Raw genomic sequence first — 72,089 nt, 5'->3', positions numbered from 1 at the left:
GGTTGCCTGTTGATGAGATCCTATATATGTCGGCAGCTAAAACTTATTTCTTACTGATGGGGCTTAAGAGCATTCAACCTTACGCACCCTGCCGAGTTTTGAGACAGTTCGGAAGATGCCAGACAGTACCTCATGAGGAAGATCTTAGCACTCAAGCAGTTGAGATAAGTCCTAACGGACAATTCCCAGAAGCGAAGATTCGCCAAATCTGGAGTGAGTGTCAATATTTGAAATCAGATACTTGCATGCGGGATCGAGCCAAAGGAGAGACGGCGCCAGGTTACCTTGCATGGTATAGAAGGGAATTTGAGCATGAAAGGCCGGCTAAGAGACCCACATCCGGAATTTCACCAAATCATCGCAAAGGCAGTGGGATTGGTTAGCAAAGGAAAGAGGCTATTGCGCCGAAATCAGCAGGTTAAAGCAACAAGTGGAAGGCTTGAAATATGAGCACAACGTGCAAGTTGCTACCAATCTGGGAGAGCGGAACAGGTTAATTCAGGAAAACGAAATGCTCAGAGCCCAGATCAAACAGATAAGGGTGGATGCGGATAAACAGCCAAGGCGTCGATCAGACGAGCAGCTGATAAAAAGGCTAAAAAGTGAAATCAGGGAATGGCAAGATGGTTTGGAGAAATCTGAAAACGTCATAGCAGAGCTCAGGGCACAGTGGGATACAAGAGCAGATAAGCATCGCCGATACCTGAATCAATTGGAAGGCGACCACGAGAAAACTGTTGCTAAAATAAAGAGAGAGATGGCTGCACTTGAGATCAAAGCAGTTAATCAGGCCAAGGATTTCCAAATTGAGAGCAGATACTGGTACGACTCAATAGCCCAGATGAAGTTGGAAGTACGGCGACTGAAGCATCAGCATATACAGGATGCTCAAGTATTCAAGATATGTAGCGATCAGATAAAACGCCTACTCGTAGAGAAGAAGCAAACCAGAGATAGGATCAAGGCCATTGCCCATGCCATCACCAGACGATGTCTACGATGTGAGAACATGTCCAGCGTTACCGTCCTCTCGGCAGTGATGGGTTATGTCAAGCAGACTATGCATGAGCTGGAGCAACTTGAGAGGGATCTCACGCCTAGGACCGTGGCAAGGCCGAACGATGCCCCGCGGACACCAATTTTCAAAACCATAATGCACTCATAAGTCAAGCCTGCATCTTAGCATCTTCTGCCTGTTTTTCCCATCAGGGTGATTTTTAGTCTATTTTGAGTCTAGGTTTATTTTCAAAGTTTGCTCTTTCTTTTGCAAAATGTAGTTTGTAATAGACCATTTCAACAATAAAGAGGTTGCTTCTTTTACGCTCATTTGTGTTTTTCGAACTACGTAATGATCTGATTCACGTAGGCATCGTGATACGTAGGCAATCCTCATCGGATCCGGTCGCATTTCTTTTACTGCAAAATAAAAAAAAAAAAAATAAAAAAAAGGGGAAAAAACTAATAAGAGGAAAATGCCGGAATGACGCATGCTCTCGTAGCAAACATGTAGTAATCCACTTAACTGTATAGGTGCATCATGCCCAACGTGAGATTGACTATCTATTATTTGCTGCAAATTAACCGTGCGTTTGTCGTTGAGTACTCCAGGGTTTTTGAAAAGACGGTTGGTTTGGTGAAAGTCTGGCCTCGCACTCATACTTCACGAGGTCAAGAAGAAGTGTTCAACTACCTGTTGTTAGGACCAGAAGCAGTACTCACACTTACTTCACCAGGTCAAAAGGAAGTGTGGAAATGTCTTCAGAAATTCCATTGCAAACAATCCCTGTTTCCGAGGAGAGCTCGATCTCAGCCGTCCTCACACCTGAATCCGCAACTGCGGAGGAAAATAGAATCCTACGGCTCCGCATGTTGGAAATGCTGGACGACTGGAATAATGGGAAAGAGCCGCCAAGTGTCGTCCCCGGGTTCCCTGAATTATTCTCCAGGTCAAGTGGGACTTCTAATGTCCCCATAAATTATCCTGCTACCCCATTCGGGTACCCAGCCACCTCAGCCTTCTCTGCTGGATCGCCTTCTGAGCCTCATCCCCGAATGTCATCCACTGATGCAAGCATGAACATCTTTACTGCATCGCCTTGCCCGATTACGGCACAGCCTACCACGTACAAGCCAAGCTTTGACTCATCCTCTTTTACATTCCAAGCACCATCGTTCTCAATGGAACCAACTAGGTTCGCTACCAGCACTAATCCTCTACCGCCTCAGTGCGAGCTTGCACCCGGGCAGGATCAGAACCCCAGAATTGCAGAACAAAATGAGATTGCCAAGAGAATGAGAAGCCTTGAACAAAGTTTGAAGAATATGCAAGGATTGAGCGGACAGAAGAGCGTCTCTTACGCCGACCTATGCATGTTCCCTCACGTGCACCTGCCAGCGGGTTTCAAGACCCCAAAGTTCGAGAAATACGATGGGCACGGTGACCCCATTGCACATCTTAAGAAATACTGCAACCAATTGCGGGGAGCCGGCGGAAAAGAAGAACTGCTAATGGCATATTTTGGGGAAAGTCTAGTAGGGATAGCCTCGGAATGGTATATGGACCAGGAAATGTCCCGATGGCATATATGGGATGATCTCGCCAGAGATTTTGTGAAACAATTCCAGTATAACATCGACATTGCGCCAGACCGAAATTCTCTGTCGAATTTGAAGAAGAAACCTTCAGAAAGCTTCAGAGAATATGCTATTAAGTGGCGTGAACAGGCGTCAAGAGTGAAGCCTCCCATGGATGAAGTGGAAATGGTCACTACCTTTCTCCAGGCTCAAGAGTCTGACTATTTCCAAAACATGATGTCAGCCATGGGTAAGCCATTCGCGGAAGCGATCAAGATTGGAGAGATGGTGGAAAATGGTCTGAAAACAGGTAGGATTCTGAGTCAAGCAGCCATAAGGGCGACCTCCCAAGCCGTCCAAAGCGGGTCCGGAGGAATGACAAGAGGGAAGAAGAAAGAAGAAACGACTATGGCAGCCTCGGAAGCAAGGGAGTATCGTCATCCCAGGCCCCGTTTTCCGGAAAGAACCCCACAACACTACTACCCCCACTCAAATTTGGCATATGCTCATCAACCTTATATGGTCATGAATGCCCAGCCTTATGCCCATCCACCACAACAAGCCAACCGAGGCCCAGCTCCACCTCCCAGAAATCAGCCTCCTTACCGCAACCACTATAACCCACAACCCCCGCAGAATAACTTCCGCCCTCAAGAGCCACCCCGAAGGTGGACTTTCACGCCCATCGGTGAACCATACTCAACTTTGTTCCCGAAGCTAGTCCAGTTGGGTTTCTTGCAACCAATCCCTCAAACAAGGCAAAACCCGACGTCACCTTCTTACAAAGCTGGAGTCAGATGCGCCTATCATTCAGGGGCCGAGGGACATGATACAAATGACTGCTGGTCGTTGAAAAGAGTGGTCGAAAATTTGATAGAGCAAGGGAAAATAGTGCTAAGGGACGAGGAGATCCCGAATGTAACTAACAATCCATTACCTGCTCATAATAATGGGCCGCTGATCGGAATGATTTGTGAAGACAAAGAGTTCAACCCTGCTCTGAAAGCCATAATTACCATTGTCGACATGGGGAAGAGGCCCGAAACAGACCAGAAACCAGAAAAGGGGAAGGAGGCCAAAGCTATAAAGAAAGAGCCTGAAAAGAAGGTGGAGAAGAAAGTGGTACCGGTAAAGGATGGAGTTCTTTAACATACCACGAGGTCGAGCTGAGAAGACGCAGAACTTCGGAATCAAAAAGACAAAACCTATGTACGTGCCGAAAGGGGCCTATGTGGTCCGGGGGACGATTCAACCACCTCGGCTGAATGAGCCAGTGGTTATCGGACGCGTGCCACAAAAGCCAATGACCAACCCGTCCACAGTGCCGTGGAATTATCAAAAGACTTTGGTAATGTACAAAGGTAAAGAGGTCATGGGAGAACTTCCAGAAAATACTTTCATTGGAAGGTATTCAAATACCCAAGAACTGAACAACGCCACACAAAGGCGCTTCCCGCCAAAGAAGCCCGTAAGTGTTGAAGAAGCGGAAGTGTTCTTCCAACAAATGAAAATGCCGGATTACGAAGTGATAGATCAACTGCGCAAGTACCCCGAGCAAGTGTCCATGCTGTCATTGTTAATGAGGTCGACCGAGCATCAAAAGATCTTACTAAAGACCCTGAATGAAGCATATGTGCCAGTTGAAACCTCGGTAGAACAATTAGAGCAGATGACAGAAAGATTCTTCGCCGTCAACCAAATCTCTTTCAGCAAGAACGATCTACCCCCGGAAGGAGCGGCACACAACAAGGCTTTGCATCTAACAGTTAAATGCGAAGACTATTATGTCAAGCGGGTAATGTTGGATGGGGGCTCAGGCGTTGACATTTGCCCGCTCTCCACGCTACAAAGAATGGAAATTGGGACCGGAAGAATCCGACCCAACAATGTCTGCGTAAGGGCTTTCGACGGCATCAAGAGAGATACCATGGGAGAAATAGACCTGTTGTTGGTCATAGGACCAGTCGAATTTCAAGTAACCTTCCAGGTGCTCGACATGGATACATCCTACAATTTTCTCCTTGGCAGACCTTGGATCCATGCGGCAGGAGCCGTGCCTTCCACTCTTCACCAGATGGTGAAGTTCGAGTACGAAGACCGAGAGATCGTGGTCCATGGGGAAGATGAGCATGCTATTTATCGGGACCCATCCATCCCATATCTGGAACCGAGAGAAGGGAGCAAACATACGGTCTATCAAGCTTTTGAGATTGTACTGGCAGATCAGCACGAAGAGGGAATACCCTGCCCCCAGCCTTTCTTGTCTAACGCCTCGGTTATGGTGGCCAAAGAGATGATCCGGCACGGATTTAGGCCAGGGAAGGGGCTTGGACGAACCCTTCAGGGAATAACAGAACCCATTACCTTGCCAGTCACCAAGAAACCTTTTGGACTAGGTTTCAAACCTACTCCAGCAGACGAAGAGTGGGCAAAGAAAAGGAAAAATGAGGGTTGGAAGTTACCTCGACCACTGCCGGATTTATATGCAACTTTCATCAGGCCAAGGTACGCCGAAGAAGAAGATGATGAGGTCTTCACAGCTGAGGAAATCGAGGAGATATGTGGGGCGATGAGAGAGATGCTCTACGAGATCCACATGGTTCAACCAGGTGAAGGCACAAGCACTGCTGAGATGATGTACGTGGGGCCGAACGCCAAACTTCAAAACTGGGAGGCCACGCCATTCCCGACTAGACGGAAGTCCGGGTAGACCTGTCCTGCCACCTTTCCTGTGTCACAAGTTATCTCCAGGACATAACTTGAACGTTTTCTTCCTTTCCATTGTTGTTTTGAATTCCTAAGTTGTAAACATTGTTGTCTTCCAACTTTCCAAAGAAAATAAAAAAAATCATCATTGCTTTCCCATTCTTTCTTTTGTTCTGATTTTTGTTATTTTTCCTTTTATCTTTCTTTTCAGTTATAATAATGCGGCTTTAAATATGACATGCTTGCGGACTTCACGCCCAGATCACAATGAGCTATTTAACTGCGAATTAATGAACCCAGAACCAGAATATGATGCGGAAGAAGCTTTTAGGGAAATAAACCGAGAGTTGGAATATTTTGAGAATAAACCTAAGCCAAATCTGAATGACACCGAACCGGTTAATTTAGGAACTCCTGAAGAAATCCGGGAGACCAAAATAAGCATTCACACGGACAAGAAAACGCGAGAGGCGATAATTCAACTTCTTTTTGAATTTAAAGACGTGTTTGCTTGGTCATATGATGACATGCCGGGTCTAGGTGTTGATCTAGTGGTTCATAAATTGCCGATTCATCCTGATTGTCCTCCAGTTCAACAAAAGCAACGAAAGTTCAAAACTGAGGTCAGTGACAAGATTAAAGAGGAGATCACCAAACAATTGAAAACGGGAGTGATTCGGGTAGTCCAGTATACAACATGGTTGGCAAATGTGGTTCCAGTACCGAAAAAGGACGGGAAAACTCGGGTATGTGTAGATTACCGAGATTTGAATAGAGCAAGTCCCAAAGATAATTTCCCACTGCCCAACATCCACATCCTCGTTGATAATTGCGCCAAACACGAGATACAGTCTTTCGTAGATTGTTACGCTGGGTATCATCAGGTATTGATGGATGAAGAGGACGCCGAGAAAACTGCCTTCACCATGCCTTGGGGCACCTACTGTTATCGGGTCATGCCATTTGGTTTGAAGAATGCTGGGGCTACTTACATGAGGGCCATGACTGCCATTTTTCATGACATGATGCATCAGGAAATAGAGGTATACGTGGACGACGTGATAGTCAAGTCCAGGACGCAGGATAATCACATCCAAGACTTAAGGAAATTCTTCGAGAGATTAAGGAAGTATGACTTGAAGCTGAACCCAGCCAAATGTGCTTTCGGAGTTCCGTCAGGCAAACTTTTGGGCTTCATCGTAAGCAGGAGAGGTATCGAGCTAGATCCAACTAAGATAAAATCCATCAGAGATCTGCCTCCCCCGAGAACAAAGAAAGACGTGATGAGTCTGTTGGGCAGGTTGAACTACATCAGTCGGTTTATTGCCCAGCTGACAAGCACGTGTGAGCCCATATTCAAGCTGTTAAGGAAAGATGCGGCGATTAAATGGACAACTGAGTGTCAAGAAGCCTTTGATAAAGTCAAAGAATACCTTTCGAATCCCCCAGTCTTGGTCCCTCCAGAACCAGGGAGGCCACTTTTCTTGTATCTGACAGTCTTGGAGAACTCTTTTGGTTGCGTCCTCGGGCAACACGACGTAACCGAAAAGAAGGAGCAAGCAATCTACTACTTGAGCAAGAAATTCACCGGCTACGAGGCCAAATACACTCTGCTGGAAAGGACATGCTGCGCTCTCACGTGGGTTGCTCAAAAGCTGAGACATTATCTCCAAGCCCACACTACGTTCCTCATAAGCAGGTTGGATCCTTTGAAGTATATATTTCAGAAACCAATGCCTACTGGGAGACTAGCTAAATGGCAAATCTTGCTTACGGAATTCGACATAGTCTATGTCACTCGCACGGCAATGAAAGCCCAGGCGCTAGCAGATCATTTGGCCGAAAATCCGGTCGATGAGGAATACCAGCCATTGAGTACCTACTTTCCAGATGAAGAAGTAAACACCGTAGAAGTGGTCTCGGAGGACGCTCATGTCTGGAAGATGTTCTTTGATGGAGCCGTGAACGCCAAGGGTGTAGGGATTGGGGCAATTTTGATCTCGCCTTCTGGTCAACATTATCCCGCCACAGCTAGACTTCGTTTCTTTTGCACAAATAATACAGCTGAGTATGAAGCCTGCATCATGGGCATGCATATGGCAATCGATCAGGATGTCGAAGACTTACTGATTATGGGAGATTCTGACCTGATTATCCGGCAAGCTCAAGGCGAATGGGAAACTCGGGATGTCAAACTTATCCCTTACCGACAGCATGTGGAGGACCTCAGCAAGCGCTTTACATCAATAGAGTTCAGGTATATCCCGAGGTGTCACAATGAACTGGCAGATGCACTTGCTACTTTGGCTTCAATGCTACCCTACCCGGGCAACGCCCACGTCGATCCTTTGGAAATCCAAATCAAGGAAAGACACGGTTACTGCAATGTAATCGAGGCGGGATCAAATACGCAGCCTTGGTACCATGACATCAAGAGGTTCCTGAAGACACAAGAATACCCCGAGCACGCTACTGGAGATCAAAAGAGGACCATTAGGCGACATGCAAGTGGTTTCTTTCTGAGCGGTGAATTGTTATATAAGAGGACCCCGGACCTCAATCTCCTAAGATGTGTCGATATCGAGGAAGCGAGAAAGATCATGCACGAAGTACACGCAGGTGTGTGCGGACCTCACATGAACGGGTATGTCTTAGCAAAGAAAATCCTTCGAGCAGGTTATTACTGGATGACCATGGAAAAGGATTGCTTTAGCTTCGTTCGGAAGTGTCATCAGTGTCAGGTGCACGGTGATTTGATTCATGCACCTCCCACGGAGCTGCATCCCATGTCTGCACCTTGGCCATTTGTCGCCTGGGGCATGGACGTCATTGGACCAATCGAACCAAAGGCTTCGAATGGACACAGGTTTATACTGGTTGCCATCGATTACTTCACAAAATGGGTAGAGGCTGTCACTCTCAAGTCGGTCACTAAAAAAGCTGTAGTGGATTTTGTACACTCAAATCTTATCTGTCGTTTCGGTATTCCTGCGACTATCATTACAGATAACGCAGCAAACTTGAACAGTCACTTGATGGGAGATGTATGCGAGCAATTCAAGATAACGCATAGGAATTCTACTCCTTATCGGCCGAAAGCCAATGGTGCTGTGGAAGCAGGCGAACAAAAACATCAAGAAGATTTTGAGGAAAACGATCCAAAGTTCCCGACAATGGCATGAGCAGTTACCATTTGCATTGTTGGGGTATCGCACTACGGTACGCACATCAATAGGAGCGACTCCTTATCTTTTGGTTTATGGGACCGAGGTTGTAATACCGGCAGAGGTAGAAATTCATTCGCTTCGAACCATTGTCGAAGCGGAAATCGAAGACAGCGAGTGGGTCAAGACTCGGTTAGAGCAATTGAATTTGATTGATGAAAAGTGAATGGCCGCAGTTTGTCACGGACAGTTGTACCAACGAAGAATGGCCCGCGCTTACAACAAGAAAGTCCGACCCAGGAATTTCGAAGTAGGTCAGCTGGTACTGAGGCGTATTCTGCCGCATCATGAGGAAGCCAAAGGGAAGTTTGCTCCAAATTGGAAAGGCCCATACATCATAAGGAAGATATTGCCAAGAAGAGCGTTGTATTTAGGTGATATCGAGGGAAATGACCCCGAAACAGCAGTAAATGCAGATGCAGTCAAGAGATACTACGTCTAAATTATACTCCAGTGGTCCTGACACATTTGAAAATGACGAAGGTTTTATTCCCCACTACTCCCAAACACTACTCAATTCTCTCTACAAGCCTTTGGGCCGCTTACAAAAAAAAAGAAGAAAAAAAAGAAGAAGAAAAAAAGAAAAAAAAAACAAAACAAGAAAACAAAACATTGATTGAGGCCTGAACTACGTTTGACTTGATTCCGAAAGGATACGTAGGCAGCCTCTCCCTGAGGTTCAGTCACACCAACAATAAAATCCCATTCGCCCTGAAATTGAAACCGGGGCACGTCGAGCAGTTGAGAAGTTAGTATCATCTACCTCTCTTTACCAAGCACAAGCCTTCAAATCAATTACCAAAGATAGTGGGGAACCAATAAGCGTCACAAATGGAGACCGGCACACTCTGAATTGAGAGAGATAAAATGAGAGAGTCTCGTCGGTGAAAACCTTCGGGCACCACGAGGCGACGGGAGTAGAGAAACAAAAATGAGAGAGCTTGTTTAGTAAAAACTCACAAAGAGTGCTATCAAGCGATGACAGGAAGAGAAATGAGAGAGGTCAGCCAGCGAAAACCCGCAAAGGGCGCTGTTGGCCGAAAAGAATGACTCCACCCCAAAGAGGTCTCGGCAAAGTTCCACTGGTTTGGAATCACAGATCCGTTCTGGTTCAGGGAAACGCAAGTTCATGGAAGGTCAGGCGTCCAGTCCAAAGAGCATGTCATGTCATTTAAAGCCAGCGTTATCTTCCTCAGATAAGTCTTTCTCGTCCCGAAAGGGACACTCCCTTCCTGAAATTTGTTTTCTCCTTTCTTTGTTTCTCTTCGAATCCCTTTTTATGTTTTAACCCCAAGTTCAGGATATACCGGAGAGGGCAGGTGGCAGGTTTGTTTTCACGGAATTCCGTTTCATGAAGAAAAACACCCCGTTTCGTTGGTACGTCTGTCCAAACTTGATAAATCATGATGTTTGATGGCGTTCGCAGTAAAGAGGAAAAAGAGAAATTTCCCCCAGCAAGTCCGCCTTCGGACGAATCCCCACAGAGTCTCTCCTTGTACAATCCCCCACAAAGTCTCCACAATATATATTAAAAAAAATCCCCGTTGGAATTTCCCCAACACGTCCCCAGCGAGTCCCTTTGTAAAAATTCCCCAACAAGCTTACCCCAACCAAGCCTAGAAAGCCCGCTTCGAAACAATTACCCAGCATGCCCCATTGTACAAAAATCCACACAAAGAATCCACTTTGTAAATATTCCCCCACAGAGCTTCCTTTTGTACAAATCCCCACAGAATACCTCCAATAAAATCCCCATTGAGAACCTCCAAGCAAAACGGGACACAAAAAAAAGAGAAAGAAAAAGAGCCTTACGAGGCAAATCATCACAGAATCTGGAAATACAAGCCTGAGCAGTCTAAAAGGTTCCGACATATGAATCAAATCAATGGCGGGACTTCGCAACAGAAATGAAGACGCAATAAAGCAACCAGGAACGATCAAGGTCACCAAACCGACCGTCATTTCCGAACTAACAATTGTTCTTTGTCTGAAAAGTTGAAACATGTTTAATCCAAGACAACCGTGCAAGAAGCAGGTGTCGCCCCAAAAAAAAAGGTACATGGGTACAAGAAATATCTTGGCAATAAGGAATTCACTCGAAAGGTAAGTTTTAAACCCTAAACTGAGCTTTTCCATGCAATCAGCATTAGGGTTTTAAACCCTAAACTGAATTTTTCCTTTAGTCAGCATTAGGGTTTTAAACCCTAAACTGAACTTTTTTCCTTTCAGCCAGCATTAGGGTTTTAAACCCTAAACTGAGCTTTTCCATGTAATCAGCATTAGGGTTTTAAACCCTAAACTGAATTTTTCCTTTAGTCAGCATTAGGGTTTTAAACCCTAAACTGAACTTTTTCCATTCAGCCAGCATTAGGGTTTTAAACCCTAAACTGAGCTTTTCCATGCAATCAGCATTAGGGTTTTAAACCCTAAACTGAATTTTTTCTTTAGTCAGCATTAGGGTTTTAAACCCTAAACTGAACTTTTTCCATTCAGCCAGCATTAGGGTTTTAAACCCTAAACTGAATATTTTCTTTAGTCAGCATTAGGGTTTTAAACCCTAAACTGAACTTTTTTCCATTCAGCCAGCATTAGAGTTTTAAACCCTAAACTGAACTTTTCTATGCAATCAGCATTAGGGTTTTAAACCCTAAACTGAATTTTTCCTTTAGTCAGCATTAGGGTTTTAAACCCTAAACTGAACTTTTTTCCATTCAGCCAGCATTAGGGTTTTAAACCTTAAACTGAGCTTTTCCATGCAATCAGCATTAGGGTTTTAAACCCTAAACTGAATTTTTCCTTTAGTTAGCATTAGGGTTTTAAACCCTAAACTGAACTTTTTTCCATTCAGCCAGCATTAGGGTTTTAAACCCTAAACTGAATTTTTCCTTTAGTCAGCATTAGGGTTTTAAACCCTAAACTGAACTTTTTTCCATTCAGCCAGCATTAGGGTTTTAAACCCTAAACTGAGCTTTTCCATGTAATCAGCATTAGGGTTTTAAACCCTAAACTGAATTTTTCCTTTAGTCAGCATTAGGGTTTTAATAAAACCCTGAACTGAACTTTTCCCCAGTTGGTCAGTATTAGAGTTTCAACTCTAAAAACTGAACTTCTCCCCAGCTATTCGGTATTAGGGCTCCAACCCTGAACTGAGCATTTTATCTTCCTTCCTCAATTTTATGAACTTCCTGGCGAATAATTAACGAAATTTTCCTAGTAAAACTGGGGCAGAGAATTTCGTTCGTTTGTTTGTTTTCTCCCGCAGGTATAACCTCGAGCCACACGGATCGAAATGACCCACGAGATGAGTCTCAACCCAGAATCCAAAAAGAAAAGGACAAAAAGAAGATGTCCCGAGATACCGGAGAAAATGGAAGGCAGATCATTCCAAGATTTGATTAAGGTCCAGAACTCTGCCAGTCACGTCTCACTGAGTATCCCAGAGGTTAAACAAGCACCTACAACTCGCAAGCATCAAGATTCGGATCGAAGTCTCCAAGCAAAATCAGCTAAGACCCATGATCAAGTCGCAAAAGAATCATAGATAGGGATCTTGTAACTAGCAGTTGACATGCATATAAGTATTTAGTTCAGTTTCAATTTTTCTTTGGTTGTAATAAGGCGGTCAGTAAAGCAGGTGACAACAGCAACAGCAGTAACAGCAAGCATCGCAGTCCCATGGTAGTCCCAGCTACCAAAACTTCTCGAACTACATTGACCTGATTCCTGTTTAGCCCAGGATATGTAGGAAACCTTTGGAGCAAAGGTTCGGTCAAATCTTTCAAAAATGCTTCACACGGAGTAGTCCATAGGCAAAAATCGCTCATATCCGCTCACTTTATCTTTGCACGAAAATCCTTCATGTTTCCGAACAAAGAGGGGCAGCTGTGAGCACGTGATTTTTGTCTTACGCGACAATCGCTCCAAAAGAAATAAAAAATTATAACAAATGGTCCTGCTGTACAATTTTTGGATTTTATGTGACACTTTGTTAATTGTTTATGATGTTTGCCCATTGCTAGTCTATTAAAATAAAATACAAAAAATGTGTGTGTCATGCATAATTTGAACCGTAATTCGGTTGTTAAATAGAAAATCATAAAATACGCATTTTTATCCTGATTTGTTGTTTTGTTTAATCTTACCTACTTTTAACATTTTTTATATGTGTGTGATAAAAACATTAAACGTTAATTAATGGTTTTAATTTTATTTAATTAGGTTGTGTGTTTTTAGAAAATTAGAAATAAAGAAAAAAGGCTAAAATTTGTTGAAGTTGGGCTGATCCCTATTTCAAATTTAGGGCCCAAATGAGCAGCCCAAGTTACCAGTCCGAACAGCCCACCCCCAGGCCACAAAACGACGTAGTTTGACACCAAAACTACGTCGTTTCAATACCAATCCATCTCAATCATTCAAACCAAACTGATCCAACGGCCAAGATCCCACACCCCGTACCCACTAATAGACCCGACCCGTCTCACCCGGACCGACCCAACCCCTTTTAGTCTAAAACGACACCGTTCCCCTTTAACTGAAGGATCCTGGCCCTCCATATCGCCTCATCCAACGGTTGAAATCCGTTCATCCATTCCATATATAAGTTCCCACTCGTACCCTGCCCCCTATCCAATACCCCAGCCTTCATCGTCTTCACAAGAACCCCAGACCCTAGAGCCGCCTCTGTACACCTTCACCATGAAAGCCGGCGGCATGAACGCCGGTGTCCTTCACCTTAACACCATAGGACCATCTCACCCCCCTAAACATGGACCTGTTGACCGTTTAGTTCGAATCATCCTCCAGGTCCTCGAATCTTCATTTGAAGATTCGAGCAAAACTCGATCTACGCCGATCTACCCTAGATTCATACCAGACAATCCCCGGACCCCCCTCGTGACCAAATCATTCTTGGTTTGGTCCGAATCTAACCATGGAAGCTCAAGTTCCAAATCTACCTTCCACAAAACCTAAAAACTCCAAGCCCGGTCCGTGCCTGTTAAGCCAAGAGGTTAGGGTCTAATGGACCTTAATCGAAGTGTTTCTCATCTGAGAAACCCTTCGATTAAAGTCCGTTCAACCTGAAAAAGGGTCTGTTCAAACACAAGCTGATTTTCTGTTCCTTCTTTCAAAGTTTTTAGGGTAAGTTTGTTTTCTCTTTGTTATTCAGTACGTGTGTGGTTTAGAGGTCTGTGCATATTGTGTAATTTGTCTCTGAATTTCTTTTGTCAACTGTCAATTGCCCCCTTTGCCCGGACTCCTGTATTCAGTCAAGTCTTTCTTCATAATGTGTGTGTGTAAACTGTATGTTCAATTGAATTCGTAATTGGTCATTCAATTAGCTCCCAAGGTCATTTCTGTATTAACATTGCAATCTGAACCCCTTGTGTGATACTATTTAAATGTCTGATTTTGGCTACGATTGTACATGTTATGATTAATATAGTCGAGTCGACATATGTCGTCAATTAGTTTTAACTGCCTGAACAATAACAAATCGATTTGCTTCTGGACACATTTGCTTGAATCAATAAGGAACTGAGTTTGTTCACTTATAGTTGTTATTTTGAATCAGAAATGTAAAAGGATTGTTTTGTTTAATTACAGCTCTGAATTGGAGGACATGTGCACTTGTGCACAGCATGTGCACTTATGCACCACATGTGCATTGCGCATAACTTGTGTCCTGCATAAAGGCTTTTATTAAGTTTAAAGTAATTTGACAGCACATGCTGTCAGATTACATTCTGCTGCCCATATTCTGCTTTAAGTTTCAGAAATAATAAACCTTACTCAAAAGTAAGTTTGCCAGGGAATGTCATGGGGTTTGTTTTTATTTAAATGGTAAGTGGAAACTGAAAAGAAAGATAGCACATGGGAGGGGTGTTTCTGATTGTCTAACAGGCTGTTAAAGGGCTGATTTTAGGTTAATAAAAGGGAACTGCCATCAGTTTAAAAAGGGGACAGATTTTGGATATATAGACACACACAGACAGATAGAGGGAGGGAGATAGAAAACTTAGGTTGAACATTGAGAGTTGAGTTCTGAAAAACAGAAAACTGGAAAGAATTCTTCTTGACAACTCAAGTAAAATTTCAAAACTGAAAATTGGCACTGGATTTTGAAGAGAAAAGAGATAGTGAGAGAAAATAGAGGGGCTTATACAGATACACCTACGAGAGAGGAAAATATACAGAAAATCAGCAACTGTTTCTTCCTTGTTTGTGTGATTCTCAGTTTGTTCAACCTGTTCAATCAACTCTGTTTTCTTTCAAGTATCAGCTGAGTTCATTGGTTGATTCACATTGTTTGTTTCTCCTGGATTTGGTCTGCCTTGGAGTTTTGTTCCTACTGCATTGTTTGCTGTTGTCTTTCTGCCATTTTTTCATCGGCTCTAACTATATCTTGCACTGGGAGATGTCCTATTTGTGCCTGCTGTTACTGCTGTTGTTTGGTATTGCTTCTATTGCTCTACTGACCCCTTGCTTCTTCTGTTGTATCCAACATCCAGGTACATACTAAGACTTTGCATCTGATGTAACAATGAAAACATGAAATCAAAGATATGCAGGAGTTTAATCATTCGTTTGCTGCAGTTACAGTTTTTACGAATGTTATTAGATTTGTGTAATTCATTTAGTTTGTAATCCAATAAAGAAACACATTAGGTAGCCTTGTACTTAATCGCAGCTTAGTTCGTCCTAAATTGTGATTTCGTTTGCTTAATGAGTTGTCTGATAAGGAATGTATGAGTGTTTTGGCACACAGATAATTAGGTACCCTTTCAACTAATATTCTGCATGTATAGAACAGAATGCCTTAATCTTGCCAGATATGATGTAGTTTTATTGAATCGTTGTAGGTAGTTCACATGACCCTGTTCAAACTCTATTAGTAATAGTTTCCGATAAGTTAATTCCACTGATCTGGTTTAAATAGGCGAGTTTCGAACTCGAATCTGAAGAACATTTATCATAAGCTTTTAGCAGTTCTATTGATCTTGTATATTAATTTCCCCTGACAACTTAACAACATGTTCATCCATGAAATAAGGCACAAAACAATTCATGCCTCATAAAATCAGATAATCAAATAAGGATCCGAAGCTGGTCAAGCATGTAATTAGCACGTAATCCTCTTTCTTTCATTTTATTAGAGACGAACACAATAGAAATGTAGTCGCTATAGGTTTATCCTCTTAAATAAAATCGAGACGAGCCTCGCCAAATAAAAATGCAAATTGCGGGGCCCTCAATAACTAACCATAATAAATATTTAGAATTCAGGACAGGCCGTTTAGTGAATTTTATGGCCTTCCTCAAAAATAATAACGCGTTTAGACTTTTTAGGCGCGGCTCAATTAAATTACATTCTTAAACTCGGGTGCACATTGATGTGACCCGAATCCAAATCTCAACGGAGTCGAAATGTGTTAACAACTACGGGTGTATTGATTGCGATGTGGCTCGAGATACATTTTCACGACGTTGCAATTCTATAAAAAATAAATGATAATAAAAGCGGTTTAAACTTAATAAAAGCACATAAGTCACAACATGTATTTAAATCAGATATTTAGCCATTATAACAATTTAAGCGACCATGCTAGAACCACGGGATTCGAGGGTGCCTAACACCTTCCCTCGGGTCAACAGAATTCCTTACTTAGAATTTCTGGTTCGCAGACTTCATTTGGAAAAGTCGAAAATTTCCTCGATTTGGGATTCAAGATAAACCGGTGACTTGGGACACCAAAAGCCAAACTTTTCCCAAGTGGCGACTCTGAATTAAATAAATAATCTCATTTCGAATATTGTCACTTAAATTGGAAAAACTCCCTCGCGCATTTAACCCTTCGGGGCCGGGCGCGCAAAAAGGAGGTGTGACAATAATAAATATAAGCAAATGGCAATTTATTTTCTATTGCTAGTTACACTATATAAACCAGTAATCACAAACAACTATCAATCAGAGAAAACAACAAAAACAGCTATCAATCAGAGAAAATAAAAAAAATAGCAGTAGACAAAAAAATAACAATAGAGTAATAGAGGAAGAATCAATTCAATCAATCGCCTATCAATCTAACAGCAAGCAGATATCACAAACAATGTAGCAAACACAAAAAAGCTATACTTTCACAAATCCCAAAATGTCATAGTTGGATATCAAAATTAGAAATTGGTACCTGGTAAGCAGAATTTTTTGCCGATAGACAAGAAATTGAAGGAGAAGAATGATTTTTACAATAATCTTGAAACCTACACAAAAAGAGAAGTTGGAAACGGATGAGAAAGAGAAGGTTGACAACGACGATTGAGCATATTCGAGCAGCATCAACCCAAAATCAATTGTAAATCGATTTCAAGAAACCTGCTGGGTAAGAAGAGAAGCTACCCGGGGATGGTCGGAGACCGTGGCACGGCGGAGACTATTGCAACAATATTGTTAAGCACGTAGGTTATGCTACGGCGTGCCTCACTTTCAAATTGTTTTCCTATGGCGACTGGCATGCGTCCTTCAAATTAAAGAGAATATATTTTCCTATTATTTTCTAATTGAAGGGAAGTCCAAAAAATTGGAGGGAAAGATTTTTTTTTTTTTGGTAGGAAAGAAAGTTAAAATAATAAAAAAGTTGATTTCAATTAGTGCTTTTTAGCGATAATTTTTTTTATTGCCGGTAAAAGTATATCTTTTACTGGCTAATGATCATGTGCCGCTAATATTTCAGCTTAAATAATTCATTAGCGACAATTATACTATTGCCGCTAAATAATTGCCGCCAAAGATCTTTTTTTGTAGTAGTGTGAATAGGGATAGAGAAATATTAAAAAAAAGAAGGCTAAATAGTGTATTTCTTCCCTCATTTTGCAGCATAACTTTATGATAGTTATGAATCAAATAATTTTTCTGTAACTATGCGGCGTGGAAATTCAGAAAATAGTGTAACAATGGCAGTTCCTCGGCTAAAGAAGAAAACAATAACTGAAGGGTGAGTATATAAAAATATCATTCTTGTAATGATTTGTAAGACCAATATTATGAATAGCTAAAATGGACATCATATTGGCTTTTCAAGGGAATCAACTTAGAATTTTGATTTTTGGTGTACCGTCCAATTCGAAAACATGATTGATCTCTTTTAATGTGCATTTAGTGACATTACTCATGCTGAGTCATGTTCTTTTTTAGATCAGTAATGAGAGATAGAGGCATTTTTCCTTGAAAAAACTTATATACTGATTGAAAATATCTAATTTGTTGGGATGCTTTCTGTTTTAATTGTTAGGAGTAAATTTCTCATTTTATACCTATAATCCTTTATTTTAAAACTATGGAATACTATGTTACTGAGTTCATTTGTTAAATAATATTTTTGCTAATTAAAACAGAGTTTGGTTACCCAAAATCTGCAATAGTAGTATTTGAATATTTTTGAAGTGTGAATGCAATATCATTATCTTGATTGCTTCACAAATTACTATGTCATATTTTATGAAGAACTTGAATGTGAATTAAATTTTCTTTTATTGAAAGAGAATGGCTTTACTTGCAAGTTACAGTATATGTGTAAAATAATATAATAATTTATGAATAACTATGTGGTTGATTATTTTTCGGGAAAATATGTGAACCGTCGGTGTAGAATCCATCTACTATGGCTCTATTATTTGAGTACCTAACTCTAATATGACATTGTTTATTTACCTTCCTGTAGACATTTGATCTAATTGTGGGATAAGTTTTTTAATCCGTATGGATTCTTATATGTGCAAGTATTCACAATTTTAAAAATGATTTTATGTTTAGAAGAATTTTCTATATTGAATGTAACTTGTAGAGGAGTTGCAGATAGCAGTGACTAAAGTGAAACTGCCGAGACAAATGAAGATTGAGGTACACGATTGAAACCATATGAAATGGTTCAAGGTGTCCCTTAGTACATAAATCATTATTCATCTCTTAAGCATGAAGTTGTTTTATTGTATCAACAACTTTTGGTAGTTCTCTGCCTCTCATATTGGGTTCCTGAACTTTGCGATATAGTATATTTGAGCCCTTTTGGACAAAGCAACAGTCCTTGAAAACTATAATCCTCAAATCTTTTCAAGCATTCAGTCCCCCTTTAATATATTGCATGGGTATCAGTCATGGCCATCTTGCAGTACCAAAGAGTTGTGGGATGTAACAAGAATTGTTCACATAATATGATGAGGTTTACAGCAGCTTAGATACATGGGTTCACAAGAAAATCTTGTGAAGGACACATATGCCTATGGTTTTGAGAATTCATTTGCTATTCAACATATGACTATTCATCTCTTTTGCAAAGGTCTTGATGTTAATCAACATGCACAATCTGGAACTGGAAAAATAATTTTATGCTGACTGTATAGCATTAATATTTTGATACATTATATATTTCATTAGAAAAAGAAAGGAGAAGAAAGAAAATAGTGGTCTTAACCAATTTTGAAACTGGAACATGAAACCTCTCACCATATGGTATGTTTGTTTGCTTATAATATAATTTTTGAGAAATTTTCATAAAGCACTACCTTTTAGTAGTAATTAGTCATCTATAGATATCATTTGCTATATTACGGATTATCGATACCTTTTCTGTGGTTATAAGATGTATTTGATGTATTTAAGCTATTGTATTCATGAATACAGTAGCAAAAATAGGCGTGAATCAGGGAAGTCCAGCTAATCAGTTGTTATATTCGAGTGTATTCGACTGTATTCATGGAGTGAAACGTGGGATTACAGCTGGACAAATTATTGTATTCGGCTGTATTCACGGCGTGAAATAGGGGATTACACTGCTTTTAAAACGGAAAGTGAATCAATTAACATAATAGACTCCTAATATAACTCAACAAACTCAATTATAACATACAAATTTTGTATTTTCAGTTATAAAAAAGATTCTCAGCCGAAAAATACACCAAAAACATAGCAATCTTCAGAGAAATTATATAATACATCTGAATACGTAAATTATATTAATTAAAAAAAACATATGAATACATTCATGGCATATAGAGAGACAGTGAATACAATAAAATACATAGAATGCAACGGGATACATTGAAATACAATGAAAAAAAAGACAGTGAATACAATGAAATACATGGAATACAACGAAATACATTGAATTACAATGGGAAAAAAGACAATGAATACAATGATATACATGAAAATACAGCGTGATTCGATGAAAATACATTGAAATATATTAACAGAAAAACAAGTTGCTCAGCCCCAAAATCCATCGTCTTTGTTCAAGAACAAACCCTAATTTCCGACGAATCCGCCGTCGAGCGAAAACCCTAAATGGAGACGATTGTTGCTATTATTAAAGCCTTTCGATGTGTTACCGACAAACCAATCAGATAACAATTTTCATTTCAGAAACCCTGAGGTAATCTCACATAGTTAAAGCAACTTGATATTTACCGTCTTTTCTTTCTCTGTTGTTGCTACATTTGTTAAAAACTCGAGAAAAGTCAGCAGGTTTGTGCGTTAACTCATCAACGAACAGAGACAACAATCGTGGTTTTCTAGGAGAAGAGAGTAAAGTGTATGCAAAAAGAGAGAGAGAGCGTGGTTTGTGAAATTTACCGTGATTATGTGAGAGAAAATCTGAAAAGTGAGAGAGAAAAATATTAATTAGCGTATATGGTGCCTTAAGTGTACGATATAACTATAATTAGATATTTTGCTATAAAGGGTAAAAGGTAGCTACATAATATAATTTTTTAAAATGATATTTATTTAAAATAAATAGGGTACTAAGCTTTTCTATAGGGTGTAAAATTTCCATAATTTTTCAATGTTACGTAGTGGCTAAATGTGAGGTAAAGTTGCAAAAAAGTTCCGAAATGCATTTTTTTAATTTTAGAAGAGGATTTTCTTTCATCAGTCTATCAAATGTGTTATTTAGAAGTTTGTTGCACTTGGCATTCAATTTCCATATGCTGAAGAAAAAAAAATTACGCACGAGATTATTGTAAAATTTGTTTAGCAACATTTATCTTCCCTTAAATCTTTTGGTCTCTTAGACTTCAAGGGAAACATAATAACTTTAAAAAAAAAAAGACCAGATTAACAGTTATACGTTGTCTCTTAATTTTATAGAGTATTTACACTGCAATATATTTAACATCCCATTTTAATTTCCAATAAAATTAATAATTAGAACTACATTAACAACCATAACACTTATCCGTGTTGTATGATAAGATTTTCACTATAAAATGAGCATTTAACTTCACCTCTTAGGCTCTTTGATTCAAAGAGGTGTTCCTCAAGGACTCTGTAATTTTAAAACAAAATAGGTAGTGAATGCTTTATTTATTTTAATTAGATTTTCTGTTTGATTTTTTCATAAGTTTTTTTTATGTTACATCTTGCTATCATATAATATGTTTTATTTTTGGCAGTATAAGAAATATATTTTCTTTGAATCTAATATAAAACAAAGATGTTTGACAGCGTGAAGCGCGGCCAATTAACTAGTAATACTATAATCCAGGCGCATGATAATACAAAAGGAATTTTAAACTTATATATATTAACTTACGGTGTAAACAAGTAAGATACCCTCATCCAATTAATATCATTAATTTTGTGTAAAAATAGTACGGGCTGGCCAGTTTTCGGACTGGTCATTTAAAAATAGTCTGCGTTTGCCAAGTCATTGAAAAATAACCACTATTTTGTTGCAATACAGACCGGTCCAGCATAATATACTGGAGATTCGAGCACTTGTGTATGAACTTCCAGCATATTATACTAGACCGATATACTTTGCTCGAACTCCAGTATATTATGCTGGAGTTCTAGTGTACTTATACTGGAACTCCATCATATTATGCTGGAGTTCCAGTATACTTATCCTGGAACTACAGTATAATATGATGGAGTCCAAATATACTTATGCTAGAACTCCAACATAATATACTAGCATATTTTTCGAGTTTTGAACAGTGTTTTCGCTCAGATTTATCTTTACATGAAAAGTGGCTAAATTTTGATTACTTTTGAAAGCGTGGTTATTTTTAAATGACCACTTGAAAATCTAGCTATTTTTTGAATTTCTCCCTAATTTGCATGCTCATTCCAAGCTCGATATACTATTTATGTAAATAAGAATCCCCTTCATTATATAATTTCTTTATAAAAATAGATATAAAATTTATGGGGCAATTTTAGAAGTATATTTTGTACTATAACCCTTCCTATCCGGTAGAAAAGGACCCCATGATCCTGAACGGATCTTAGGGGTTGCAAATATCAAATATGTCTATAAAGAGCAGATAATAATTGTTTTAGTGTTTATAATTGATGACTTCCGTGTAATATTAATTGATGGATCTCGTTTATAAGTGCTACAAGATCTTGGGTATATTGGAACATTGTCTCTATGAAATATACATTTCGGTTCCATCGCCAAGAACTGAAGTAGCTAGTTGAGGAACAAAAGAAATAATGGTAACGAAGAAAGAGAAACTGACTTTTATTCACTTCTTACACATCCAAGGGATCTTATACATTCCACTTGGAAAAAATAAAAAATAAAAAAAAGGAAAATGATGTACATGTTATTGGAAGATCCTTTTCTGAACAAACTATACTCCACTATAAAAAATCTTTCAAAAATTCTGTTCTTTCATTTGCTGATCACTGCAACTCCCCAACAGGTGCTTCATTCAGCCAGAGGAAATGGATGAAATCATACAACTTTGCGCTCACACTAACCTGCTCAGTAATTCAACCAAAACCAACAAAATTTGCAAAAGAATGCTTCAGCCAGGGGCGTATGGAGCATATAGTCAATCGGTTCAACTGAACCCCACATTTTCGGCATGGAGCATATACACACACACAATTATATACTATACTTACACATACGTGTGCGTGTGTGAGAGAAATCAGTAAAGTTTCAACAAGTAATAAATTTTGAACCCATAATTTCAAAAGTATGATGAGATCAGTGGTAAGAACATAAAGGTTAAACCCATCAAAATTACTAAAGTTGTACAAGAATTCGAAAGTTGTATTTCTCATCAGCAATACCTTGTATGGTGTTGGGTTCAGCTTTCTCATGTGATCCGGCCGCATTTGCTCCAATTGTTTAATACATCGTTCCCTAATCTCCTTAAAGGGAGGTAGGTCTTCTCGTTTTTTATCTTCAGAAATGATAAAAGCAACATCAATTTTTCCATATTGGATAAATTGTTACAAGAGCAGTTGATTTGGAGGCATGGTCCTTCTGTCGACCATTTTCACCGTTGAGAAAACTGAAGTAGACTTTTTAGAACGATAAAGAGTGTATGAAGTCCAAATCCCAGCAGAGACATAAAAACTTAGGTGATTTTCTTCTTATATGCCTAAGTCTTAATAGGTAGAGTTACCTAGTACCTGTACTAGTGGGAGGTAGCAGCAATTTGGTGGAATAGTCGAGGTGTTCGGAAGCTGATCCAGACACCACCATTATAGAAAATAAAAAAATAGCACATATTTATAAATTTGACACATTACCATTACATAAGAATTGCCAGCAAATGCCACAGAAATTTAATATTTCAACAACAGTTTTTCCTTTTCTTATTGTGGAAATGAGACAAGGAAAAAAATTGTACACTCTACTTTTTCTTATCTAAATCATAACCCTCCCCCACCACATAAAATAATTAAATGGCTTGGTTGTGTTTAATGACTAAACCTCCATATGCGATGATTGAACAATGTCCTCATAAAAGCAAAATGTAGCAGTTAGAGGCCCTAGTCACTTAGCAATAACTTGCAAAACTAACATGTAGCTAATTAACTCAGTATCCGATGCATTTTGGAATTGACGAACTGTAGGGTCACATTTTTTCTCAGAAAATTTTCCAGCTTAAAAGTAACTATAATTCTAGAGAAAACAAGTCTCACCTGAACTGCCAGGCCAAAAACACTTTAAAAGCTCCTCAACACGCTGGGGTACGACATATGCCCTTTTAGATTCACTAAATGGATGACGGCACAAAATTCGTTCACCTACCTATCAATATTTCTTTCTCTGTTAACCATTGTATACACCAGATAAATCTTAAGGACCGCAACTTAAGAACTAGACATGACAAGCTTTGATAAATACCGCAGGATGTATTGAAAAAATAAAATAAAAATAAAGTACCTTGGGAGGTGGTTCATTTTCACCGGCCATTATGTCGACAAGGGGATAGCCTTCCTTTCCATACAATCTGAAACACCGTTTTTTACATGGAATAGAGACCTAGAAAGGAAATAGAATGAACCTCCATATTCATGGAATATAGAGGAAATAGAATGAAATCCATATTGGATCTCAAATGCCTACAGAGTGTAGTATAGCTTCAGCAAACCTTTGTAACATCTTCAGAAAGTTTGATCCTTGGTTGATTATTTATTTCAACCAATTTGAAAACAACACCTAGAGAGGGCTGCGCGTAACAGGTAACCAAATGTGTTCCAATACCAAAAGAATCAACCTCGTGCCCCTGTTTAGGAAGTAGGTCAAATTATCTTCCTTTAATCAAGGGAAGAAAATGGAAGGCACTGGATATAAATGCATGAATTCAACTATTCAAGCTATAGCTCAAGAATTTAAGGTTATAAAAATGAAAAGGTGTCCAGTTGGGAGTTCGTACTCATGCCTCCGAATTTCTAAATAACGAACATACACTAGGAGGAAGATTTTATTAGCATATTTTACCGATATATTCTTGCATTATTTTTCCCGATCGACTCATAAGTGCTAATCATGCAAGCGAAACTGAAATGGACGTGAACCGCCATATTTTCATTACTTAACAGTGTGTGTGTTACTTAATACCTAGAGCTCAGGTTACTTCCCAAATCTAGATGCTTCCCTCACTGCTCTAGTTGCAATGTTTACCATCCAAATCCCCCCCCCCCCAACCCCCCACATAAACCCAAAATCAAGAAAGATGCCACTTGCTGCCCTTCATCCATTGGCCTTTACGGGAACAGGAGACTTGATAAAGGTCGAATAACATAGGGCAAGATTCTATTATTATGCCCGTATTATATTCCTGATGCTCTAACCTGTTTATTTAGCGCATCCAGTGTTTCCTCATTAAGGTCATTGCTAGCCGTGATGCTCATCTTTCCAAAACCAGACACTCCAAACTCCTTTTCAATAGTTTGAAAGAATTTCCTGGCTTCACATGACTGATAAGCAAGATCACCAGAGTCTAATCTAATGCCAACTGCTCTATACCTGCAAATATAACATAAGAACAACATACAAAGAAAAAAATTTATGTAAGGCATGGCCATGTTCCAATGACCACAGTAGAAATACAAATACAACAATAAGAAACACTTGGTCAAACAAAATATGGTTTCAACTAAAACAATAAATCCTCAGAGGATAGAACAATTGATTAGGACAGAAAAAGGAGGTAATCATGCTGAGTTCTTATAAGTGGCATAGCTCATTAAAACTAAGAAAGAAAACAGTGTGCTTTGTCGGCCAAGCAAAGTGGACAATTTTCCATAACCTAAACACAATGTGCTAAATGGAAAGAATGACCTTGGATCTCTAAGGAGAATCTCAACTCCTTTCTGTTTTTCAGCTCTTTCTTTTTCTTTTTTTCTTTTTTTTTTTTTTGGGGGGGGGGGGGGGATGGGGATCAACATCTTCAGATTCCATTTCCAGACAAATTGTTCTTTAAATTGTAGTTAGATCATCAACTGGAAAGATAAACAATACAACGCATGAGGGAATCAGAATAAAAATAGCACTAGGAGTTCCAGCTGCCATTTTCTCTTCCATACGTGCAATATTACAAAACTTTCAATAGCACACATTTCAATATATTAAGCAGCATATGAAGTAGAGAACATGCATAAAAGAAAGGCAAAATGTGTAAACTAAATAGAACTTATCAAGTGAAGCACTTACCCCAAATCATTAAGTGCAAGCGCAACTGCACAAAAATTTGGAACACCACTTCTCATGACCTGTTAAAGTACATGTTATAGAAGGTCAACATCAACAAGAAAGTTGATAGGACGCCAAAGCAGAATGTAGTCCAAGAACAGAGCGGAAATGCACCATAATACAAACTATAAAATAAAATCAAAATAATCCTACAAGCTGAAGTTAGGCCTCAGCTGATAACTGGATACCATGAATAAACTGTTCTCTTCCAAGTAGATTTCCTTAGTTTAAGATACCGACGCAACTTAAATTTGTGCTCTTTCAACTACACATCCTTAGTTTATAGATAACAAGGTCAAGTCCCAAACAGCAAACAAAGTAAAGCAGTGGCATAAGAAATTTAAAGGTGCACTTACATCATAAGTGTCTACAAGGGCCAAAAAGCTTCCAGGAAAGGCGAGCCCATATGAGGTGAAAGCTGCTAACTCACTTTGGTTTGTCTCACTGAAAATTCCACCTAATATGCGTGACCCCTGAAGATAGCACAGTCATCATAACAATCACATCCAAGCTCAAAATGGAAGAAAAGAAGCATCAACCACCTTCATCAACTTAAATTTTGATGATTATCAAGATTTGGGAGTTGCTCAATTTTGATAGAGTATCAATTTCTTGCAACCTCTGATAGAGGAACGGAAAACAGGAAAATAAGGGAGTATGTTTAACTATATTAGAAGTATTTAAATAAAGATCTGTTCAGGAACTAAGAAAATCCCAGATGATACTCAGAAGATTTTGTTTTGTTTTGTTTTTCAGCTTCATTATGGAAGTGCCAAGAGAAGTCTGCAATAGATGAAATTGTTTCCATGTAATCACTCACATATAATAATATTTAGTGAGTTTTGTTATTAATTCTGACATCTAACTTGCCTTGGAAGTAGATAAATCGAATGAGAATGGGAGGGATGAAGGGCCACAACATAGAACGATCTGCTACCACTTATTGTGCAGCCGCTTAAAATGGCATGTGGACTAAACTCCACTTATTGTGCAGCCGCTTAAAATGGCATGTGGACTAAACTCACTCAACTTCAACAGTGAAATTTATCCAAAAAGTTTCTTTCAATGGGAATAACTCATTGGGGATCACAAGTTAGCAATTAGCCACGTATCTACTCAACTGCTCCCCACTTCAAGCTACCACTTAGGTTAAGGTGCATTCACTTCACAAGATCAGAAAAGACAACTTATTACCCTTACGCAATGGGACTACACCGGTAAAGAGCGAAAAGCATTTACAGCCGGACAACCATCTGAATTGGATAAACCCCCGACACTTCTTAGATAAATCAAATTTTGAGTGATCATAGAAGATAAAAGCCCCAGAGTAGATTAAAATGCAAAGTAAAAAAGGTGAAGCCAAAATAAGGGATACTTGATAGGAAGGGACACATGTCAAAGCGCAAAAGCAGAATGAAATGAAAATTTAGAACAAAATCTGATGACTGAAGATGGAAGTAAATAATAAGCCAACAGGGACACAACACTTAAATTAAGTGGGTGAAATAATACCTTTAATTTATTAAGCCACGTCTTTACCAGACTAACAAAATCCTTACAAACACTAGAGCCATCATGATGTTTAAGTGATTTATCTGTGATCTCGTCTGGGCTCTGCATAATATCAGATTAAATTAGATAACAGATAACTTTGAGCCAGCGTGAGAGATTGAGCATAAAATTATAAGTACTGAGAATCTAGAGACCATTATAATCTAGATAGTCTGTATTTTAGTTGCGTTTATCTTCATTATGAACAAGACGAACCAGACATAACCAATCAATTGAAAGAACCAAACCTTGAAATTAGAAACCATGTATGTCAAAAACCTGGCTTCACTAGTCGACAGCTAACAACTCACTTGCCAAGAAGTGCTAAAGCCAGAAATGAAGATTGCTTTACCATATGGAGAACAAGAAGCAGATATGTGGGAATTCTAATTCACATAAAGCAGATTTCACTTAACTTATTGTAAAGATGCTTGAACATCTCATTGTAAAGCAACGATCCATGACTAAGATTATCACGTGATGCAAGTATATGTCACTGTAATTATACTTGTTCTCCGAGAAATCTTTGTCTGGCAGCCCCTTCCAACAATCAAGGGCACTATTACAGAGTTCACATCATAATCAAATTATATGTCAATCCCAAGCCTCTATTATAGATTTCAAGAAAAAGAAATTTTAGCGACCAAAATCAATTTTTTCCCAATATCCAAATCAGGCTTATTCCTACGACTATCCCAGATGTGTTACAGAATAAATGGTATTTGTGCATCTAAATTAACTAGGAAAACCTAGATGATGACCTGCATCTACGGAAATAACAGTAACAGTGATGATAATACTAATAATAATAGATGTGGAATGAAGGCAAACTAGCATTCATGTAAAAAGGACAAAGATGAATTTAAAAGATTTGATGTTATAAAACACCTTTCGGTTATGCTCCTTATAAAAGCCCAAGTCTCTAAGCAAATATCATTGTGAGTTGTGTGTGACAAACAAACTTTTGAAACACTTACATGCTAAAAATACCACTTATATTACACAGAAGGAAAAGTTGTCGCAAAGGTTCCACCAACCAGAAATGAGCTAACGAAGGCATGGGAATGTGTTCCACGCAACGGGATTCCAAATAACTTCCCAGCTGCCACATTGCTGTCAAACAAAGTTTCCAAGGGAGATATGATCCTCATGGCTAGATTTATATGATAAAATTTTAAATCTCAAAAAGAAAGGAAACAAGTATCACAATGTTCTGGGTTTCACATTCTTCTAATTAAAACATTTTTTTTTAAAGCTAAAAACAGAACATTAAATTGCTGCAAATAAGGCGGTTGAAGATAATCTCAGCAGTTAGAGTTGCTTATCAAGAGAATTTATTCATCTTATTAATCAAAGCACATCGTAAAGCAAAAGGTAAATGAAAACTTATGTTAGAATGATCTCAATTGATGTCATCCACCCATAACAAGGGCCTATTCTAGTGTTTCAAAGTCAAATTGCACTTGATTTTCCAGTGTAGTGATCCTTTTTAGAAAATGTTCAATCTTGTTTCTGGAAGAGCTAACACGAATCCTTTACCTATTAAAATAAATTTTGGAATTTAATAGTATTCGATTTTTTTTTAATAAAAAGAATTAACGAGGCTGGTGACTTCTTATACATTGTGTGAGCTTGCTCTCTTGCTGGTTCATTATCCCGATAAAAGAGGAGGGTTACAGTAGGTTAGCAGTCACCTTATAACAATCAATTTATGATGGATCCTCACTATACATATGAGCTTAAATGAGCGACAAAGACAATGAGGATTCATATAGCTGAGCGCAACTTGCTTGGGATTGAGACCTAGTTGTTGTTGTTGTTGCTGATGGTGACTTCCTATGAACTACTTTTTCAGAAGTCTGGCGATCGAGAGCTATGTTGTTCGGACTCTCCGAAAATGTCGCCCGGTGCGTGTTGGATTCTCCAATAGCGGTGTATTTTAGGAGAATCCGAGACGAGTGCGGCAGTATTTTGGAGAGTTCGCGCAACAGAGGTCAAGAGTGTTCTTAATTATACCAGTTATACAGTGGCACATTTGCAATGTTATGACTGGTTGTAAGATTCTTAAATTTTTTATTCAAAATATAAATTTAGAAAAAAGGATGTCCAGAATGAATTCAAAAACTGCATCTCACTTAGAAAGAAGAATAGATAGTGGCACTTATTTCCTGAAAGCAGATTACAACAGGAGACTTGTGTAAGGAATCACCTTGTTGCATCAAATCCTCCCATGTAGCAATACTTCGAAGCTGATATACCACCATCAGGACCCTACTCATGAAGAAGCAAAGATCACAGCAAAATTTGGAAGAGAGACCTTCCAATTTCAAGTTATCAGAAAGAAATATAAAAAATAAAAAGACCTGTGCTCTTCGAAGCCCAAATTCCAGCAGCAGCTTGGACTTTCCAGCAACAAAACGATGTCTTGCAGCATTAGTAGTGACTAGCGATGCATAGTTTATGAGGTTGACAAAAGCAGTTTCCAGTAGTTGAACCACCTTTTGAGATTCAAAGCAATCACCAGGCACATTAAAATTGGACATAAATTTGAGAAAATGCATGGAGCATAATTACTGAGAACAATGCATCCTTCAACATACAAGCATGAATAAAAGGATAATTTAATCGGTACTTACAGCAATTGGCCCTTCAATCCTCATCAGTGGTACCTTGGGAAAGACAACTGATCCTTCAGGTATAGAATATATCTCAACATCTGAACAGTTGATTCCTCGAAGGTAGCCATAGAAGGCACCCTACAAAAACCATTCACAGATGCTTATTACTCATGCGCTTAAGACTATAAGTATGTCAATTTATTCTTTAAGAGGTCTTTTGGCTTAGAAATAAATTGTGCAGGGACTATAATATAGGGCATTAATAATGCACAACAACAGCAAATGCAAGATAATAAAGAAGACTATTTTGTCCAAAATTATCGAGATACACTTCAATATGTTTCCAAAACAACATCTAGAATAGAAGTAACAATTCGAAATGAGCCACCAGTTCACTCATAGCAACTCATGCTTATAGTTATCTCATTAATCACCCAGGTTTTATCCTAACGGAGATAACATATTTCACTAAGGTATCATGAAGCAGGAAAATCATTAATCCTCCAGAATTCATGCACAAGTTTCCTATAATGACATATAAAAGCATAAAAACAACTATTAACCCTAAAAGGAAAAAAGGATACAAGCATATTTATGTCACTAGTCAAAAATAACTTTTACACACATAAAGCTGCTTATTTACTTTGTCAATAATGAATCTACCTCACACGTTGGGGGCAATGATGACCTGATAAAAGCTATCTCATCCTCAGTTAATTTGAAATGAGCAATAAATTTTATGCATTCTTCTAACCCAGCGAAAATTGTGTATTCACCACCAAATGGATTCTTCCGAAAATACAAGTCAAACCTGAAATATTCAACCAGATGGGAATAAGCCATTTTGTAGCTCACTTGATTTTAGATGAAAAAACGTTTGCTCGAGAAAAATAAAATAAGAATGTTAGTGTTGTAGACCTAAAATAAACAAATAATGGTGTCCCTCTCTAACAGTGTTGTTCACTCAAATAAATATGGTGGAGCATGCAGAGATCCTGAGTTAGAATCTGAATATCAGCCATTACTCCAAACGCTTTCACAAGTTAGGAAGAAGCAAGAATTAGACCAAACATAGGCATGTTGCTGACATAAAATTAATATAAAAAAAATTCCTGTTTTTTCATTTCAATAAGGCATTGAGATAAATAAACAGTTAGAAATCTTGAGGTGTTGATACTTACCATCTTCACTAAAAAAATGAAAAAAAGAACTCATAGAAACATTTATGGGGTGTCATCTTCAATCGAGACAATGATCAATTACAATCAGGGGCAGAAACACTCTTAGCGAAGCGGTATCGCGTCGAATTTTTTTACTAAATATATGTATTAGTACTGTGTGGAAATAGAAAAATAGGAAAAAATGACACCACTTGACATACATTTCCTCTTGGTGTGTTAGTTATGTGCTTGATTTTGTTCTAAAAGGTTAGAGTTCGAATTTCAACTAGCACATTTTTTTTGCAAATATTTGAAAGAGTCTGCATGGTTAAAAATAGTGATAAAGTAGAATTGAATCCAGGACCTTTTCTAACTTGAAATTCAACAAAACCGATAGACTAAGAATATATATTTTGTCTAGAAGTATGATAATTGAAGTTATAATTCCTGTACGTCTATAAATTATGACACCGATTACATAAATTCCTGCGTACGCCCCTGATTACAATTTTACAGTTCGATACTTCGATCAACAATCCAAATCAATAATTGTCACTAATTCATTTTTATTTTTTTTTTGAAAACCAAGAAATTCTTGAGGGCCAGTTGTGCTGTGGCGGAGCCAAAAACACTGACAAGGGGATTCAAAAAAATCCAGATATACCACACGTAGGATCTGAACCTGCATTTCTCTTATCTTCAGGGATTAAAAATTTTATATACACATAAAAAGAATAATTTTTACCATATTTGCTCGGTATAACTTTCTGACTAAAGGGATTCAATTGAACCCCTTCCTTGCATGTGGCTCCGCCACTGCGCCAGTGGCGCATGGTTCGAACCTCGTGGATATTGTCATTATTTCATTCTATCAAACACATTAAATGCATGGTAAATAAAGATGCATTTGGGTGAAAATGGGAAATGCAGGCACTCACACGGCTCGTTCATCGTGTTTTCCAGCTTTCCAATAAGAATAGGCCATAGTAAACTGATAAAGATCTGTTAAAAGAGGTGTCACCATTGGATTGGTCGGTCCACTAATAACCGCACACTTATTAGGCCGTGTTTGTTCTTTCTTCAACCCATTAGCTACTGCAGCCGCCATGATTCTCCTCTATAGAGTCCTACGATTAATGGATTTATAGACGAAGGAAGTGAAAAGGGACACCCTTGTAGAACACGGTTTCAATGGAATACAACAGAATTGTTCTCTGGTACAACGTTAAAAACTAAGTGGAGATTATTTTGTAAACTTACGATCGATGAGAGTTTATTTTTTGGCCTTTGAATTTCACCAAACAATTCCGTGCCGGTGCCGGTGCCGGTGCCTGCCGCTTCTTCCCTGCTTCAAGAAACAGAGGAAGAGAGGAAGATGGAGGCCCAGCTGTTTGATAAAAGTTTCAGTTTTCGGCCTTTGATGTCACCAAATGCTACACTTCTCGCTTCTGGCTCCTCAGTCCTATCTAACTGTTGGGTTATTTTCACGGAAGTGGCGGATCTAAATTTTTAACAAGCGGACGTAAGTTTGTAGCAATAGACACGAATAATATTAATTTGTGTGCTTGTATTTTTTTAGTTTGTACCGAAAAGAATAAAAAAGATTTATATTTAGCGATAAATTTATTTAAAAAAATTTATTTTACTTTTAATGAGATGACTTATAATTATATAAATATTTATGACTTATTTTATATTATAAGTTTAAAAAAAATAACTCTATGTCCAGCCAAATAACATCACATAAATTAGGACGGATGGAATTATATTTTTCAACTATAGACATAAAATTGATCTTGGAGGATTAAACACTTTATGTGATAAAATACGGGAATAACTTGTGGCTAGAAGTGAAGGCCAACCAAAATCGAATATAGATAAAAAAAATATTTACAAGGGGAGTAGTAGAGTGATTACATCTTTTCGTCTTTAACTAGAGATATCGAAATGGAAAACATCCCATTCAAAGTTTTACTCCCTTAATGAACCTATATTATCAGAATCCAGGGCCGGCTGGAGCCTAAGGCAATGGCCTTAGGCCCCCAAAATACTTAGGACCCCAAAATCTATAAATAATATATATAATAATATTTAATAATTGTGCACTATTGATAGAATTTTTAAATTATTTGGTTAAAATAGTTATAGGTAAAAGTTTTACACATCTTAAATTGTAATTACTAGTTGTGTCCTATCTTTAATTCGTCTCAACTTAAATCGATCTCTTATAATGTTAGTTTAGAATAATTTTTCTTAATTCTTTAAGTGCCTTTGTTGATATATTTCAAGCTACGCTAATAAGTAACTATTACAATTCGTCCTTGACGTTGGATGACTCTTGAAACATAGTAATTACTATATTATTTTTTTGTTTTAACTTATATTTAGAATTAAAAGTGATAAGAGAAACTGTATAAGTAGAAGAATACTCTAATTGGCAAACTCAATCAGGTAGAAAGTATTAACTTAATTACCATTAACAATTTCTATATTAGATGTCTCGGTTGAAAAAAAATTTCAAAACTAAATCAATAAAGTTCAACATGATAACACAAGAGTGATTAAACAAATTTGTTTTTTGGCAATAAATAAAACTGATTATAACTTCTTTAGATTCGATAAATTATAAGAATAAAAAATATAATTAAAAAAAATTAAGGCCTCACCTTCTATTTCCGCCTTAGGCTTCATAATTATGTCGAGCCGCCCATGTCGGAGTCCCATACCAATAAAACTTATTCCACACAAATCTAGATTAATTGAATTTCGAATAGGAGATGGTCATACATTCAGTCCAATGTTAATCTCGGGGTCGGGGGGATTAGTGGATATTGTCATTTGGAGAATAAAGAAAGACCAAAGCCTGTCCCTTTCACGAATGACCGATCGAGACTCGTGGATCTACTTCTTCCAGTTGCCACTCGACATTTCTTCAACAAACACCCATCATTCTTTCTTCTATTTTCCTTTTTTTTTTTTGTGTGTGGCAGGAGTGTTTATAAAAATCTGAAAAATCGAATCAAATCGATACTTTTTGGTTTAGTTTGACTCTGGATTTTAAAAATCGATCAAATTTGGTTTGATTTTGGTTTAAATCAGAAAAAAATCAAATCAAATCGACTATAGGAGTAGTTATTTCAAATTTATTATTACACACACATATATATGTATTTTTCAAAAATTTAATGATAAATATTAATAGTTTGCACTTTTAATATAGTTCTTTACCTTTACATTCTAGTTTGATTGATAGTTTTCTTTTGTTAAGTGTAAGAATCTATTTCGTGTTAAAAATAATATATTTTTGATTGAGTCCTTAAATTATTCATCATTATTTGATTCAATTATCATCAATATATCTTGGTAAATAATAGATTTCTCAAAGGGCAATTGATTTGATAGTATTACGTTGAAATGTGGTCGTCGGAATATGTGCTTGGTAGTGTATATCTTATATTTAAGAGAAAACCGATAAATAATTGAAAAAAAAACTGAAAAATCGACAAAATTCGACATAAACCGAATTGAGAAAAAACCAACTTAATTAGTTTGATTTGGTTCTAATATTTGAAAAATTAATTTACTTGATTTGACATCTTTTAAGGGAAAAATCGATCCAAACCGAACTATGAATACTCATGTAGTGTGTGTTTTGCGTCTGTAATGTGCAATAAGGGATCAAGGAGAAATGGACGGTTGCCCTTCCAGTACGCTAGTAGCCAACAACATGCACAAGTTTAGTTGATAACTATGAGTAAACAAAGTACAATAAAAATTGATTTTCCTTTTTGACTGTGAAAAGTCTATTCTTATCTCCTTTTGTGGGCTACTATTAAAGATTACATGTATATGTTTTGGAATAATCGTAAAAACAATATTTACACAATGAAATTTTTTAAAAAGTTTAAGTCGTATACGCAAGTAACCTTTTTAAATATAAATATCTTGAAAATGACTTGATAACAAGTAACTTGTTATAAATATATTTTATTATGGATGTTGATTTAGTATTCCGTTGTAAATAAGCTTTCTGAAGAAGTTTATCCATATGAGACTCCACCGTAAATATGTTTATTTATTTAAGTACTCTATTGGAAATAAGCTTCCTGAAGAAGTTTATCACTTCGATACCCGGTTATGGATAAACATTACCCCCGGTAGAAGATTATCCATACCGGGTATAATAAGCTTATTCTTTCAGTACCCAGTTATGGATAAATATTACCCCGGTAGAAGATTATTCATATCAGGTATAATAAGCTTATCCTTTAGTACCCAGTTATGGATAAATATTATCCCCGGTAGAAGATTATCCATACCGGGTATAATAAGCTTATCCTTTCAGTACCCAGTTATGGATAAACATTACCCCCGGTAGAAGATTATCCATATCGGGTATAATAAGCTTATCCTTTCAGTACTCCGTTATGGATAAACATTGCTCTCAGTAGAAGATTATCCATATCTGGTATAGTAGCAGCTTACACAACAACTTCCTTTCTTCTATAAATAGAAGAGATTTCAGTTCATTATGTACATCAGTTTGAATTCGAATAAAATATCAGTTTCTCTCTATACTTGTCTTTACTTTATAGTCTTTATTTTATAACACGTTATCAGCACGAAGCTCTACCATCTCGAGCAAATATTTTGAAAGTATCTGAGGTAAGAACTTTCTTTTCCTAAATAATGTCAAATCTTTCTAAACTTGAATTTGTAGCCCTGGATATATCGGGCAAAAGCTACATGTCTTGGGTGCTTGATGCTGAAATTCATCTTGATGCGATGGGTCTGGCAGACACCATCAAAGACAAAAATCAGGCATCAAACCAAGACCGTGCCAAAGCAATGATATTCCTACGCCATCACCTTGATGAGGGCCTGAAAATGGAATATCTTACTGTTAAAGATCCAGTCATACTGTGGAATAATTTGAAAGATAGATATGACCACCTGAAGATGGTCGTTCTTCCACAGGCACGATATGATTGGACTCATCTAAGGCTACAAGATTTTAAATCTATCAGTGAGTATAATTCTGCTATGTTCAGAATTATTTCCCTATTGAAGTTATATGGTGATAATATTACTGATCATGATATGTTGGAGAAAACTTTCACCACTTTTCATGCCTCGAATATGCTCCTGCAACAGCAATATCGAGAGATGGGATTTAAAAAGTATTCTGAACTTATCTCATATCTTCTTATAGCCGAGCAATATAATGGGCTATTAATAAAAAAATCATGAAAGCCGACCTACTGGTTCTTGTCCATTCCCTGAAGTGAATGAGACGAACTTCCACCAGGCTAAACGTGGAAAAGGTCGTGGCCCCAGTCGTGGTCATGGTCGTGGTAGGGAAAGAAACTCTAATCATGGTAATAATAATGCACGAAAGAACACTCCTCACCACCAGCAGTGGAAAAGGAAGGAACAAAAGCATGAAGCGGTGCAAGCACCAAATGCAGAAAATGCATGCTATAGATGTGGAGAAAAAGGGCACTTGTCATGTACCTGTCGTACGCCAAAGCACCTGGTTGAGCTTTATCAAGCTTCCCAAAAGAAGACAGAGAAAAATGCTGAAGCAAATTTTATTTCTGAAGATAATTTAAACTTCATGCATTTGGATGTAACTGATTACCTTGCACTCCCAGAAGGAGAAACAAGTCATGTAATCGTTGGTGAATCTGTAGAAATGTAAATATTTTAATTTTTGTTATTTGTAATAGATAGTATGGTTATGTAATTATTGTACATAAAGAAAAATTATGATTTGATAATGATGTTTACTATAATATATCTTGTTTATGTCATTTTTAAGAATATGGATAACATTTTGGAGGCACCATCCTCATAGCCTGAGAGCATCATTTCATGGCCTGCGAATCCTTTATCATACGCTTCATGGCCCAAGACGTCATGGTCTAAGGACGTTATCCTACATAAAGAAAAATTATGATTTGATAATGATGTTTACTATAATATATCTTGTTTATGTCATTTTGAAGAATATGGATAACATTATTAGATCAACTTAAACTCTAGCAGAGTTTGCAAGAAATATACAACCACAAGAAGTGGTTATATTTCGTATATCTCATTGTAATTATATTTTGTTAACTACCAGAAGTGGTATATGCCTATGATCACCAGAAGTGATAATTTAGGCTTTCTATGGTTACAATTGAAGATAAGCTACATAAATATTCTCTATATTAAATGCACGCCTCGATTTGCTCCTGAAGTAGTAAATATTTTAAAAGAAGTTGAGGCATCACAATTTGATGTGATTAATGCGCATTCAGATAATTATGTTCGATTTCCTGAAGGATGAGAACTTTTGATAATATTAATCCATTCCCTGAAGTGAATGTGACAATACTAATAAGTCGGGTAAATATGAACGCGCTCTTGATGTGAATACATTACAATTCACCTCCAGAAGAGTTAATATAATTGAGAGAATATATACTCAATATTTCGTATTTTAAATTTGCTCCTGAAGAAGTAACACAATTGAAATTGCCTCCTGAAGTGGAAAAATATTATGAAGAGGAGTTTTCGTGTGCTTAAACAATTGTTTTACATTGTTTATTTGATTGTGATTTTCTCTCATGACACCAGCAGTGTCTGAGCAATATTTGATAGTACAAAATGTATCAACAACTCCTGAAGAGCTAAATGTTTGCCTAAAGAATACATGACACCAGTAGTGCCAGATAAATATTAGATTGTGGATAATAAATGAAGGCTCTCGAAGAGCTTATATACAAATATGTCATTCATATTATATGATTATGGTCAAAACATATGTTGTAGTAAACCTGAAGTTTACTAATACAAATGGCTATCATATTGAGACTACAAATGATTGGAAGATTGATAATCTTCATGTTTCCACAATCATAGGGGGTAAAATAATATGTATGTGAGAAGTTACCCGCCTTATTCTTTAATTTGTACTATATCATGTATCACAGTAAACCAGAAGTTTACTAAAGCAAAAGTTTATGCCATAGTAAACCAGAAGTTTACTAAGAGATAACACATGACATGATAAACTTGAAGTTTTCATTTGCCATTTTTAAATGAGCTATTTGAGAATTCAGATAAGCATATACTAAAGAACTAGAAGATTCTTCAGGAATTCTCATGTGTTGCTTGTTCTCATAATGAATTGATTATACCAGCTAAAGTTGGGACTAAGACCCCTGATTCTGAAATATATAAAAGGTGAATATGGGCTCGTTCACCTATCATGTGAACCACTTATAGGTGCATATATGAGATGGTTACATGTGTAATTATTGTCAATCTGCAGTTTGGCATTTGGAATTGCTTTTCTCGATTAAGAGCATAATTTTCAGATTATGAAATCAAGACAGTTCATCTTGATAATGCTGGTTTATATCCAAGCTGGTTTAGCATTGAATACCTCCTATTAATGGCTAAACCATTGCTTATGAGAACAAAGCTTCATATGTTGGTCTAAGATTTTCTAAATTGCATATAGCAGCACTTGTATGCATCAGATCAACAATATATGATAAGTCCTCCCTTCACAATTGGTTTAGGATCAGAAACCAAATATTTTTACTATCTTTTGTTGCGTGGTATATGATTAATTTCTCTACCATAATACACAAAGATATGTTTCCCAAAGATGATTGGGGATATATGTTAGTTTTTCTAACATTTGGGGGATGGAATAAACAGTTGAAAAATATGCTATATGAATCGAATTATCATGATCCTCACTTAGAAGATAATTCAAGTCGAATGCCAGAAGCATTTGCTGATCCAAAATTAAATATCATATTTCAGCTGCAAATGCTCCTATTAAAATTAAAGTCCCTGAAGGATAGAGTTTACTGTACGCATGAAGCGTGGTAGACCAATCGGTTCCAAAGGTAACAATCCTTGAAAAATAGTAGGAGCTAATGATCAAAATGATCATAATGAGGAGGAAATAAGCTCTAGAAGAGCCCACGACATAACATTTCATGAAACTCCCGAAAAAGTTCAGGTACCTGAAAATAAAGAAAGTGATGAGATCTCCACAAGTTATGTCGCTTCGGAACTGACACAAAATGATCGTCGACGATATATTTAATACAATATAGTGCACAATATTGTAAAAGATTGTGAGGATCGGACTAGCAGTCCAGACACTTGAAGATGTCATACCATTTAGATACAAGTCTTAACCTATATGACTTATTTGGCTAAATCTATATGAAGATCCTTGAAGGATTGAAAATGCCCGAAGCATATAATTCAAAGTCTTGAGAAATGTACTCGATCAAATTATAAAGATCTTTGTACGGTTTAAAGCAATCTGTGCGCGTGTGGTATAATCGCCTCAGTAAATATTTGCTGAAAGAAAGTTACATAAATTATGTTATTTGTCCATGTATTTTTATAAAGAAAATGTCATCAAAATTTGTTACACTTGCTGTTTATGTTGGTGACATAAATCTTATTGGAACTCCGGAAGAGCTCCAAGAGGGTCTTAAAAATACTTTTACATGGACAAAGTGTACCCATTAAGTACACCAATGAATATTCAATCACTTGAAGTGAATAAGGATCCGTTCCAACCTCTAGAAGAGGATGAGGAGCTCCTTGGTCCTGAAATACTCTATCTCGGTGTAGATGGTGCACTTATTTATCTTGCTAATGCTAACAAAAGTGGTGCAGATCGTATTGGTAATGCAGATGCAGGTTATTTATCCGATACCCATAAAGCTCGATTTCAAACCGGCAAGCAGGGAGTGCATATGATTGAGATCAGTGATTCATTCGAGAAACATGTGGGTTGGAATGTGATAAAAGACCCACAATATTATACGGAGACAATGTTTCATGCATAGCACTATTAAAGGGAGGATTTATAAAAGGAGATAGAACGAAGAACATTTCACCAGAATTATTCTACATACATGATCTTCAGGAAAATTGTGACATTGATGTGCATCAAATTAGTTCAAGTGACAATCCAACAGATTGTCTTTACCAACATCAATTTTTGAGAATATGGTATACAAGATTGGAATGCGGAGACTCAAATATTTGAAATAAGATTTTCTTCAGGGGGAGTAAAATGCGCGTTATACTCTTTTTCCCTTACTAAGGTTTTTCCCACAGGGTTTTTCTTATAAGGTTTTTAATGAGGCAGCCAACAATGCGTATTACTAAATATGTGTACTCTTTTTCCTTCACTAAAATTTTTTCCCACGTGGTTTTTCCTAGTAAGATTTTAATGAGGCACATTATTTTTTAATGAACATCCTAGGGGGAGTGTTATAAATATATTATATTATGGATGTTTATTTAGTACTCCGTTGTAAATAAGCTTCCTGAAGAAGCTTATCCATATGGAACTCCACCGTAAATATGTTTATCTATTTAAGTACTCTATTGGAAATAAGCTTCCTGAAGAAGCTTATCACTTCGATACCCGGCTATGGATAAACATTGCCCCGGTAGAAGATTATTCATATCGGGTATAATAAGCTTATCCTTTCAGTACCCAGTTATGGATAAACATTACCCCCGGTAGAAGATTATCCATACAGGGTATAATAAGCTTATCCTTTCAGTACCCAATTATGGATAAATATTATCCCTGGTAGAAGATTATCCATACCGGGTATAATAAGCTTATCCTTTTAGTACCCAGTTATGGATAAATATTACCCCCGGTAGAAGATTATCCATATCGGGTATAATAAGCTTATCCTTTCAGTACTCCGTTATGGATAAACATTGCTCTCAGTAGAAGATTATCCATATCTAGTATAGTAGCAGCTTACGCAGCAGCTTCCTTTCTTCTATAAATAGAAGAGATTTCAGTTCATTATGTACATCAGTTTGAATTCGAATAATATATCAGTTTCTCTCTATACTTGTCTTTACTTTATAGTCTTTATTTTATAACAGAACTTTCTTTATACTATTGGTGCATCTAATTTAACTCCATTTAAATAAATATAAATATCTTGAAAATGACTTGATAACAAGGAACTTCCTTTATACTATTGGTACGTCTAACTTAACTCCATTTTAAAATAAATTAATGTCAGTACATTATATGTGAGATACCGTTAAATAAAATGAATCTTTCCAGGTGATAGTAAACTTATCCTATTTATCAAACTAGTACTGGAACAAGAACCATACTAATAACATTGTGTAATCAAGGAATAAAAATTAACAGTAGTTCTTAAATGAAGAGTTAATAGAAGTTTACTTTTCTTCAATATATAAAGGAAGGAAACTTTTGTGTCTTTTTAAGGGGGAAAATAAACTACCCTAATTACGTAGCTAGTACCACTAATCATAGTACAACATAGATCTGCCCAATTTAGTTAAGTTAATAGAGTTCATCAATGTATCTACCAAAATGACAATATCTTGGAATGCATGTGAAATGAAGTTCTTTTCAACCCTGAAAAAGAGAATAATTTCTATATTCTGTAGGACTCAGTATTCAAATTTGAGGAAAAAATCACAATTAGTTCGATATTGTTATGAAATACATATTATATGAATGTCCACTAATCAAATATAATTCCCACTATTCTTCTCCATTATATAGATAATCTCCACTACTTCTCACCATTATAGTTGTAACTCTCACATCTTCATAATCTCCCCATGATCTTCTCCCATATTCTCAATAGTTAATACCACGTTCATGACATCCATTTGTATTACCTCAATATCATTCTATAAATAGAGGGTTTGGGCATCGCATTGTGCACCCTTGGAAAACACTTGAAAAAATAAAAATCTCTCCTCTCTTTCTCTCTACATTCTTGTCTATTTGTTTGTTTCATATTATTACTTTTGAGCTATATTTTTTAACACATTATTAGCACGATGTATTAAAACGTCTATATGGTTTGGTTTATTAGTACATAGGATTTATCATGTAATAGTTCTTTAATTTGAATGTTTTACTTTAAAAAAATTATCCTTGAACTATAATAGAGTTACACGATTTATATGGTTGCCAAAAGTGATATAATATTTTTAAATGTTCGAAGGCGAGTCCTTGTACATTCACTTTGGCTTATTATGCCATTAATTGAGGGTAAGACGGTGGATTTAAGGTCCAACGCACCACAAGGGTAAGACATCGGATTTGAGTCCTGATGCACCATGCATGATGATAAGAATTGAGTTTGAGTTCCAACTCGTTATGATCTAACATGCTTTTATATGGGTAAGGCATTGGGTTTGAGTCTCAATGCACCATATTGATGATATAATGATGACTAAAGAAAAATAATGTATTTTTCATGAAAAAGCATGAAGCTTGTCCCACTTGATTTGCTCCATTCTTAAAGTGAATTTGGTAGCGGTGCATAATATATTTAAATGAAGACAAGTGGTTGACCAATGAATGCGGCATGCCAAAAACCAAAATAACAATAGTCATCATTGGTAATCGCAAAAAGGAGAAAAATACAAGTTCTCAAAATAATCCTTTCAAAAGGTGAAGGAAAGATTTACTATCAAATTGGTATGGAAAATTTATAAAGCACGTCGCGATAATTATACTCTATTATTTGAAGAGAATGTGACTTATGATAAGCATTAAGAATGCAGACTCATTCCTAAAGGTAAATGTAGCAATATGTGATAAAAGTAATTAGTGAAGACGTGCAATGTATGATTGGATACATATAACAACTCACCTCTAAGGGAGGTTTGAGAGAAAGAAAACTAATGAATATTACCGTATGGTTACATGAATATGTCATTGGTCACGTACATGTGGTATGCCAAAAATATTTTGACATGCCTTGTAAAAGGTTATTAAAGACAAAATTAAAGCAAGAAATGATTTTGCTTATGATTACTTTGACCATGAAAATTTATTATGATATAATTTTCTCCGTAAAGGAGATATTCACCATATGAATGGTGTGACAACAGATCTTATAGTAAAAAAATCAGGTAAGTGCTCTGGAAGAACTAATTTGTTACTACCCGGATAAATGAAATTGTTCATGACATTGATATTATAATAAGTCTCAAAAGAAATTTTTAGAGTTTTAAATATATTAGCCAAAATAGGTGGCATTTGAGACTATAAATAAAAGAAAGATTGAATATCTTCGTATTACAATAATCATATCGGGTAAATATGAAAGATTATCCGATTTTTCTCTTTGTATTATACATGTATAAGCATGATGATAGAATCACATGTCACAAGTAAACTAGATGTTTACTAAAACAAAGATTAGTTGGCATGACCAGTTGGCCATCCCGGTTCAATTATGATGTGAAAATTACTTGAGAATTCACATTAGCATATATTGAAGAAATAGAGATTCTTCAAAAATTCTCTTGTGTTGCTCATTCTCATGATATACCAGTTAAGGTTGGGCTTGAATCCCTTGATATCTGGAACGAATAAAAGATGATATATATGTATGAGCCCAATCACCTGCCATGTGGACCGTTTACTATTATATGATTTTAGTAGATTCATCTATTCTATAGTCACATGTGTGTTTGTTATCAACTTGCAGTTTGGCTTTTGCAAGGTTGCTTGCTCAAATTATTAAAGCACAATTCCATAATAAAAATTATGATAATTTATCTTGATAATGCTGGTTTAAATCCAAATTGGTTTAGCAGAAATTGTATGCCTCCAATTAAAACCATTAGTTATGAGAACAAAACTCCCAAATAGAAATAGAAATTTGGTATGAGGTATATTATTTAATATACAACAGCACTTGTACGCATCTAACCAACAAGTTATGATAAATTCTCCCTATCTTAATTGGTTCAGGATCAGGAACCAAATAATTTTCATCTAGAAATATGGATGTGCTATATGATTTAATTGTTCCACCACAATGCACAAAGACGGGTCCCCAAAGAAAATTGGGGATATGTATCGGTGATCCCAACATTAGAGGGAGAAAATGGGCAGCTGAAAAAGTAATACATGAAATAAATTATTGTGAGTGCACCTAGATCCTCATACAAGAGAATGTGAACTTGAAATTCAAGTGATAATTCATTTGCAAAATATTACCAAGCGCATTTGCTGACCCAAAGCTAAATGTCATATTTCAGCTGCTAAATGCTCCAAATAGATTAAGTCTATGATGGACAAAGTCTATGGCACGCATGAAGGATCATCAGTTCCAAAGATAAAACTCCTTAAAGAAGGAGAGGAGCAAATGATAAAGATGGTCATAATAAGGAGGCAAGTGCTCTAGAAGAGTACCACGACATAATACTTCATAGGACCTCATGGGAGAGGCTCAGATACCTGAAAATAATGAGATAGTGAGATCTCGATAAGTCATGTCTTTAATGAGTGATGATGGAACCGATATAAATTGATCGTCTACGATGTTGTTAATATAATGTAATGCTCAATATTATTAATATTGACGAGGATCTTGAGCTCAAATCTGTCATGGAATTTGGATATATAAATGATTGGCCAAATAAAAAATACAAAATGAAAATTGACTCCATCTGAAAAAATATGAAGTTGGACGGATAGTCCCAACACCTGAAAGTATAAAGCCTAATGGAGATATTGAAATATGATTAGTGTTATATTGCAAAAGGAATACTTGATATAGATTTGTTTATTCTAACAATATTGCCAAGGTTTGTTGGTTATGCAAATGCAGGCATTTTTTGAAGTTCGTTCTTCAAATAATCTATTTATATGTAAGGGTACTGCCATATTATTATTTCACAAGGCAGTCAATTATTGATACTTATCCAAGTCATGTCAATATACTAGCAACTGATAAAGCAAGTGACTCAACACACAACAGATGTGTGACTTTTTCTTGAAGAGAAGATTCCAATAATAGTGAAGGAGATGATATTTATTTATCTTAATTGAAACAAGGATATATTAAATGAGATAGAATAAAGCATATATTTTATCAAAGTTCTTTATCAGACATAATCTTCACCGAACGATGAAATAGATGTTCAACAAATTTGTTCGCTTGATAATTTGGTGTTCTGTTTAGTGAAGCATGAGCAACCTCAACATTTGAGAAGTTGGTATACAAGATCGAACACATCATCTCGGAGAAACAAATTGATGTTTTCATCAGGGGGAGGCAAATACGCGTTGTACTCTTTTTCTCTTAGCTAAGATTTTATCCCACTAGGTTTTTCTCGTAAGGTTTTTAATGAGGCAGCAAATAATGCGTATTACAAGATATGTGTACTCTTTCCTTCGCTGAGATTTTTTCCCACCGAATTTTTTTTAGTAAGGTTTTAACGAGGCATATTATCTGTGGACATCCAAGGGGGAGTGTTATAAAATACATATTATATAATGTCCACTAATCAAATATAACTCCCGCTACTCTTCTCCATTATGTAGATAATCCCCACTACTTCTCACCATTATAGTTGCAACTCCACACCTCCATATCTTCCCCATGATCTTCTCTCATATTCTCAATAGTGAATACCATGTTCATGACATCCCTTTGTATTATATCAATGTCATCATATAAATAAAGAGTTTGGGCATCACATTGTATGGGACCGCGGATGTGGCACTGCAGAAGCGGTTAGGGGACCGCAGGTGCGGTCTAAGGCAATGTTGAAATTGGTCGCAGATGCGGCCCAGGTACCATAGAAGTGGCACCGCATCTGCGGGTAAGAGGTCGCAGGTGCGGAAGTTGGGCTTTAATAAAAAGTTGCAGGTGCGGTCCATTTACCGCAGAAACGGGACCGCATGTGCGGTCCCATGGTCGCAGAAGCGGATTCGCTGGCCAGAAAAAAAGTATAAACGAGGGTTTGAACTCAAAATTTGGAAAAACGATTTGGAGCTTGGTTGAGGGCGATTTCTCGAGGGTTTTTGAAAGAGAAACAATGGGTAACGTTTTCTATCTTAATTTTGATCCTAGAATTATAATCTATTGCTGTTTTCCTCTTCTAATTAAGGAAATTGGGTGAGAGTTGCATGGTCATTGCATAAGATTTGCAGGAAGGGAGGGAGTAGTAGAGAAAGAGAGAGTGAGAGTTGGTCGAATAGGTTTAAGGGACAAAACAAGAAAATCTATATAGTTTACTTGTATGTATAATCATTTCTATTAGTCTCATTTGCATGCATGTATAGGTATAAATTAAAGTTAAACATCATATTCACATATTCATTCAATTCAAGCACACATTCTTTAATGCAAAAAGACTGGCAAGGAAATTAAAACAACTGAAATCCAATAAGCATTTAATATTAGTTATAGTTTAGCTAAAACTGGCATCTCAAAGTTCTCAGCTAGTACCAACTTAATACTGAAAATCCACAAAAACAACAAATTGGAAAAGTCAAAAACACCATTGTTCAAGCTAGAACTGAGATATCCCCAGCTACAACTTGAAAAACAACAAAAGACACCAAACTAAATAAAAATTGGATAATTCTATTCCCCCATCTTGTCCGCCAAGCCAATCAACGAGAACCATGAACTACTATCTCATGGTGTCAAAGCAGTCCTTTTGCAAATAGGACAACAATTCTTGCCCCTCAGCCACTTTCTGATGCAATCATAATGGAATTCATGGCCACAGTCAAGTTGTCCAAGATTGTCCCCGACGCCAAAAGTATCCTATACACATCCAAAGAGAAAGAATCAGGTTGCAAGCAAGCATAAAACTGAGGACAGCTGAAAAAGTTTGGTGCTCCTTACCAAGCATATACAGCAGGAGTCATTGCTATCGTTCATGTTGATCGATTGATGATACTTGTGCTGCTTCAGAAGTGTAGAAATAACTTTCTTCTTCAATCCGGTGCTTGCATCTCCCATATGCTCTTCAAGTGCCATCAATTCCTAAAACACAAACCACCCGTTATTTGAGAAAATATTTGATTGAGTACTTTAAACCATATCACACATTCATGTAGTCTCGGCTTGGTTGAGGGCGATTTCTCGAGGGTTTTTGAAGGAGAAACATTGGGTAACGTTTTCTATCTTAATTTTGATCCTAGAATTATAATCTATTGCTGTTTTCCTCTTCTAATTAAGGAAATTGGGAGTAAAAGTTTGGAAAATAGGAGGAGGTTTCCCCAATTGAAAATTCGAGTTTTGAATGAGATTTTGACGTCAGATTATAGTAGTTTTTGTTCGAGTGTGTTCGTGAGTGATTGGGAGTTCTGAATTTGTAAATTTTATCCAAATTTCGAGATGTGGGCCCGGGGAATTTTTTGGGCGATTTTCTTAATTTCGCGTGTTAACTTCGAATTAATTAGTTAAATTAGTTACTTGAAGTTATATTTACATTGTGCAATTACTTTGAATAGATTTGGGCTATTTGGAGTCAGGTACTCGTGGCAAGAACGTGATTTCGCGTTGATTGAGCCGGTTCGAGGTAAGTGACTTGCCTAACCTTGTGTGGGGAACTCCCCTTAGGATTTGGTATTGTGTTATGTGAGTACCGTGTATATGAGGTGACGAGTGCGTACACGTGTTAATTGTTGAAATCCCGTTTTCATTAAGTTAATATCTATGTTTTCTTGTAATTGGGAAATATTTGTACTTAAAGCCTCTTGCTTAGTTTGGGAAAAACATGTTTATGTGATTTAATTGTCTTACCTGCTTTAATTGCCTACTTGTGTTATGTGCAGCATGTTAGAGTAGAATTTCCTGCTTAAATTCTAGAATAGAACTATAAATTCTTCTGAGATTGTTGTGTGTTATACTTTGGGACTACGGGACGATATCCCGGGAGATCCCCTGCATGTTTACTTTGGGACTACGGATCGGTATTCCGGTAGATCCCCTGCATGTTTACTTTGGGACTATGGATCGGTATTCCGGTAGATCCCCCTGCACATTTATATTTGGGACTACGGGACAACACCAGGTAGATCCCATGTACTGGATATTTACTTTGGGACTACGGATTGGTATTCCGGGAGTTTTCCCTGCATATTTATGATTCAGACTATGGGACGATATCTCGGGAGATCCCCTGTTGCTATTTCTGGGTACTGAGTTAGTTTATTTCTATGATTTTATTCGTTATAGACTATTAGCATTATAATTATGTTGTCATATTCTATCCGGTTTTACCTTATTTTTTTCATCTATAATCAGTAGGACCCTAACCTTCCTCGTCACAATTCAGTCGAGGTTAGGCTTGACACTTACTAAGTACCGTTGTGGTGTGCTCTTGAACTTTTCTGCACATATTTTTCGTGTGCAGATCCAGGTACTTCGGCTCAGCCATACTTTCAGTGAGGCGAGGCGATCTTCAGAGACTTCGAGGTATATCTGCTGCGTCCGCAGACCGAGGAGTCCCTCTCTATTCTCACTTCTAGCTTTAGCTCTCCTGTATTTACTTTGTTTATATATTCTGGAGTTAGAGTACTTTATAGTTATTCCACAGCTTGTGATTTCATGATATTCCGGGGTTTGGGATTTGTTTCAATTTGAGAGTTTATATTTGTATATGTCGAGCGACATCTAAACGTTTTATTATGTTTTATCCGCAGTTTTTGGCTAGTTTTATCTTTCGTTTTCTTTTCCGCAAATTGTTAGGCTTACCTAGTCATAGAGACTAGGTGTCGTCACGACAGTTCACGGAGGGAGAACTGGGTCGTGACACTACTCTTCTCCATTATGTGGATAATCCCCACTACTTCTCACCATTATAGCTGTAACTCCCACACCTCCATAACCTCCTCATGATCTTCCCCCATATTCTCAATAGTTAATATCATGTTCATGACATCCCTTTGTATTACCTCAATGCCATCCCATAAATAGAGGTTTTGGGCATCACATTATACACACTTGGAAAACACTTGAAGAAATAAGAATCTCTCCGCTCTTTCTCTCTACATTCTTGTCTATTTGCTTATTTCATATTATTATTTTGAGCTAAGTTTTTTAACAGATATATATATATGCTACCCTGGAAGATAGAATAATAACCTGCTATAATTTGATTGAAATATAAAATATATTGGTAGTGTAAAAAATATTTATGATTGCAGTGTATATAACTTGATTCCAAACCGGAATCCTCACAATCTATTCTTTAAGTTTAATTTACATGCATGGTCATTGCATAAGATTTGCAGGAAGGGAGGGAGTAGTAGAGCAAGAGAGAGTGAGAGTTGGTCGAATAAGTTTAAGGGACAAAACAAGAAAATCTATATAGTTTACTTGTATGTATAATCATTTCTATTAGTCTCATTTGCATGCATGTATAGGTATAAATTAAAGTTAAACATCATATTCACATATTCATTCAATTCAAGCACACATTCTTTAATGCAAAAAGACTGGCAAGGAAATTAAAACAACTGAAATCCAATAAGCATTTAATATTAGTTATAGTTTAGCTAAAACTGGCATCTCAAAGTTCTCAGCTAGTACCATCTTAATACTGAAAATCCACAAAAACACCCAATTGGAAAAGTCAAAAACACCATTGTTCAAGCTAGAACTGAGATATCCCCAGCTACAACTTGAAAAACAACAAAAGACACCAAACTAAATAAAAATTGGATAATTCTATTCCCCCATCTTGTCCGCCAAGCCAATCAACGAGAACCATGAGCTGCTATCTCATGGTGTCAAAGCAGTCCTTTTGCAAATAGGACAACAATTCTTGCCCCTCAGCCACTTTCTGATGCAATCATAATGGAATTCATGGCCACAGTCAAGTTTTTCAAGATTGTCCCCGACGGCAAAAGTATCCTATACACATCCAAAGAGAAAGAATCAGGTTGCAAGCAAGCGTAAAACTGAGGACAGCTGAAAAAGTTTGGTGCTCCTTACCAAGCATACACAGCAGGAGTCATTGCTATCGTTCATGTTGATCGATTGATGATACTTGTGCTGCTTCAGAAGTGTAGAAATAACTTTCTTCTTCAATCCGGTGCTTGCATCTCCCATATGCTCTTCAAGTGCCAGCAATTCCTAAAACACAAACCACCCGTTATTTGAGAAAATATTTGATTGAGTACTTTAAACCATATCACACATTCATGTATTGCGGCTCATTGCATTAATTACCTCATAAGATAGATTCTCAGTATTAACATGAATGGCACCCTGTTGAGCTGCCTCGTGTTCATCTTCTTCATTTTCCTGTAATTTTGAGCTCTCAGTAGCAATGACTATTTTTGCATACCATCTTACACAAAATTGCGTGAAAAAATATGAATGGAAGCTCTACATTTCACTTTGTCATACACCAAAGTATGAAGTAGCATATCTAACATGAACATCAACGACAACGAATCCAGTGTAATCCCATATGGGGTCCGGGGAGGGTAGAGTGTACGCAAACCTTACCCCTACCTTATAAAGGTAGAGAGATTGTTTCTGATATACTCTCACCTCAAGGAACGGTGAAAATAAAGCAACAAACAATAGCAATAACAATGTAATAGAGTAACGGAAGAGCATATCTAACATGCGAAGATTACATTTGGCAACCCTATTTTTATGAACACAAGCTTTTAATGTTCTTAAATCGCCAATTGGAAATGAACAGTATTTAATAGTATAACTATGTCCCGTTACAAGTTACTCATGCAAGCATAATATGGATTTGTTCAATCATGCTGGTAACAAGTGTAGATCATATCTCCAAGTCTTAATTCACAAAATCTTATTTTAAGCCAAATAACATGAAAATGAAAAGCGGTTTAACTGGCAAGTGAGATCAGACTACTTCCTTATAATCATACTAGGTAAAGTATGCAGAATGCTGACCTCGATAACAATGGGTTGATTTCTGCGCCCCGGCTCCCTCACAGCACCAGCCTATGTGTTGAAGATAATTGGGTGATAGTCACAAATAATTATAAGAAGACGAAAAGTATGCTTCAGATATGCAAAGGAAAAGAACAATGATAATCGAAGTGAGTATTAATATTTCAAAAACAGTCAACAACGCGTAGATATTATGAACACAAACCTATTTACGTGCAGTAAATGCATGTTAACAGCCTATGCACGAGCAAACACTTTATAAACTAAGCCACATACAACACATTATCTAGGAAATTCATTGTAGGAAATTCAACCAGATAAGAAAGAAAAATGTACCGAAAGGGGCTCATGCTATATGTATATATACACTCTCTCTAAAGCATCACATGGAATAATAGGAGAAAAAATCATAACGTGTAGACCGCACATCTTAAAGAATCTACAAGTTGATCACTAAAATATTTAATCTTTCTAAAAAAAAAGGACGTGTACTAAAAGCAGGTAAACTAATCATAAAGTCAAGTATACTTTCATGCCTAAGAACTTCAGATATAAAAACATCAACGAGTTGAAGTATCTCCGAAAATATTGAATGCAGTGTGTACTTAAAAGGAGAGGGAGGATTGAGGGAATATTTTAAGGGAAAATTTTTCAGCACCAAAAGACGGATAGCTAAATAAACGAGAAAATCCATGTAGGAAAGAGAATGGCTTGAGAGCTCAACGAAATTAAGAAACTGAACAGTATTCATGTTATGATTGAAGAACTAACCGCAGACACCAGCCTATCTCTGTTATCAGCAGCAACAGTTTCCCCAATTACAAGGGGAAGTGATGGAGGATGAATGTCATTGAACTCTGAGCGCCTTCTCAGAAAATCAGCAATTCTTCTTGTCCTCAGTTCATTTGCTGTCAAATCTCTCATTGCACTACTTGAAGGCTGAATAACAGCATTAGATTGATATCTTGAAGCAGATGGAATATCGCTATGGAAGTTTGTATGTTGCTCAGTGAACATCAAATGTGAAGCGTTTTCCACCAGAGCTATCCTTGAAGCTCCAGGAAAGTGTGTACTCTGAGAAGGTGGAGCTGTTGGAGCGTGCCATAAGCCTTGCATTTGAAGAGAGCTCCCGGCATTATTTGCTCTAGGGATGCGAGGAACTGAAGATGTCTCTACAAAGCTTGAGTTAGTCATGCGTCGTACAGGTGAACTACGTCTCTGAATCAAAGGCTGGAGTCCAGCTGATTTCGCATTTAGCAGAGAGGACATCCTGCACGACGGAGTTGGTGAATAGCGCTGAGTATTTCCAGCAGATATTCCATTTAGGTCTATGCTTAGCTGACGATCCGGAAGACCGAGGCTGGTATTTCTTGCAAAGTCACTCATAGTACGAGAAGTTCCAGACATGGAAATTCCTCCTGTTGTGCCCCTAGGAGCGATCTGGTTTGACTGACTAGGAGCATGACGATTTCTTGTGCTTGAGCTTGAGCTTGAGCTGCTGGAAGTGCTGTCACGTGCTTTTCTCTTTCTTCCGCAAACGCACTGCTGATTATGCATCACCTCATTTAGATCAAATCCAACTGGCCCATCTATCTCAGAGTCACCGCTGTCAGGAACATATGGAACATTCAGATCTATCAAAATACGGATAGAATCAGAAGAAGAGCTTTCTGAATCAATTGATGTGGTCCCATTTGCAGCCAAACCAGTACCAACGCCAAGAGCGACTGCCGGGGCTGTAGCAAAATCATTACTACCATTAGGAGTTCCGTTAAAGGCTGTATTTCCCGCATTGGAATTGTATCTCCCCATTTGAGAATTCGTAACAAGTTATGTAGCTTACTTCAAAAGATCTAATTAAACCACTCTATCACGGATAATTTCCTGAAATTTCTCGCCGGACCTGTAATTTTACCACGAAATGCAGTTAAATGTCTATAAAACTGGCTCAAACACGACTTTGCAAATGAAATTAATTACATTTCGTCATACCATAGTAAACAAGAATATATAGAAGGTGCAGGCACAAAGAGAGGGAAAAAAGCAGAAAAGGAAAAGGAAAAACATAGAAAAAGCTCTAAAATGTGTGAAATCTATAAGTAAAACTCAAACGTACATAACTTCTATGTATGTCATTTGCAATGATGTAAGAACAAGTTCAATGTAAGTTTGAGTTAACAAGGATTCTAGAGCACACATAAGCTCTTATAAATTCCAAAAGTAAAACAACGAACAATCTCGTATTATCATTTCTAATAGTAGTACATTAGAGGGAGGGGAAAAGATGGGTATAAGTTGTTTGTAGGGCTAAGAAGAAGAATCAATATAAGTTGCTGCGCGCTGCACCATTGCCAAATATCATGTCTTAAGTATTAGACATCCTCAAGTTTTCTTAATTTTTAGGCACAAGAACAACATAACTATTTTCAGAATGCCCTTACGAGTCAGTTGTCAACAGGATATAATCTTCCATTTGTTTGAAGACCCTTTTTAACATGACACTGACTTAAAAAGAATGATATAGTTTTGGAAACTCAGCAATAAATAGTCTTGCATTACACGAAATTAAAACGGTAACCGCAACCTCTACAGAGTTTGTAGTTACTTATGACTCACAAGCCAAACACACGCTCACATTTCTACTACCATCTAGGTCAGCTTCCCCCCACCCCCAACTCCACACAACAACAACAACAACGGCAAAAAACCCAGTAAATTCCCGCAAGTGGGGTCTGGGGAGGGTGAGATGTACGCAGCCTTACCCCAACTCCACACCAAAAAGGAAAAGATATAAAAGTAAAAACGATGTGCCTATAGTGTCAAATTGAGGCTATTGATGATCAAGTTGGCCAAAGATCATCTAAGATATTAATTTCCAAATTAAACTTGAAGAATTTACGAAAACTGTAAAACACATGCCATGTAAAAGTTCACAAGAAAACCACTTGCCAAATAAAGCGCAAACAAATTTTAGGATGATTGTAGCAAACACACCAAATAGAGACATTGAACAAAACTTCTCACTAATCCACAAACCACATAAAATTGGCCGTGGCAAATAAATCAAAACACTGAAATAAGAGAGAACTGAAGTTGAAATTATTTAGTAAACTAAGACTGGATATACCACAAATCAGCCAACACCTTAGTTGCAGGAGCGTCTGAGAATCAAGCGGTCTTGTCTTTGTGGCTGCTGTGCTGCAACAACAAAAAATAAGCAACTTTAGCCTTTATTTCAATAAGTTTTATAATTGAGTCTCCGCACAAAATGATAGAACAAAACAAAGACATGAGAACATTTCTAAAACAAATAAAATTGGAGAAGGAATTAAAGAAAACAAGGCAAAAACACACGCACATAAACTTTCACACATGAAATATCAGAACAATCACATTTGAGAAGTTTAAAACATGAAATGTTTAAGACCAAAGGAAGAACAGTAACACTAAAAATAAGCAGTAGACTAATTACTACATGATACGAACGATATCATTTTGATAACAAATGAAAAGAAAAGAATGTTCCACAAGCCTTATACAGCAAAAGGAGTGTATGGACCTTTTCTCTTCCGGCTTATTTAAGTGGCACGCTTAACCTCTCGGGGGCAGGAGTGTAGGAAACAACCATGGATTGGCCTCTTAGAAGAAGGTAGGTTTATGTGAACCTAGAAGCATAGACTAAAACTTATGGATCTAGTGGTATTAAAACCAACATGGGGTCTCGGCTTAAAAATTTAGATTCAAACAAGCAAGTTCATAGAACTTAATGAGCACATCGAGCAGTGTCTCTACCAAATCTGGTTACATGTTGTATGAGAATACTTTTTCAGAGATCAGACAATGACAGCATCTGACAAAACATCTTTCTCTCAAAAGACAAGAAGTGGCGCAAAGAATTGAATTTTGAAAACCAAAACCTCTACCAAATCCTAATTCACAGAAGAAAAATGTGTAAGGCACATGATGATAATCCGACAAGCCAGTGGATTAGTTGAGATGCACGCAAGCTGTCTCGACACCAATCTTACCCCGAAAAACACACGAAAGAAAGCGATAATTCTTATTCAACTTGAAAACTCTTATTCTATTTAGATTCTATAAAGCTCAAGCATTTAGGCAAAGGTGGAGTCCAGAAAATCCAGTGTCATTTGGACTTACATCTTCTTTACCACCACCCCCCCCTCCACCAAAAAAATTTGCCACCTCAGGGTACAAAAATAATCTAGGGATGAATGACATAACATTCATGACTTGAAACATCATCAGAAAAGCAATTCTTGTTCCAAAAAGAGATGAAACAGGAAATAAATTAAATCAACAAAAACTCATCATAAACAAACCCGATACCTATACTGATGGGAGGTAGCAGGTATCCGGTGGAATATTCGAGGTGCGCAAAAACTGGCCCCGGACACCACCATCAATAAAAAATAATCATAAACAATCAGGGTATGTAAACATGCATGAAAATAAAAAAATCTGGTGCTAACCAATCATCAAGATAAACCAACGAGATCATTCTACAGACAAAAAAACAAAACAAAATAAAGAACCAATGAAAACCATAAACAGGACTCACCATTTCTCACAAGAAAGCAAAAAAGGAGAAATGTGTAAAAAATGAAAGGCCAAAGGGAGGGGATGAATTTATACTAGAAATTAAACAAGTAATTCTTGTAATTAAATTTATCAAATTTAAAGATTGGCAAGAAAATAATTACAACCTTTTCAAGAGTGTAAGAAACCAGAGAGGAGCCTTGTGTATCACAAGCTGTATGCTGATGAAGCAGAGTAGTGAAACTGCCATTTTCATCCTCATTAGCCACCATCAAGATTACATTTATCAGATTACATGAAATATGTTCTTACTTAAAATGCTGTTAACCATTTGTCTTTTGCATAACGATTCACTTTCTTCTTTGTTTGGCTTTTGCTGGGCTCATTGGTCTTTGCTCTTTGTTCAGTAAATGACTATTTCATCAATTTATTAAAGTTGACTCTAAATTTTTTTTTTTAAAATATCCAACAATTTATTGAAGTTGACGAAAAAAAAAAATTATTTTAAAGTTGACTCTAAAATTAAAAAAATATTTCTTCATTAATAGTAGGGTTCATGAGAACAAAGTCTAATAAAACATCTCATATATTTGATTAACCCAGCTCCTTATATATTTGTTGGGAAGAATTTTATTCATATTGTAAATGGTCACACGAAATTATTTCCTTTATTTTACCAATCTCTAATGAAAAGAATTATATAATTGAAAAATTATTTGTAATAGGTAATTAAATCATCTCCTACTGATTTTCGAACCCAAGAAAAAATAATCCTAAATCACTCTATGTATTTAACTAACTAAGATCATTTTATCATTTTTGTTTCTGCACAAATAGTGTACATCTAACTAATTATGAGGAAATTTGCATCTTAATTTATTAGGTGGAATTTAATATAGAACATAATAAACCAGTCTATTCTTTTTGTTTAAGGGTTTGGCGCAAGTCTTGACTCTTGTGTAGTAAATTTGAAAATTCGAAAAATATTGTTGACCCAGAATTACAAGATGACCTGTCATTACTGTCAGGAAAATTTAGTTAAGATTACATGGATAGCATGTATTAAATTATAGGGAAGTATTGGGATAACATGTATTGGATGATAAACTTATAGGGAAATTTACTTATTAAATTACTCTTTTTGTTTAGATTTTGGGCTCAGTCCTTACTCTTGTGTTTTACTGAACTCCAGAAGATAACGTTGCTCTCTAAAATAAAAAGATGATTTTGTCATTACTATTATGGGTAGTATGCCTTTTCCACATAATAATGTTTACCCATAAAATGGTACCGTAAAATTTATAACGTGATTTTTAGACACGTGAATTAACTTAACCAAAAAATATGAAATAAGTAAGGATAGAGTCAAGATTATAAAAGAAATACAAGCCTGATTGTATGATTAGACTCTTCGAAAGCAATAATATGAACAATGTTAAGAACAAAGGAAAGCACATAATTTTATAATATGAGAGCAAATTATAGACTTTGAGTACAGATGATTTTTTCGTGTCCTACAATGGATATTAATTCTCCTATTTATAGCTCTATTTAGGGAGACAAGATCTTCAAATCAAGCTCCTCTTGAATGAGAAAAAAACCATCATTGATGGATGCATAACGGTTGGCTATATATACAGAGATTCTTTGTAACGACTGCTCATTGAATCATGTCTTTCCCAATCGATGTCTTCCTTATAAACCTTTGTTATCGGTTCCCATACCTTCGAAATTTACACAACACCAAGCTCATGTTTGTATCTGATGTCAACTATTTGCTGACTAATATATTACCTGTATTCAGTTACACGTGTTACCTCGTAATCCATCCACCTGTAGTTAACCAATTTTATCCTATACAGATAGTCCCCCTACTTTTCGGTGACAATACTTTAGTGTTACCGGAATGTAGATAAAACTTCTTTTCTTAGAGGGTAATTTTTGAATAATTTCTGACATTTGAAAGGACGCACGTCTCTTCGTATTTAATGAACCGAACACGTGTTACCTTGTGATTTGGCAAATATTTCGTCAGTTTTCAAGGTAATCATGACCATGAATTATGTCACTTATGAACTTCTCTCTTATTCTTCGATTTTATTTTTCACTTTTACAAATTCTTCTTCGAATTTTCTCAGAACCGTATTGGAAAATTCATATTTCTCAGTAAAAATCTCCCTACTCAAATTTCTTACCATCATGTCTTCTAACATTGTTGTCCTTGGAAACTCCAGCCTTCTCTTCGGGGGTGGCCCTAAAAAGAACAAAGAAAAGGAAGTTAATGTCGAATTCAAACCTCCTATTGTTAACTCCATCATACCCCTTCAACATAATACCCAATTACACCTTCAAGTCCAAAAAGAATATGTTAATCCCCAAAACAACAAACATTGGCATGTTCGCATATATCCTTCTTCCATTCGTCTTTCTAGCATTCCCGTTGTGAAGGAAGATTGCGAATGAAATAACATTAAAATCTTCGCCCCCAATGAGGTGGAAAGGGTCACTTTCTCCAAACCAGGGTTCATGTATATTTATACATACCCTTTCACTTTGAGATTAGGTCAAGGAATCGACCCCATAATTTTAGAATTCTGCCATCATTAACAAATTTGTTTGGCTCAAGCAGGCCCATCAGTATGGCGTACGGTGGCTTGCCTTCAGAAGTTGTTTTCCGAGATCGAGGAAACCCTAACTCTCGCACACTTGATCAACCTCTATTCCCCAAATATTTTCTGTGGAGGTATGCTAAAACTTAGCAAACGCGACCATCATACCATCCTTACCATTGTTGATGTTGATAATGACTGTGGATGGATAGAACAATTCATTGTCATTGCTACCAGAGACATCCTCCCGACAACAACACCTGTTATTCCTAAATCTTGGAACCTATTTTGTAAGTCTTCGGATATCGTTTCCTTTCTGTGTTTTAAAAAAACTTCCCTCCTTCGTTAACTTTGTATTTTTCTTATTTCAACTACTCATTGGGAACCACCACAGTTTATGAACCTAGCCCAATGGGTACAGAAAATTTTAGATGTTTCACATTGGAATCTCCAAGATAGAAAGAAATGGCTCCCAAATTTAATTGGAAAACCAATAAGTATGGTAATTAAAAGTTCTTCCTTCCTTCTTTCATTCTTTCAACATGACTTAGAATCAATTTACTGACTCTTTTTCGAAATAAGTAGGTCTTCCAAAAGGATCTTCTGCTTGCCACGCCATTGAAATCTCGATGATCTAGAGGAAGCCCAACGAGCATTGCAAAATGGTCTTGACCAGAAGAGAGATCGTGAAGCCACTCTCGCTTCCGGAGAAGGCGCCTCCTCCCGAAGTTCCCATTCCAATGACAAGAAATCAAAGAGAAAATGTACCACAAAGACCGAGACTCGGGAGAAGCCTTCAACAAAAGAAACTCTAGCAGGACCAGCCACTGTGGTCCTTGTTGATAAAGGAACTGACGATGAAATAGTTCCTCTTTAAAGAAGAAAGAGATATTCATTGTCTCAACCTAGTGTTCATCCGGGAGAGCTTCACACACCACAACTGGAAGAAGTTCAAGGACTCTTCATAGAAATGGAAATCGTTAAAGACGTTGAGTCTCGCTTTCGGGTTCCTGTTGACATTTCCGCTCAGAGGAATTCTACCCCCGAGGTACCTTCACCATCAACTTCTGAGCCAATTTCAACCGCAACTCTTTCTACCCCAACTGCTACCTCTCCACCGGCCCCAACCGAACAGACAAAAGACGATCCTTCCCCGCGGTCATCTGATCATGGGAATTTAGAGAACACTTTCCTGGTGCCCACTTAAAACCTTAGAGGTAAACGAAGTGCCATACTCACAATTTCGAATGAGTTCCACATACTTCCCAAGATGGTGGAGGTTGCCAACTACCTAAAACCACTGGCCATAGAAAAGTATTGGAGAAAAATAAACTCAATTTCTGTTGAGTGTCTGCTGAACAACAGTATGCAATGTTCGGCTCAACTATCAACCTCACCTTCTTCTCTTCCCTTTTATTTGTTAGAATTTTCCTTCATAACCTTAGCTTTAACCCTTTTTAGTCTAACCTATTGCTTTAGAGGGCCTGCAAAAGTTGATTTTGGATAAAGAGGAACTTACTATAGAACGAAATCAACTTTTAGTTGAAAGGAATTAACTTGTCGATCACTTCCCGGTGCTGGAAGAAACAGTTGCTCAACTTGGCAAGCTCAAAGCTCGATTAGAGTAATTCGAACAAGACAGAATGGCCCATAACCAAGAAGCCGCTCAATTACATAAAGATCTTAAGGAGGCGAAGGCCAAGTGGGCTGATTTGCATTATACCGTAACTGCGGCGGCCGAGCGTGAATCTGCTTTTATGGAGCAAATCAACAACTTGAAAGCAAACTTACGCTTGAAAACCAATGTTAATGTCATCGAGGAAAAGAGAGACAAAATAGAAGAAAGGCTCATAAGGGTCATGGAGCAGAACCAGCTTCATGCGACAACCAATACTGAACTTGATTCCAAGATCATCATTGTGAAAGCCGAAAATGACCAGCTCCAATCAAAAATTGAGAATCTCTGAGCTAAACTCCAAGACCAGGAAGATTCTTCCCTCCTCAAGAAAACTTATTCCATTTATCACATGAAGAGGAAGACTTTGGAGGAGGCCAAAGAATGTATTGCAAACATGGATGACTGCATCTTCCGGGCTGGTGAATTAGAGACAATTGCTCTCGGGAACCTCCCTGCTTGGCCCGTTGCTTCTGAATCTTCGAACACTAGCTCCTAGTATTCGGAAACCGAAGAGCAAGCTGAAGAAGAAGAAGAAGATAAGGATGAAGGACCCGGAAGCGGAACAACCTTCTCCTGAAAAGGAAAATGAAGACTCTTCTCTCCCTTTGGGATATGTCATCAAAAGTAATTGATGCTTATATTTTTCTTTTCCTTTGTAACTATGCCAAAAATTCTTTATTGAGTTTGCCATTTTAAGTAATGAAAGAATTTTTTTTTTGCTTAAATATTGTGTAAGAAATATTCTTTTTTATTTAACTAATAAAGCTCGAGAACTTTTTTTTACATTCGATAACTTTTGATCTCGAGCATTTACACTTCCAGAATCTATCCTTTGACTATGAGTGTTTCATAAGAAGCATAAGAATCTCCTGTTCATTCCGGAACAAGCATTTGAAGTTTTAACAAACTTTCAAACGAAAAAAAATTTAAACTTATTATTTGGACAAGAAATAAGATAAAAACAAAAGGGATTAATTTATCCCTTCCATATTTAAAAGTACATTTACATAAACGCTCATTGTTTAAGTAAATAAAGCTACCGATGTATGTGGCTAACTTGTACATCTTATTTCTACGGAACTGATCATGCAGTCCTCGATTGTAACGATCCGACCGGTCGTTTTGAGTTCTAGTACGTCGTTCAATGTCTTGAGGCCTTGAGTAGCTTCACTTCAAGTATTATGACTTAAACGAGTGATCGGAATTGAATTTCGGGAAGTTCAGAGCTAATTTGGGAAGAAAATTCTAATTTCGGAAGTTTTAAGTTGGAATAATTGACTAAGGTTTGATTTTTGAGTAAACGACCTCGGAATCGGGATTTGAAGGTTCCAAATAGTTTATATGATGATTTCGGACTCGGGTGTATGTTCGGGTTGAGTATTGGATCACCCGGGAGCATTTCGGCACTTATTATGGAAAGTTGGCATTTTGAAGGTTTAAGAATTTCTTAAGTTTGCTTTGAGGTGGACTTTGGTGTTATCGATGTCCATTTGGGGATTCCAAGCCTTGGAATAGGTTCGTATTGTGATTTATGACTTGTGCACAAAATTTGGCATCATTCCGGAATGTTTTGATATGATTTGGACGCGTTCGTCAAAGTTTAAAAAATTGAAAAGTTAAAGAAGGATTTTGATTGTCGATTCGTAGTTTCGATGTTGTTTAGCGTGATTTGAGGCCCTGACTAAGTTTTTAATGTATTTTGGGACTCATTGGTATAATTGGTTAAGGTATCGAGGGCCTCGGGTAAATTTTGGATGGTAAACGGTTCGAGTTTGGGCTTGGGGGAATGCTGAAGCGGCTGTCATCTGGTGTAACTAAACTTGCGAGGTTTTGGCTGATGGTGCAGAGTCGCAGAAGCGGTCAAGGGGGTCACAGAAGTGGAATGGTTGGGGAAGGCTGGGACCGTAGATGCGGTGAATTCCGCAGAAGCGGGACCGCACCTGCGCACGAGGAGTTGCAGAAGTGCTACTAGGGCCGCAGATGCGGAGGTTGAGGGACATGAAGGAGGACCGCAAAAGCAGTCAAGTGACCACAGGTGCGACACATAGCTGGGTAGTGAGGTTTTTATATAAACGAGACTTGGCCATTTTCACCCATTTTCACTTGGTTGGGGCCATTTTTGGAGAGCTTCAAGAGGAAATTTTCAACAAGCAACACAAGCTAAGTGATTCCCACCTATTACAAATTAAATACATGGTTTATGTATGGATTTGAACATGAAAATTAGTAGAAATTTGGGATTCTGGTAGAAAACCTAGAAATTGGTATATTTGGATTTTGACCACGAAATTGGATATGGAATTGAGAATAAATTATATATTTGAGTTCGTGGTATTATGGGTATTGATTATCTTCGAAACTTTTCAGAATCCGGCACGCGAGTCGAGGGTCGATTTTGTCGACTTTTCGAGCAGGGTTGAGAATTGTTTAAATTGATTAATTATGGGTATTAGAATATATTTTGATTGGGTTGCACATTGTTTTAATAGCTTTGGATCGACGGGCTTTGATTTGAGGTGTTAGAGAGGCTTTGAAGTCGGTTATGGAACGTCGGAGCGAGGTAAGTCTCTTGTCTAACTCTGTGAGGGGGGAAATTACCCCTAGGTGATGTAATTGTTATGTGCTACTAGTTGTGGGTGCTTCATACACATGAGGTGACGAGATTCCATACGTAGCTAAGGCATGTTTATGTCCGGGTAGACTTAGGATCTTATCATGCAATATTTAAATTACTTGAACTCATTCTGCTGGCTTAATTAAATAAAGTTATAACTGAAATTTGTTTGGAAATAAATATATGTATAATAGATCGAGCCTTATAACTTTGAGTTGTGGGCGAATTATTTGAGAAACGGTAAAGATTATATTCATATTGTGCTCATGTATTGTATTGTAAGCACGTGTCTCGTAATTCGGTAACTTCCTTCCTTTTCTTGTGAAGCGGGCCGAATGCCTTGGCAGTATATAGATGCATCTATGGATCATTCCGCATGTCCCTTGGTAGTGTACACGTTATTCGGGATCGGGCCGAACGACCTCAGAAGAATCGTGTGTTATCGCTAGTAATTCGAATATTCACAAGATAACCTTCCACTGATGCCCGACATTTTATGGTATTTCTTGTTTATTTGGTATTGACACTTGTCATTTTTTGAGATATTAAGGCAGAATACAAGATCGGGGAATTTATGCTTTAAAAGAAATAATTAGAAGATTATAAAATTTACAGATTTACCCCACTGTTGTTGTGCACTTCATACCTATTATGAAGTATTATATTATTTTGTTGGACCTCTAGTAAGTTTCGATATCGACCCCTCGTCACTACTTATTTGGGGTTAGGCTAGATACCTACTGGGTACACGTTGATTTACGTACTCATGCTGCACGTCTGCACTAAATGTGCATGATTTGACAAGTTATTTGGTGATCATCTTGGCGCGTATACGCATCTGTTGAGGAGACTTTATGTGAGATGCAATTCAGTTGCGCATCGTAGTCCACCGAGTCTCTATCGTGCTATTTACTTTATCCTGTCTTATTTACATTCTTGACATGTATGTTACTTCACCCTGCGCAAGTAAATCGAGGAAGGCTAAACAGAGCTATTCAAGGTCTCGAAACATAGAAATGAAGGGTAAAACTATAAATGACCTATCAGGTCATCACACATGAGTTCAATAATTCCATGTTTAAACACCAAATGACACATCGCCATTCTTAAAGACTTTTTTCCCAAAATTATTTTAAAAAGTCAAGGTTAAATATTGACTACTTTCTATTTTTTGCTTTCATTGTTTATTTCGTCAAGTTTAACATTACTTGATTATTGCTATGATCTCAAGAACTTTGATTGAATGTGCAGGGTCAGAAATCAGGACAGACTTCAAGGATTTGACCCCGAACCTGGGAGAACATTTCATAGGAGGTTGAAGGAAGCAAGGGACACAAATAATCTTCAGGCACTTGTTCAATTTCCTGCGAACATGGTAGAGGAGGAACATGCCACTGTTCCGGAGGTGTCCATGCCCAGCATTGCTAATATCACCTCCAGCATTATGAAGCCCAGAACCACTGGGTACTTTGAGCTAAAACAGAGCATGATCCAGCTACTACATGCGAATGGGTAGTTTATAGGTCTTCCACACGAGGATCCACAATAGCATATCCTGAATTTTTTGGAGATTAGTGATACTTATATCACTAACGGAGTCACTCCAGACTATGTGAGGCTCACACTTTTCCCGTTCTCTCTGTTGGGAGAAGCAAAGCGATGGCTGAAGGCAGGACCAACTAATTTTATTACATCATGGAATGATCTGGAAAGGAAATTTTTGGCAAGGTTCTTCCCTTCAGGCAAAACTGCAAAGATTAGAAGTGAAACAGTCGCCTTCAAACAGAAAGGGGGGGGGGAGTTTTTATACTCAGTTTGGGAGAGGTTCAAGGTGCTGCTCAGAGATTGTCCTCATCACAATCAGACAAACGAAGTGTTAGCTCGCACTTTCATAGAAGGGCTACATCCTAAGACAAAGATTGTGGTAGATGCTGAGCTGGAGGTCAAGTGTTGGAGAAAAGCTTTGATGAGATATATGCGTTATTGAACAAATTCTCCAAAAGCAATCCTGATTGGTAAGAAGAGATGGGGTGCAAAAACCTACAGGGGTTCTCGAGTTGGATGTCATCTCGGCATTATCAACATAGATTTCCACATTGACCAACCAAGTCAATCAGATGACCTTGGTAATTAACAACCAACAAGCCCATCCAGTGCAACAGGTTCAATTGTTTTGTGAAACATGTGGAGAGGGTCATCCGAGCAATGTAGGGGCTCCTTCAGCCCAAGCATTATACTACTGCGACTGCGCTCACTGGGGGTGTGCAGAATCCGGAGGGGCTCCTTCAGCCCAAACGTTATACTACTGCGGCGTGTAGTCCGATCCATATAATATACTACTGCAGCGTGCAGTCCGATCCATATAATATCAAATACCCTCACAATGGGGTTCTCGACCCCTCTCAGTCAATATAGACTTGGCCTCTCGGGCACACTAAGATAAGACGGGGTTCTCAACCCACACGTTACTCTTATTAGGATTTAACAATTTCTAAAGCTGGTTCATATTATGTTTATCAGTTAAGAACATGACTGAGGGTATGATTTTGACCAGAAAAGTGAGGTCAACCAATATAAATCCCCCCTAAGGGTTCTACAGATCGGCACAAAGCCCCAAACATAGCAACTAGCCCGTAATATAATGATATTAATTAAGCCTCAGTCAAAAGTACAGTAGAGTCATCAAACGGGATGGACCGAGTCCAAATCCCCAGTAGTAACAGACCCCACGCTCATCATACAGCGTGTGTCTCATCTCAACATAGCACCACGTTGTGCAAATCCGGGGTTTCAAACCTTCAGAACATCATTTATAACCATTACTCACCTCAAGACGGTCAAAGTCTAGCTCGCAATGCCCTTGCTTCTCAAATTAGCCTCCTCATGCGACGAATCTGCTCAAAATCACAACGAATATGTCGCATTATGCTAAATAGACAATACCCAATCGAAAACACTCGAAAAATATCAAAATTAACGAATTTGACAAAACCCGAGCCCCGAGCCCACTTCTCGAAAAATCAGAAAACTGACATCACCGGATTCCTTATCTCTCCACGAGTCTATACATATCACCGAATACAGCTAGAGTCCATCCAATTGTCTTTTTCCGCTTTTGAAGCACTGCCAATGTGGCATCAACCTGTATGTTAGTAAGGCAAGAAGAAAGAATAACTAGCAAAGTAGAATTTGAGCCTAAGAACTCATACCTGAGGTATGGAGGAAGTGGTTTCAACTCCAACACTGGAGGCACCTCAATTTAAGGTTTAGTTGGTGAAGTCTTTCTATTCTCGAGATCCAAAGACAATTTCCTAGGCTCATAAAGAATAAGAGCCCATTACATGTAAAGCATTCACGCACTCCACTTGGCTTGCATCCTCATTGATATCAAGATTCAACAATATGAACTCCAATGGGTCCTCCACATTGATCATTGCACTAGTGTCATCAATTATTACTGTTGTGACGAGGTCAACAAAAGAGCACACCTCGGTACTATTGGGCTGCTTGATAGATTTGCACACATGAAAGACCACCTTTTCATCACCCACCCGAAAGGTGATTTCCCCTGCTTCCACATGTACCAATGCCTTCCCTGTAGCTAGGAAGGTTCTGCCCAGTATGATAGGTACTTCGTAGTCTACCTCGCAGTCCAAGATCACAAAATCAGCTGGCAAGATAAATTTGTCCACCCGGACAAGCACATCATCAATAATACCCAAGGGTCTCTTCATCAATCTATCCTCCATTTATAACCTCATAGAAGTCAGCCTAGGTTGCCCAATACCCAAAGTTTTGAAAACTGAGTAGGGCATCAAATTAATACTAGCTCCTAAATCACATAGAGCCTTGGCAAAATCCGCACTCCCAATGGTGCAAGGAATTGTGAAAGAACTGGGATCTTCAAGCTTCAGGGCCATTGAATGCACTATAGCACTAACTTGGTGAGTCATCTTTATAGTTTCACAATCCATAGAACACTTCTTTGTGACCAAATCTTTCATGAATTTTGCGTAGCCTGGCATTTGTTCAAGTGCCTCTACCAAAGGCACATTAATAGATAAGCTCTTCATCATGTCAATGAACTTTTTAAACTGATTATCATTCTTTTGCTTCACGAGCCTTTGAGGATAAGGTGGAGGTGGCCTTGACAAAGGTGCCTTGGCTTTAGGCACAACCGGCTCCGACCTGTCAATTATATGTTCCCTAGATGGGTTCATATCATTTTGAGTTTCAACCTCGACATATTTAATATCAATCGTCACTTTGTTGTTCACATTTTTATCAACCACATCTTCAACTACCAAAGGGACTTCATTTTCTTGCAATTCAACATCATCATCCAAGATTTGCTTTTGGTTGGATGCATTCACATCACCGCCTCTCCCACTTCTCGTTGTAACCGCCATAACATGATTGTTCCCACCCTTCGGGTTCACTACCGTATCACTTGGTAGAGCACCCTTAGGGTGGGTATTTAAAAACTGAGAGATTTGGCCCAATTGTACTTCTAAGTTTCTGATAGAAGTATTGTGGGAAGCTAATTGTGCATTAGAATCTGCATTCTTCTTCATCATCTGTTCGAACATCATTTCAATTCTACTCATATCATTTCCAGAAGAACTAGGACCTTGAGATGGAAATAGGGGTGGATTGTTCGGTTGTTCGTACATTGGGGGCCTTTGAAAGCCTTGCCCCCGATTTCCTTGGTTTCCATTGTTCCATCCACCTTGACTGTTATTGCCACCCCAATTGTTGTTATTACCATTCCAATTCCCTTGGTTGCCTTGATTGTTGTTCTGATTGCCCCAGTTGTTATTTTGGTTGGTATTTGCCCAATTACCACTGTTTTGTTGTTGGTTGCCCCAGTTACTTTGAGGTCTCCACTGTTGTTGGTTGGAAGAGTTGCCTGTTGGCCTTGATAGTTTTTTACATATTGAACCTCTTCACTTTGGTCATCATAACCATCATTTTGTAATCCATTACAGTCATCATCAAATTGCTCAGAATTCCCTTGGTTTTGTTTCCTTCTTTTGTTGACAAGCATATTAACACCCTCCATGGAATTCACTTGGCGAGGATTTTGAACTTGTTACAACTGTGCCTTTGCCAATTGGTTCATAGTAGTTGTAAACTCAGCTATAACTTGCCCGTGATCATGTAGTTCCTTGTGCAAATGAATAATCGTGGGGTCACCTTGAGGCACATTAGCTCTACTTTGTCATGCAGAGGAAGTGTCAGCCATCTCGTCATGTATATCACATGCCTCATCATACAACAACTTCATAAAGTTGCCCCTAACAAGTTGGTTCACTATGCATTGATTTGTTGTATTGATGCCCCAGTAGAAGGTTTGTTGTATCATGGCCTCAGTCATATCATTGTTGGGGCATTCTTTCACCATTGTTATATAAAGATCCCAAATCTCATACAAAGGTTCCATGGGCTCTTGCTTGAAAGCCAATATCTTATCACGCAATGTCGCCATATGCCCCGGTGAAAAAAATTTAGCAATGAATTTATCTGCCAACTCATCCCAAGTTGTGATGAAATGGTTGGGAAGTCTCTTAATCCAATCAAATGCCTTCCCCCGAAGTGAGAATGGGAAGAGTCCTAACCTAAGCGCATCCTCGGACACATTTGTCTGCTTGCTCCCCCAACATGTATCCACGAACCCCTTGAGATGTTTGTAGGCATTTTGATTTATAGCACCCGTGAAATACCCACGCTGCTCAAGTAAGGTCAACATCACATTGGTTAACTGAAAATTGCTCGCCCGGATTTCGGGTGGGACAATAGCACTCGCATAGCCCTGGTTCGGAAGTATTCTGGGAGCCACTCTTGGAGGTGGCAGAGGAGGGTCTGGAACATTGTCATTGGGATTAGCATTGGCATTGCGGCCTCTACGTTATCCTTGAGGTACAAGAGGCACCTCATCATCTCCGACATCATCTACCTCCTCCTCCGCAATCACGTTTCCAAGAGGGTCATTAGCGTTGTTCGCTGCCATTTGGTACCTGAGTTGTGACACAAACAAGTTAGTAACAAAGAAGGAAAGAAGAACACTACAAAAAACTAACTAAATAGATAGCCAAAACCGTTAGCTCCCCGGAAACGACACCAAATATGTGATCTCGGCCTACTCCGCACTACTATTGAGTAGCGAGAGAGGGTCGGAGAAGCTTTTACCCGATTTTGGGTCGGGATCGATTTCCACAGAGAGCTAGAATTTAGAATCGAGTAACTATCTAGTTTAGGATTGCGTATGTGTTCCAAATTACACTTCTAATCATTTTTGGGGTTTTCATTTTACTTCTACTATTATCAACTACAAATGGTAAATGCAACTAGATTAAGCTATGATTTAAACTAAAAAGGGTTGTTCAAATAGTTTAAAAGGCACTAGGGTAATGACTTTTACCAAGGTGGTTAATTGACGGGTAATTGAATCTAAGACACGATTGACATAATTGGGGAGTATGATATAACTGTTGCACTATTTTACCACTCTACACCTCTCGGTGGTTTGAGTGATTTTGCCCAAATTGACTTTTGCAAGACCAATTGGGTATGCAAATTTGCACAAGCAACTAGGGTTCAAGTCGGGTATTACTCTCTCGAGGTTTAACCCTTTAATTGGGGCTATAAATCTCTTGAGTACGCCCCAATTCCTTGTTGGACCAATTTCGGAGACTTAGGCTCTCTTTCTCAAGAAGCACCCAAGTCAACTAAACACAAACTAGTGTTTGCAACCACTAATTCAGAAATTAACCATGAAATAGGCCCAATTATCAAACACCCATAGTCAATTTAGCCCTAAAATACAAGACCCATCAATTACCCACTCTAGGGTTGAGCCACAACCCTAGCTTATGGGTCTAGCTACTCATAATTAAAGAAGAAAAGCAAGAAATAGATGAAGAACAACTCATATTAATTAATTGCTACGCTAAATAATAAGATTCAATGATGGAAAGTAGATAAAAGTGCCCAAAATAGCTAAGAATCCCAAACCCATGAGTGTAGCTGCTTAATTACAATATCTGATACCCTAAAAATGGAAAAAGAAGCTATTTATACTGAGCTAAAAATTCTGGACAAAAATGCCCCTGCGGGGTTAGTGTGGACCGCACAAAATGGAGTGCGGCCACACTAGGGCTCTTGACTTCAAAATCCAACTCTCTGTACTCATGCAATGCGGACCGCACAGAACGGACTGCGTCCGTGGAGGCTTCTAGTGTGGTTCACACAGAATGGACTGCAGACCGCATTGGCTTGAAACATCAAAACTGGCATCTCTCTAATTCTTTGGTCTGCTACCACACTAAGTCGAGTGCGGCCGCATTAACTTCAGTGCGTACTGCACAAAACATAGTGCGGCTACATTGCCTTTGTTCCTGAATGTCAACCTCTTTGAATCCCCTAGTGCGGACCACACAGAATGGTGTGCGGCCGCACTGGCCTATTTTGCCTGAGCTTTTATCTTGTCGTGGGACTTGTGTAAGTTTCACTCCTTTTTGAGCTGATCTTTGATGTTTTGTAACTTTGTTGATCAAACCTGCAATCAAGCACAACTTATGAGCCTTTTGGGACTATTTTGTATGAATTTCTAATCAAACCATAAGCAAGAAGGAGTATAAAATGCGTTAAATCCCTAGTTATCAACTAGTTACCCCAATATCTATTTACAAATAATTATTACAGACCAAAATTGAATAAATTACATAAATGCAATAGAAATTAAGCTATAGGGAGCCCAATGCATGTCCAAAGCAAACCTGGGGTACCAGGACTTCAGTAGTCTCAAATGCCCAAGATTTCATTGCCACATTTGTGTCTAGGTGTGTCAGAGTTCCCTAAGGACCTCAAGGATTCCGGGCTGTGCTCACACCCAGACTTTCTCAAGTAAAGACTGATTATGTGCAGTGTGGAAGAGCCAGCCCTGATATGCCAGAGTTCAGAGACATCTCAAGGATCTCTAAGCAGTACACATACCAGAGGGGCAGGACCTAAATACCTAAGAGTAAGTGAGAGTGCTTGACATAATTTTGAAAAGGTTTTGGTAAACAGTATAAAGAGGACTCTTAGGAGTGAAAAAAAGGTTTTCTGAAAATAAACATGTTTGAGAAAGGTATTAAAAATGCTTTTTGAAATCAGCCAACACAAATCACAGGACAACTAGATTCGGAACACTTGGTAAACAGATTCCAAACAGGGATAGAGGGGTTGGGGACACACAGAATACACATCAATGTATAGTGGAGCACATAAACAATAGAATGCACAGAATTCTCAAGGGTTCTACAGAATTAATAGGTTAGCTATAAGATAGGTGATTGAGATATATAGCAAGGATCACAGTAAAGCCATATTGAAACCACATAAACATTGGACAGGATCAAGAACACAACTAGAGTTTCCCTTGAGAGACTAGATAACTTAGCCTGAGCAAAGCAGAATAGGCAAGAACTTAAATGAACAGGCTAGGCAAATATCAACAAGTATTCATAGTGTAGACGTGCTAATCACACACTGAACAAAATAAGATTTAGACATGCTAGATAAACAGTAGACATACAAGTATAATTTAGACATGCTAATCACATATTGAGCAAGATAGTGTTAGGCATGCTAAGCAAGACAGTAAACAGGAACAAGAATGGAACTCATAACTGATGAACTAAGGCAGTAATAAAACACACATGGTTTAGATTTAAAATTTAATCAGAGACATACCAGTTAGAGAAAGAGAACACAAGATGTAAAACAGATGTTGTTCAATATCTAGCCTTGGCTTTCAGCCGGCTAAGCCAATGAATATCACAAGTAATAGAGAAGAACAGAGAGAGAGAGAGAGAGAGAGAGAGAGAGAGAGAGAGCCTTTAGAGTGTAAGTGTAGTGGTGAACTAATGTCCGTGTCCAGAAGTGAGAATAGAGGAGAGCATATATAGTGGTTAAGAATTAAACAGAATAAGGTAAAAGATCAATTGTTCAGCAATTAGGGAAATTTACAGAATCAATCATGCATAAAATAAGTAAGGTCTCCCCTAATTAAGGGGTAATCAACCAACGGTAAAGGGCATGACAATATTTAAGGAAAGAAGAATCGAGTAAAACTTAAGCACATAATGGGCAATTAGGGGTAAATAACAGAGGTTTAATTAAGGAAATCATTTTGAGGAATCTGTAAGTATCATAGTTGATTCTAATAGGGTAAGAAAATAATTAGAAGGTGTAAAAATAGGAAAATTATCAAAACCAACACATAGGTCTTAATATAGCAAATCAGTGAATCAAAATTCAAACAAAAAATACTGATTTAAGGGAGAATAATATAGGTTTCCATGAATAAACAAGTAGGCAAAGTATAAACGCACGGGATCAGTCGAGAATCGAATCATAAACCCTAATAGAGACATACAAGGGTAAAAATCATAAGATATCGAATTAAGCTAAAGGAAAATCATAATAATCAAAGCATAAAACTAAAACAGTGCACAAGTAATACGGTCAAACTCAGAATCAAAGCAAAAAAATGTCAAAAATGGGGTTTTAGCATAAACTAGTTAGGGTTGAGGCAAACTCAACACAGTCGGTCAAAAGCACATAAGAATAGAGGATCAAACATCCAAAGTCAGAAAACACTTTGGAGAAAAGGATTTTCAGGAAACCCTAGTTTAAGAAAATGGAAAGCCACTTGTAAAACCAGAAGATTTTCATAAAAACAAGTGAAATAGGTTCAATCCATCTCAGATATGTACAGACCTGAGAAGTTCAAAGGATGAAATTAGGATTTTAAGAAATAATACAAAGATAAAGACATACGCTTAGAACTCCATAGGTTCAAGATGAAAATAAGAAATTCTTACTCGAAATCGAACTAGAATGGCCTAAAACAGGCGAGAAAGAACCAAAGGCGTAAGAGGACTAGCCTTGGTCCCTTGATGTCACGACCAAAACCGATGGGCCGCGACGGGTGCCTGAGTCCTACATGTCAAACACCCATAAGCATGTATCTAGGCTATGAACCTGTATAACATCTGTTGAATT

The 72,089-nt window shown here is 37.6% G+C and overlaps 2 protein-coding genes and 1 long non-coding RNA gene across 4 annotated transcripts; 1 reads left to right on the top strand and 2 right to left on the bottom strand.

Annotated features, from left to right (window-relative positions):
• Window positions 1–21,916: 21,916 nt before the first annotated feature.
• LOC104214351 (nicotinate phosphoribosyltransferase 2-like) lies at window positions 21,917–32,334 on the bottom strand. 2 transcript variants are annotated; one of them, XM_009764004.2, is made up of 16 exons: window positions 32,094–32,334; window positions 31,772–31,960; window positions 30,337–30,484; window positions 29,692–29,811; window positions 29,419–29,553; window positions 29,265–29,326; window positions 28,093–28,168; window positions 27,017–27,118; window positions 25,861–25,977; window positions 25,466–25,524; window positions 24,604–24,778; window positions 23,901–24,035; window positions 23,693–23,791; window positions 23,449–23,557; window positions 22,588–22,700; window positions 21,917–22,269 (listed from the first exon to the last, which is right to left on the bottom strand). In XM_009764004.2, exons 2-16 carry the CDS (start codon window positions 31,939–31,941, stop codon window positions 22,192–22,194), a joined length of 1,698 nt encoding a protein of 565 aa, XP_009762306.1. In that variant the 5' UTR covers window positions 31,942–31,960; window positions 32,094–32,334; the 3' UTR covers window positions 21,917–22,191. The 2 variants fall into 2 exon arrangements, with proteins under 2 accessions (XP_009762306.1, XP_009762307.1); XM_009764005.2 differs by lacking the exon at window positions 23,449–23,557 and having other exon boundaries at window positions 31,772–32,334.
• Window positions 32,335–46,151: 13,817 nt separating this feature from the next.
• On the top strand, window positions 46,152–48,304 carry LOC138877127 (uncharacterized). Its single transcript, XR_011402451.1, has 3 exons — window positions 46,152–46,808; window positions 47,152–47,219; window positions 48,057–48,304. It is a non-coding gene; the product is annotated as an uncharacterized lncRNA (long non-coding RNA).
• Window positions 48,305–49,426: 1,122 nt separating this feature from the next.
• Window positions 49,427–52,393, bottom strand: LOC104222575 (E3 ubiquitin-protein ligase MBR2-like). Its single transcript, XM_070158138.1, has 4 exons — window positions 51,353–52,393; window positions 49,877–49,951; window positions 49,640–49,780; window positions 49,427–49,558 (listed from the first exon to the last, which is right to left on the bottom strand). The coding sequence occupies exons 1-4, from the start codon at window positions 52,391–52,393 to the stop codon at window positions 49,427–49,429; spliced, it is 1,389 nt and encodes a 462-aa protein (XP_070014239.1).
• Between the last annotated feature and the right edge of the window lie 19,696 nt (window positions 52,394–72,089).

This window comes from Nicotiana sylvestris, chromosome 9 (assembly GCF_000393655.2).
Source record: "Nicotiana sylvestris chromosome 9, ASM39365v2, whole genome shotgun sequence".
In the NCBI taxonomy this organism is placed as follows: Eukaryota; Viridiplantae; Streptophyta; class Magnoliopsida; order Solanales; family Solanaceae; genus Nicotiana; species Nicotiana sylvestris.
Note: the sequence above shows the minus strand (reverse complement) of the source record. Positions and strands in the feature narration are given on the sequence as shown.

Excerpts from the sequence above, each read along its gene's own strand:
- LOC104214351 (XM_009764004.2), bottom strand. The coding sequence starts at position 31,941 with ATGGCGGCTGCAGTAGCTAATGGGTTGAAGAAAGAACAAACACGGCCT. Across the intron at positions 24,779-25,465 it reads CTTGCACTTAATGATTTGGG|GTATAGAGCAGTTGGCATTA; the intron begins GTAAGTGCTTCA and ends TTATATTTGCAG. Across the intron at positions 24,036-24,603 it reads TGGATGCGCTAAATAAACAG|GGGCACGAGGTTGATTCTTT; the intron begins GTTAGAGCATCA and ends CTTCCTAAACAG.
- LOC104222575 (XM_070158138.1), bottom strand. The coding sequence starts at position 52,393 with ATGGGGAGATACAATTCCAATGCGGGAAATACAGCCTTTAACGGAACT. Across the intron at positions 49,952-51,352 it reads GAGATAGGCTGGTGTCTGCG|GAAAATGAAGAAGATGAACA; the intron begins GTTAGTTCTTCA and ends TCAAAATTACAG. Across the intron at positions 49,559-49,639 it reads ACTCCTGCTGTGTATGCTTG|GATACTTTTGCCGTCGGGGA; the intron begins GTAAGGAGCACC and ends GGATGTGTATAG.